Raw genomic sequence first — 62,950 nt, forward strand, 5'->3', positions numbered from 1 at the left:
CCATACAATATCTCCGTCTCATCATTAGGGTGAGCCCAATTAATGAACGAATAGTGTGGGCTGTCGTTCCAAAATAGCTCAATCTCAGAACCTACGTCCAAATTTAAACTTATCCGTCAGTACGAAAGAAAACACAAATATATATATATATGCAAAATTAAAACTTTAATTTACAATCTTACCACTGCTAACAGGGTCAACACGGAGCGGTGGCATAACCTGGGAACTCAAGTTTCCTGAACTAGTATCAACGTCAAAATTCCCCTCTACGTCTGTATCTGAGGTGTCACCCAGCGGAATAACACTCTCGGGTTCACCATCGTCTTCACTGTCCATATCCTCGTCATGCTCATCCTCATCCTCGTCTATTTCCCTCAGTGGTATCTGACTTAAGACAGGTGCAGGTGCAGATAAACCGACCACTCTGTCTTCTTGACTTTGACTTCTTCCATGCACAGGTGCAGATGAAGATTGACCACAGTCTATTTCAACATATATCTCAATAAAGTTTTGAAATTTTCGGTCCACAATTGCATCTATGACACAGTCCACATCTTCATCGTCTCATATATCATTACCAATGTAGAATATAGCATCCTTACCAACTGTAGACTCTACCCTGGCGATCATCCGTTGAACGCCATGGCTGCCGTGTAGCCCCAATTTTTGGTGAATCCTCCCCTTCAGCTCATTGTACGTAGTGCCTCGTTTGATTTTCAACATTTTCGTTTTTCCTTCAAATTGAACACCGTTGGGGCCTTCATAATGCTTTCCATCATAGTAAATCATGGTAACATACATGTTTGGACTTGAGCTCATCTTTCACACGAATTTTGGGGGTAGGAATCGGATTTTAGGGTTTTGGGTTCGGATTTGGGGGAAACAATTGAGAAATAAAGGAAAATGACAATGATTTCACAATTACTATGTCTTAGAGGTGGTGGGATGAAATGGAAGGTGATTGGAAGGTTCACAGCTGACAAACAAGAGAAAGAGACCAAGAGAGGAGTTTTGATTTCGAATATAATGAAAATGAGACCAAGAGAGGTCTGGATATAGGTTTTTCGCGACATTTAGTCGACTAAATAATGCGCTTAGTCGACTAAAAGTGCAAACAATGTAGTCGATTAAGGTGAGTTTTTAGTCGACTAAAATTCGCGTTTCATGATTTCTGAGTTTAGCCCATTTAGTCGATTAAAAGTGCAACTTAATCGACTAAATGGGGGCAGGATGGTGGATAGTTCTGGGGGAGAGGCAAATTGGTTATTAATTATTTAATTAGGGGCAAAAGGGTCAAAAAGCCTATATATATATATATATATATATATATATATATATATATATATATATATATATATATATATATCTTTTCTTGAACCAATATCTACGTAGTTAAGATACGATTAGATATAAGTTTAAAATTAGGGTTAAGTTAGTCTCATGCAGCATAAGATAGAAAAATTTTCCTACTCACCCTTCGATATCCGTGCTTGCCTTTTTTCTTTTCTTTTCTTTTTAAAAAAATCATTGGAGCCCACATATGTTGAGTCTATCACATAAGATACCCTATCTCCTATAGCATAAGAATAATAATTCCCTTAAAATTAAATGCACACTCTTTTCATAATTTTTTATTTCTATAATCAAACTAGTTTAATATTTAAGTAACTATCCGAACACATTGAACAAACCGAAAGTTTAGTTCATCGCAATGTAATATATGGAAGTCACGAAACTTTTCTTCGGATAAGTTAGTTTGTACGTTAATAATTTTATTTTAATTTTTAATTTCCGTTTATATGAAAACTAAGTTAATGACTTTTTTGGTAAATCAAAAATATCTATTATATTAAGATATAAGGAGGTTATACTTACTATCTTTTTTTTACTACCTCTTATTACTAAATCTCAATCGTTAATTTTTGCTAATTTAACAGTTATAATTTTTTGGATCATACTTATTAATTAATTATTAATTTTTAATAAATTATAATCGTTATATTGACGAAAATCAACGATTAAGATTTGTTAGTAAGAAAAAAAGTAGTAAGTATAACATTTCCCATTAAGATAACCAATTTTATTAAATTCTGATTGATGCTCGTCTCAACCCAGGAACTGGGTCAATGAGTTGATGGTTTCATTAGATGGACTGAATTTTTAAATTGATATATAAGAAGGGTTTAATAAGAGTTACGTTGTAGGAAAAGTGATTGTGTAATGTTATAGAGATTCATTTTGCGTGTCATAGTTTTTTTTTTGCTTCAAAAAGTGCGGGCCCCACAAAATGTTCTGCGTGTAGGAAACTTTTTTGTGTCATGTTAAATGATGAAGCACCACTAGGGTTAGCCTAGTGGTGTGGGGTGTGTGTGTTAGGAGTGTGTGTAGTGTAGGGTGTTGTGTTCAATTCCTTGTAACCTCCAAAAAAAAATAAAAATGATGAATGCAAACCCCATATAATAAATATAATAATAACCATTCATAATAACAAACGTTGTTTTGGTGTAGTAGTTAAACTTATATATATTCAACTACCAAAAAAAAAACTTATATATATTTATCCCAAAGATAGTTGATCTAATTATCGAATTCATCTCAAAGATATCTGATCTAATGATCGAACTCGATCGATTAGTGGTATGATTCCCAAATGTATTGAAGGGACCAACTGGTTAGTCCGATCTGGGTTTAATAACAACGAACATAACTCTTTATACAATGGCGGAGCCAATATAGTAATTCAGCCAGGCCAAGAAAATTTAACCGGTATCAAACACTAGATTCTATCCCATTAAAAGTGGAACATAGAAGTATGGTAATTTCTGATTGAAAGTGGAAGTTATTAATAAAATATAGGTAAATAAATTGGGAGTTAATATCTTCTTATGTTACATAAAACAATATTATTCTCTTACACGCATAACAAACATGTGGGTCCAATTGAAAAGAGGAAAGAGAAAATAATTTCATTGAGACCCACATATTTGTTATAAATATAGGAAAAGAATATATTTTCATATAACATGAGAATATATTAAACCCCAATTTATTTACCTATATTTTATTAATAACTTCCACTTTCAATTAGAAATTACTATACTCCTAATTTTGTACATAAATGGGGGTTCTAGAATTACCTACGGGGGCGGACCCAAAGGGGGCTGCACGAGTTTCTAAAATCTGAATAGAATATCTCTATTCTTATAGCATCACTTTCCTCTAGGTCACAACTTAGAGGAAACACTTAACATCTTTCATTCTTTGCATACTTCAGATAACCAATAAGACAAAAGAAAGAAATAACCTATTAAAGTAGAACAAATGCAATTTAACCTTTCATTTTCATATTTTTAATGAGGCTTCAATTTTTATCCTCTTTAAATATCAAAACAAGCAGAATGAACCAATCTGCAATTTTTTTAATAGAATGAAGAGAGAGAGAGAGTATAGCAGATGCCACCATCTCAGCTAGGATTCATGTTAGGCAAAAAAATGACATTCAGAACGTGCAACAATCAAAATCCTTGGGTGCTAACTACATTCACAACTCATGCATCCATCGTTTTTGGAAAAACCTGAATCATTCCATGGTACTCTCAATCTATTTCCCTTGAATTTCGCACTTGAACTATCAGGTTCCAAATTAAACAAGAACAACTAGTCACTTTCCGACAAAATCAGGCTCTCTTCTAGTATATGAGGACTCCAACAAGCATGAACAATAAGACAAGTCTTAAATACTTTGCCACCAAAATAAAGCACATTGCGCCCCTCCAAAACCGAATTATGCTTCATAACAAACCAATAAGCAGAATAAAGCGTAGAAGCCAACAAATACCCAATAACAGGAGAATGATTACTCAACAAACTAGAAGCTCCAATACCAAAATCAACAACTGAAATCCTCAAGATTCGATGAGAGGATCCACTACTAGCCCGAAAAATATTGCCATTGTTGTTTTTCTATGTTTAAAGTTATAAGCTCCCTCACCTTCCTTGCTTCTCTCACCTTATTAGGCTTCGGTTTTTTTTTTCTTTCAAATTTTAGGGGGCGATAACCCACCTTAGCCCGTGGCTCCGCTCCTAGTTAATAGCGTTACTTTGACCACACAATTGCTAATCTTCCCCATTTCTACTTTGAGAGAGCACTATTACTCCAAGGTAGTTAAAACTTAAAATCGAAATTTTACATAAAATCGGAAAGGAGATAACAAAATCGTAAAACATAACATCGTAACGTAAAAAAAAACATAAAAGCATTTGGAATATTGGTAACATCATTTTGATGAAAAAGAATAGTAAAAACATAAAATCATAGGGATAAATCAAAATTTTAACTATCATAATTACTCTTACTTGTTTCGCACTCTTTCTCCTATTTTTAATCCCTAATTACGTCTGTGCTTGACATTTGTTGTGCAAGGCTTTGTGAATACGGTGAGCATTTTTGTTTTGTCTTGGACTTCTTCGATTTGAGCGAAACCTTCACGAAGGCAACTTCTGCCAAGTCTTACCTTGATCGATTTCATCTGAGTTTCTGTTCTGGCGTTGTACGTTTTCCCTTTTTCATTGGAAGGGCATTACTCCAGTGGATTATTATTTTTGTTTGTTCATGAATTGTTTTGAACTAATCCGGGGCATTACTGCAATTCTATCAAGTTTTTATGTTATTATTGAAGTGATGTGTTAAAATGCAAGTAAAAACTCGCCTCAGTAAAGATTTATAAAAACACCTTGTAAAAACAATAAAAACACAAGTTTTTACGTTTTTACTTAAATTAAAAAACTGAATCGGGTCAAATGTTAACCTACGACCCCCTTTTTTTTTAAAAATAACACCATTTTTCCAAATCAAAATGCACAATATCTTTTTCTAGTTATCTGGAGAGGGAGAGAGAGAGAGAGAAACCCTCGCACGAGTTCACTATTGCAGAGAAAGAAACTGGTGAAGTCACGGGTGAAAAATTTGAGAACCAAGCTGAGGTGAGTTTTGAATCAATCTATTACGTTTTATTGAAAATGAACTTATTATAGAAGCAAGAGAAGAGGACATCAAAGACATGCAAATGATGCAAAATGATGTGTTTGATTTGAATGAATTGTTATAATTTAGGATATTTTGAAATTTGATTGTAGGAGTTGTTCTCTTTTTTTATTTTTGGACTTATGTTTTATATAATTATGTGACTTATATTTTTTAAATATTAAATTGTTCATTAGATTTTAAGAAGTGATTTATGAGATATATATTTTTTATACATACATATATTATATATATATATATATATATATAATTTTATATCTTAATTTTAAGTAATAAAAACTTTACGTTTCGTTGATATAAGTTTCTACTATTTTCTTTGGTTTCTATGTATGTAGAAAATCGATTTTTACAACATTGGTCGGCACCAATCGTGGCATTAGTTTCGCATGGTTATCATATAACCATTGGTAGGAAACAAATCTTAGGCAACCAAATTACAATCCAGCCATATCACCAACCAATTGGCGATTAAAAGCCTTCGTTTTGTGATTAATGTGCCTCCATCCACAATTGATTAAAAAGCATTCGACGTGTTTGGAAAAGAAAAATAAATTAGATGTTACAACAAGTAATAACTAATGTAGAGGGCACCGCGATAAGAAGGATGAAAATTAATTGAAGAAAATGTTGAACATGGTGACCAAGTGCTGAATGACGGTAACATAACGCTATAGAACCACTGCAATTTCTCTAGTGGAATATACTGGAGGTTCTACCCTGCATAAACGGCAGGTTCTTAAAATCATAAAATTACACTGTGTTTTGTGGCAGAAACCTCTGACAACTACTATGCACAAAAATCACATTCAATGTGATGGACCATCCATCGTCACACAATTCCCAACATTGACGATTATCTACAAACTCAATGCTGGATGAGACTACAAAGAATCATATTTTGATTCAGACATGTTTTTTTTACACAAGTTTATTCCTACATGGATGCCAGAAACCTATTCCAGCAACCATTGATCCAATACTACCGCCACTCTTCCTGAGTACTGGTAGTATAAGGTATAAATACACTAGTGTAAACGTCCAAATGGAAAAGCAGCCCGCACGTTCCAGTTTCCTTCACCATCTGGAGCGACTCAGACACAACTTGGTGAGCATGACTATATATGACCTGCACATTATAAAATTTGTTGAGAGCTAAACCACTACTAAAGAATATTACGGTTTCCAAAGCCAACCTTTTCAATTTCAGACTAACATACAACAATCCATTTAGGAATGCAGACTTATCACACTTGGTGAGCAAAAATAAAACATTTATGCTATGTATTGTGCAAATGTAAACCAATAGAACGATGGCAAAATGAAATATGGGAGATCTAATTTTGCACTTGTTAAGAATTGTGAAAACACTAGTAACAAAGGCTATATATACTATATGCAAGTCTCTACGTAATTTAGGAGACAGAAAATGTCTACATTACCCTCATAAGCTTGATAGAATGTAAAATCCACCATAAGACATCTTGAACCACTAAATTTATTTTCTTTTCTGAAAATTATAATGCTATTTTTGCCATTAAGTACAGCTCAAAATGAACCGAGAAGAGTAGAGGGTTGCTCATGCATTTTTAACTCATCTCACAGCTCACTCAGATTCGATGTAAGGCAAATTTTCAAGCGGATGCTCAGCTTAAGTCAGGCTCGTGAGCTAATTGGCGCCAGCTTTATGAGGTCAATTGACTTTAACAAAATACAAATACAGTTTACAACTTATAATTAGCCAAATTCAAGAAAGTTCCAAACTTATAATAATTAAAAAAAAAAACATGTAAGATGTGTATTTACTAACATAACGCAACTGACTCAATACATATACAACAACATAAAGTAAATATTAAATGGTAACACCATTTGATAATATTTGTACTACCAAATATAAATATATAATAAATTTTAATCATACCGAAACAACTCATAAGCAAATGAGTTGAGCACTCCCTAGGCCGCCGCATAAATGAGCCCAATTATGCTAAACTCAATTGCTCATGAGCTCGTACCAAGCCAAAAGAAACCAGTTAAGTTTTGGCATGCTAATGTGCAGCTTAACTCATTTCTAAGTTCTAACCCTACCATTAATGCAACAGAAAACAAAGCAACAATACCTCTAGAATGCAAAATAAATAACTTGCAAGGCTAGATTGGAAGCCCGCCACTCAAGTAGCAGATCCACTGCTCTTAGTCCTGCTGCAAACTAAGGATACCTTCAACAGAGCGATTTCAAAGCATAAGTTCATGCTGGGAATAACGACATGCACAATAAGATGCAAGGTGAATAGCTCACCTTATTCGCCCCCTCACCCGGCCGTTTGGTCAGGACCGCTGCCTTGCATAAACTGAGAAGGAGCAGGAACAATAAATTGCGGTTGGCCTGGAACTTGTGCAGCAATTCCTGGAAAAGCCAACACACTTGCAAATCACATCCATTTACATAGAACTAAGTTTTTCTCTCAATAATCAAGAGATACAGCATGGGTGTTTTAATGCCTCATTCAACATATACATCTTACAACACTTCTCCATATAAAAAGTATTAAGGATTCTTTACAGATAAGTTACTTGCCATGCTTCACAACTCCCATTTACCTATATTTTATTAAAAATTCCACATTCTATCAGATATTAAAAATTCCACATTCAGTACATAAATCTGGGTTTGATAACTGAAATTGCCTACACGTGCAATGCTTTCATTTATTAACCTCTTTGCAGAAACATATACTAACAGATAAAAAGTATATGCATTCCTGGCATAAATATGCTTGTTTAACTTAAATAGTTCCTTGCGCATTCGTTTTGCAAAAGAATACCCATCAAAGATGGCCGTTGAGAAGAAAAATCTTGCATCAAATATGAATTACAGCACTCTTTCAATCACATGAAAATTAAGGCAGCAGATATTAAATCGAGACATGTGACAAATACAACAAATTTTCACAAGGCAACAGAAAGGCACAGCCTAAATCACGAAAAGAAATTCTTTAGGGAAGACAACTGTACCACTAGGATATGGTGCTTGAATGGCAGGCATAGGTGAAGTTGTCATGGCATTAACATTGGATCCACCGTAGGGCACAATCTGATGACCAGGTACTGTATAGCCCTGCATTGCTGTATAACCATGACCGCTGGGAATAGTTTGACCCAATTGTCCATAAGGATAAATAGTTGTATTAACTGCTCCAGGCACTCCATATATCTGAAGGTACTGTTGACCCATATATGGGTTGTACAGATTCTGTTAGAAAAGAAAGCAGAGATTGAAAAAGTAAGCAGAGCACAAACAACACTAACACTCTTCCTAAGTTAATTAAAAAATCTAATTAGACCTGTGGGTAGATGTATTCGGGTCCATATGTCGTATACCTGCAAAGATAAAACAACCACATATAATGTTGAAAAGATCACCTCTATAGCATGATTCTGGTGTAATATATCCTGATGCACAATGCAAATGTAGTTAGGAACACCTCACGCATGGAGACAAATATGGCAAACAATTATTTTATTAAATCTAATTGATATAGGTTTTCCAGATGCAATGGACATGTAAATGAGTAAAGACCAAATATCTCAGGATTTTCCTCTCCTAATTAACCACTACCACAAGGATGCTGCATATTGTGATTGGTATGTGAATTTTGCCACAGAAAGAAAGAAAAAGAAAACCAGGTCCTTGCAAGTATATGCGTGTAGTTGAATTTAGTGGTCACCACCATCATTTAACGGTCAACAACAATGAAATGAGTTGATAATGAGTTAAATAATTGCAATACTGCAGATATAAGTGTAGATATGACAAGTATAAAGACAAAGCAAGAGAATAATTATTAGCATCGAGAACAAATCTTTAAATCAAACGTTTGCAATAATGTGCAGAAACATTCCACTAACCCATAAGGAGGATAAACCAATCCTTGTTGATAGCCATAGGAAAGCGGTTGCTGGTAGCCAAAGCCTCCAACATAAGCACCTCGGGCTGGTTGCAAACTTCCAACATAAGGGGACGCTGGTCTTATCCGTCCTATAAAAAGACAAAAGAAGCAAGCACAAAATAAAAGTAATCAGTGTAGGAAGAGTAACCTGGAATGCGCATGTTGCAGCAGACTTCTATGCATATCAATGAAAGAATAGTATAACTTGGGCTTAACACGATTGGTTAAGCAAGATCAATCAGAAATAGCAAGCACAGATGTCACTTAACCAGACAGAAACATAAAGAAGAAAAATTAAGAAAATGTGGTCCATAGGAGTTCAGATGACTTCAGGGAAATCAGGAAATGATAATAAACACTGGAACCTTTCATCTTTCAGATGAATGAGTTTTTTTTTTTTTTTTAGATGAGTGTAGGTTTTATAAGATGAAAAATAAGAATTTAAAATGCGCAGGAGAGACTCATGCATACAAGCACTCGAGCTCTTTCTAGCACTGCCCATGACTTTATCACAATAACATATGCATGTCAACAAACAATGATGATGACGGCAATGATAAAGCAAGATCAATATTAAATTTTAGTATGCGCATTTAGGCGTAGTATTGCATAACAACAAAAGATAGAGGATAAGGTAATGAAGTTGCATAGTTAATTAAAACTGGGGAGGATTAGATGTAATATACCATAAGGGAGAGGGGGCCGTGGTCGGCCAAGAGAAGCCAAGTTACAATTTGCCCTTCTACCATCAATGACCGGTGTAGGATCAGCACAGGCTCTCCTAGCAGCCTCGGGATCCCGGAAAGTCACCTATACCCTCCAATTCCATGCAGGTGAGATAGAAACCAAGTCATTCAATGGTAAATGTAAATCAAATGCAATGCAGGCTGGTATATGTGAATCTTTGGATAAAATAAAAGGGTATCTATCCAGATCATACAAACCGACAAAATTTTCGAATGACAAGAAATTAATGTTTTGGGTAGTGCAAACACTGATAAAAGGCGAAAATGGAATAAATAAGATACTCACGAAACCATAGCCTTTGGATCGCCCTGTATTCTTATCAGTGATTACGACGGCCTCGAGAATCTCTCCAAACTGCTCGAAGTAACGGCGCATGGTTTCGCTCTGAGTCTCCCAAGCCAATCCTCCAACGAAGACCTTGGTATAAGTGGTGTCGCCAAAAGGAGAGTTCAATAGTTGAAACCCCGAACTCGAACTCGATCCCGAACTCGGACCCTGAATCGATTGGTATGCCATTAACAATCACTATTCTCCTCCACACGCACCCACTGGGAAGAATATTTCCAAGTAACAAAAAGAAGAAAAAGGGGAAATCACCCAATGAATACACAAATAGTATTGAATTCAGATTAGTAATGATAGGATTGAGATTCCTAAGCAAAGGGGAAAAACACGACCGGGCAGACAAGTATCCACATCATAAGAGAAAGAGAGATCGCGTGTGCGTGTGAAGTTGTAGATTGTGAAGAAATATACTAGAATCAGACGAAGTAGAGAGATTCGAAGAACAGACAACAGAAGGTGCGAGTGAAAGGAAAGAAGAGAGAGATCAGAAAGCACAGTGATCAGCCTAACCTAACGAATTAAAAGTGGAAAGGAAAAGGGTTTTTTTTTTTATAATAATAATAATAATAATAATAATTTAAAATAGAAGGAAAGAAGAAAAACAATCAAAAACCCTAGAATTGAGGTGGGGATGGACGGAAAGGAAATTGCTAAAGGTCGGTGGTGGGATAGGATGGTACATAGAAGAAGGAGAGAGTGATTGGAGTAAGAAGGTATGGTGTGGGGTTGAAAAGGTGATGGTCAGAGTAAAAAGAATCTGGGATACTTTGCTAGTATATAACAGTGTAAGTGAATCGAAAGGTGAAGGAACGAGAAAATAAGGGGGAAAAAAAAAAGAAAAAAAAGAAAGAGAAAAGGGTTTTGGTAATCAATTATGGTTGTTGTTGATGCTGATGATGATGTGTGTTGACAGGGTGGAGAAACGAAGGAATAGAAAGAGGAGTGTGGGAATCATTCATTCTAATTGATTTCGCTCGACCAAATTGAAAACGAAGAGGGGCAACGGCGAGAAAAGGAGACAGAGAGAGAGAGAGAGAAGGAATGTGAAAAATAAATAAATAATTAAAACGAAAAAAGAAAAGTAGAGGCAGGCTTGTGTCTTCGAGAGTTCTCATTTTTCTCAACCGAACCGGACAGCCTGAGATGGTGGTGATGCGGGACCCACCCACGTCCTCACTAGCCCCTTACTTTTGAATTTTTATTTAATTTTTGTAAGCGATCATTTCTTTTTTAAGAATATATTTGTGATAATTTTTACCGGATTTAGTTGATTGATATTGTTAGTAATTTTTGGAAAAATAAGTGCTTTCATAATCTTGAATTATTTATTAGCGAATATGTTAAGATTTTAATAAATTTGGGATTGTATCGTACTGGTGTGTTCGTGTTTGTTTTGGATATCTATCCATCTAAAAGCACACGCGGTTGTGACGCGGATTGATGGATACGCTGCATCTCCAGAACTTCGGCCTCTTTGACAAGAAAAACTAAACAAAACTACAACCAATGTGTTCTCATTTCGTTTCTTTTTTTTCATTCTTTTAAATTAGGGAGGTGCTTTTTCTCATTCTAAATTTGTAAATACGTAAAAGATATTGTCCATGAATTAATTGATGTTTAATTTAAACAAAATTTTTAAATTAACCTTTGATATTACCATATCTATATATTTAAGTTTATCTATTTTTTGTATCCAAAAATATATATTTATTTTTGGATAACATTAAATTTATTTATTTATTTAAAACGTTAGAATAAGACATCTGATATGTTTAGTGCTTATGATCTTAATGACAGGGTTAATTTACTCGTTATTTTTTGTGTTTATAACAGGGTTAATTTACTCGTTATTAAAAATTCATACAATTGTACCCCAAAAAAAAATCATACAAAGTACCAATACATTTGGTGTTGTAGTTTGAATTGGAGCTACGCAGTTACGGAGAAGATTGGCCCCACTGTAATTCTGGCTTTTGTGGAAATTATAAAATTAAATTCATCATTGACATTAATTAATTGAAGTTTATATAAAATATAATTTAATTTTGATATATTATTGCTATAAAAAAATTATATTGATATTTAATATATATTATCACATTCTTTAATAATTTTGGTAACTTATTATATTATTAAATTCATTGAGTAATGTAATAGTATGTTATTACTTTATATATTATAGTATATTATATACAAATTAAATTCAAGAATTTACTATCTTAATATTCATAACATTAACTGCCAGTTTAACATGTCTTACTTTTAAATTTTTTTTTTTTTAAAAGCAGAAGCTTGGTTAAACATATTTTTATAAAAATTCTTATTATAAAAATAATTTTTTTAATAATAAGAAATAAATTAAAAGTTAAAAAGTCATAAGAGAAGCTTTTTTTAAGATGTATATAAGCTTTTTTTACTTTTCATATTTATTTTACAATTTTACTCTTATTCTAAATTTGTATTTATAAATTTTATTCTTTACCCTAATAATTCATTATAATAGTAAATTATTTTTTCTTTCTTTCTTCAAAATAATCAAAACAACTTTATATAATCATCAATAACTTTTAGCCTTATTTTTTAAGCACTTTTTTTTTTAATTTTATTTTAAAAGTAACTTTTAACGAGAGATACCAAATAGGTCTAAGTAACAACATATTCATGTGATGAGAGATTTTAATACTGTTATATACGACAAATTAATGAAAACTTTTTTATTCTTATTGAGCATAAAAATTTTAAGAATATTAAAACTTGTTACAAAATTTGGTGAGAATTTTTAATAGTGCTTAATTACCAGTTGAGTCAATTATGATGTATGAATATTTATGAAGATAGGTCATATTCCACGTTGAAATATTAAAATGGTTTGAATTGTTGATATGTAAGTTAGCAAAAAGATAATGAATATATAGTAATGAAACATATGTGAATTTGCGTAAATTATTAATAGGCAAGTTGGCAAAAAGATTATAAATAGCATGGAGAACAGGTAAAGTAGGTAATTAGCACAGAATCACAGATGACCTATAACGTATATTTTAATTATTTTAACCTAATCTATTAATTAAACAGAATGAGTTTAGCCATTAATTTAAAAAAAAAAAACTTAAGAGGTCAATTATTAATTTTATGTATTTGAGCTGTGAATTTCCATGGCAGCATACCTTCAAAGGAAAGTTTTATGATACACGCTTGTAAAGAATGGTCATAATATGGAGCTTGGTTTGCATATTCTGTTAAACAATATTAATTAATATAAAATTTCAACACGATTTTCTTTTCTTAATTGATCTCTTCGTTCTAACATTATATTTCAAAATTTTATATTTATCACAAACTCTAAAAATAGAGGGTGGCGGTCCGATTTTAGATAGATTGTCCAAATGTTTGAATATTGGCAGTTTTGGAATTTAGGTTATCCAGATTAGATTTGTTGCTTCTGAATTCTTATGCTCCACGACCACGTGCAAAATTGTACACGTGATGTTGTTGCTTTTATCTTTGCTAATGTACAAATGTCACTGATCGCGTGATTTTTGTGTTATCCTAATAACATAATAGTGCTCTAAACAAGAACCTAATTTAAGCGTGAATTGCGGGAATCTCATTTTTAAATGAGGTAGGATCCTTTGACACCGGTGTTAAATTTGAAGTTTGACACCTCATTTGAGAGTCATTAGATCAAAAAAGATCAACGACTCTGATTTGTAAGCATATGATGTCATTGATCTTTTTTGATCTAACGGCTCTCAGATGAGGTGTCAAACTTCAAATTTGACACCGGTGTCAAATGATCCTACCTCTTTTTAAATATATATATATATATATATATATATATAGAGAGAGAGAGAGGAGGGTTTGTTTTTTCTGCCGTTACTGTATATAAATTATATGCACTAAGTTTAATACCACGTCGTTTTGGGCCGAAAATCACGGTATTTTTGTAATTTTAATTTATTTCAGAGTTATTATAGTTTTTATAATTATAATTATTTAATTTTTCAATCCCAAAATATCGTCGTTTTTGTTGGGATAAGTTTTAAATTAAATAAAAGAAAATAGAAAATAAAAGGTTTATGGTGAAGAGGTGTGTCCCTAGGTATCTGTCAGTGGACAATTAATATGTTTAGATTTCCTATGTTAGTCATTATCACCCTTAATCATTTGCTATTACTTATAAATAGCACACTGTAACTCTTGTAAAATAGCTTGGCAGAATCAGTAATAAAATAGAGGTATGTTCAGAGAATTGCTTGTGTATTTGTGTGTGTAAGCACCAGTTTTAGGGCCTGTGAAATAACAAATTGCTATCAGAGCTTGAGCCAATGGAGAATATGAGTAATAGTCTGTCAGTGCCCCGCCTGACAAAGGTGAACTATGAAAACTGGAGCATCCAAATGAAGACTCTTCTAAGAGCCTATGACAGTTGGGGGTTGGTGCAAAATGGGTTCGTAGAACCTGAATCAACAGAAGGATATTCAACAAATCAACTCAAGCAGTTCAGTGCGTCGAGAACAGAGGATGCAGCGGCACTCTTTATGATGTTTCAAGCTGTTGAAAAAAGCGGTGGTCTTGAAAAGATTGGAGGCGTAACGACGACAAATGAGGCCTGAGATATACTGGAGACGGTCTACAAAGGCGCGGACCGTGTGAAGCAGGTCAGACTTCAAACTCTTCGAGGAGAGTTGGAGGGGATGAAGATGAAGGAAACCGAAGGAGTGTCGGACTTCATCACCAGGGTTCAGACCGTGGTGAACCAGTTGAAACGGAATGAAGAGGTGTTGATCAACTCCAGAGTTGTTGAAAAGATTCTGAGGTCATTGACAGACGACTTCGAAAACGTGGTATGTGTAATTGAGGAGTCTAAGGACTTGGCTACACTTTCTGTTGAAGAGCTAGCTGGTTCTCTTGAAACGCATAAGCAACGCAAGAAGAAAAAGAAGAAGGAGTCTCTTGAGCAAGCACTCCAGACAAAAGCAACAATTAAGGATGAAAAGGTGTTGTACTCTCAGAATGTCTGAGTTAGAGGTCGTGGACGAGGTGGACGTGGAAATGGCCGAGATCAGGAGGTGAAACACGAAGAAAGAGCTGAGACGAGTCAGCAAAACTGGAGAGGTAGAGGACGTGGCCGAGGTGGAAGTGGCCGGTGGTCGAATCAAAGTAATATAGAATGTTATAAGTGTAGCAAGTATGGTCACTACGCAAAAGATTGCAACTCGGACAGATGCTACAACTGTGGCCGAGTCGAGCATTTTGCTAAAGATTGCCGAGATGAAAGAATAGTTGACGAGACTTCAAACTTCGCTGCAGAAGGAGAAATAAGAAATGGAGGAGTTCAAATGTTAGCACATGGTGAAACTAGCTCGAAGAGTGAAACAGAAAGGTACTTGGATACTGGTGTCAGTAATCATATGTGTGGTTACAAACATTTGTTCAAAGAGTTGTGAACAGTGGAAGCCGGACATGTCTCTTTTGGAGACGCGTCCAAAATTGATGTGAAAGGTCGTGGCACGGTCTGCTTTCTACAAAAGGATGGACGAGTTGGAACAATTCGGGATGTGTACTATGTGCCCGAGCTCAAAAGTAACATTTTGAGCATTGGACAGTTGATGGAGAAAGGTTACTCGATTCTAATGACAGACCGAGTTCTACTATTAAAAGATAAACAAGGGCGTCTGATAGCCCGAGTTCATATGAAAAAGAACAGAATGTACAAGTTGAGTTTGAGGAGCGTGGAGGTTGGCTATCTTCAAGCCGAGGTGGAGGATAAGATGTCTCTGTGGCATCGACGATTTGGACACCTTCATTACAGTGGTCTAGCCGAGCTGATGAAGAAGAACATAGTAGTGAGACTGCCAAAGATAAATTCTGAAAGAAAGTTCTGTGAAGATTGTGTGCTGGGTAAGCACGCAAGAAGCCCGTTCCAGAGAATGGCAAGATACCGGGCTAAACAGCCTCTGGAGTTGATACATACCGACCTGTGTGAACCCATAACTCCGGGGTCCTTCAGTGGAAAGAGATACTTTGTTTCGTTTATTGATGATCTCAGTCGTAAGACTTAGGTATATTTTCTGAAGGAGAAGTCCGAGGTGCTAGAGGCCTTTAAGAGGTTTAAAGTCATGATAGAAAATGCAACTGGGAGATACATCAAGTCAGTCTGTTCTGACCAAGGTGGCGAGTACATTTCAACTGCCTTTAAAAGGTATTGTGAAGAACACGGGATAAGACAGTTTCTGACCGCGTCGTACACACCACAGCAAGACGAAGTTGCTGAAAGAAAGAATCGGACTATCTTGGATATGGTTCGTTCTATGTTAAAGACTAAGAATATGCCTAAGGAGTTTTGGGAGAAGCCGTACAATGTGTTGTGTACGTGCAGAATAGATGTCCGCATTCAAGTGTGAATGATAAAACCCCACAGGAAGCATGGAATGGTCTAAAGCCATCAGTGGCTCATTTCAAGATTTTTGGTAGTGTTGTGTATGCACACATACCGGACCAGCTCAGAACGAAGCTTGAAGATAAGAGTAAAAAGTTTGTGTTTATTGGATATGATGAGAAGACGAAGGGATACAAGTTGTTAGATCCTGTCAATAAAAGGGTGTTGGTAAGCCGAGATGTGAAAGTGAATGAAGAAGATGAATAGGACTGGAATAGTACATCCGGGGTCAATGTAGAACCCGAAAATATATCAATTGAGGTCGGACAATCTTCGACCCATATCCCGACAAATCCTGAAGTCTCTGATGATGAAGAAGAGCAGAGACAACCGAGAATGACAAGCTTACAAGACTTGTATGACTCAACTAACGAAGCACATCTCGTTTGCTTATTAGCAGATTCTGAGGATTTGAGCTTTGAGGAAGCTGTCCGAAATGAAAAATGGAAATCTGCCATGGAAGAAGAAATAAACGCTATTGAGCGGAATAAGTCATGGGAGTTAGCCGAGCTACCAAAAGGAAGTCGGCCCATCGGTGTGAAGTGGGTATATAAGAAGAAGATGAATGCTAAAGGGGAGATTGAGCGATTCAAAGCCCAACTAGTAGCAAAGGGGTACAAACAGAAAGCTGGAATAGACTATGACGAGGTGTTTGCACCCGTAGTAAGGATGGAGACAATCAGGTTGTTGATCTCACATGCAGCCTAGCTTGGATGGCCGATCTATCAGATGGATGTGAAATCGGCGTTCTTAAACGGTGTACTTGAGGAAGAGGTATATCTAGAACAACCTCCGGGTTTCATGAAAGTCGAACAAGAAAGAAAAGTGTTAAGGCTCAAGAAGGCTTTGTATGGGCTGAAGCAGGCACCGCGGGCTTGGAATACCCGTATTGACTCTTATTTCAAGAAGGACGGATTTGAGTAATGTCCATATGAACATGCCCTGTATGTGAATAAGAAAGAAGGTAATATTTTACTGGTTGCTTTATATGTTGATGATCTAATCCTCTTGGGAAATGATGAAGGGATGATACAAGACTTCAAGAAGAAAATGACAAAAGAGTTCGAGATGACGGATCTCGGTCTGATGAGATACTTCCTTGGTCTGGAAGTCAGACAAGACAAATCCGGAATCTTCGTATCTAAAGAAGCTTATGCAAAAGATATCTTAAAGAGATTCAAAATGACAGATTGCAATCTGGTTTCAACTCCTATAGAACCCGACTTAAAACTTTCGAAGTATGATGGAGGAGAAAGAGTTGATCTGAGTAATTACCAGAGTCAAGTAGGATGTTTGAGGTATTTAACTTGTACGAGGCCAGACTTGTGTCTAAGTGTTGGGATTATAAGCCGGTTCATGGAAGATCCGGACTACACGCATTGGAAGGCAACAAAGAGGATATTGAGATATGTTCAAGGAACAATCTTGCAAGGACTTCATTATTCGAAGTCAGACAAGTACAAGCTGGTGGGATATTCAGATAGCGACTGGTGTGGAGATGTTGATGACAGGAAGAACACGGCTGATTATGTGTTTTTCATGGGAAACAAGACATTCACGTGGGTGTCAAAGAATGAACCCATTGTGACTCTATCTACATGCGAAGCCGAGTACGTTGCTGCATCCTGTTGCGTTTGTCACGCAATATGTCTGAGGAATCTATTGAGTAAATTGGAGCAAGAACAAGTCGGCCCAACCGAGATCCAGGTTAACAACAAATCTGCAATTGAGTTAGCAAAGAACTCGGTCAACCATGAAAGGAGTAAGCATATTGATGTCAGGTTTCATTTCATCTGGGATCAAGTCAAGGAAGGAAAGGTGGAGCTCACTCGTGTTGCAAGCTGAGATCAAGTGGGTGACATATTTACGAAGTCGTTACCAACATTGCTGTTAGAAAATTTCGAGAAGAAGATTGTGATGAAGGATGGTCGAATAATTTAAAGCTTATGGGAGAGTTTTGTTGGCATAAGTTTTAAATTAAATAAAAGAAAATAGAAAATGAAAGGTTTATGGTGAAAAGGTGTGTCCCTAGGTATCTGTTAGTGGACAATTAATATGTTTACATTTTCTATGTTAGTCATTATCACCCTTAATCATTTGCTATTGCTTATAAATAACACATTGTAACTCTTGTAAAATAGCTTGGCAGAATCAGTAATAAAATAAAGGTATATTAAGAGAATTGCCTGTGTATTTGTGTGTGTGAGCACCAGTTATAAGGCCTGTGAAACAACAGTTTTGAGGAGTAAATGCATATAACTTAGCTGCAGTAACTGCAGAAATATTATTCTGATATATATATATATATATATATATATATATTTATATATATACGAGATAAAATTTTGATACTAGTGTAAACTTTAAAATTTGATATCAAATCTTAACCGTTGATTTCCGTCAATCAAATGTTATTATTTATTAAGAACCAAACTTATTAATTAAATATTAATTCTTAATAAATGATAACTTATATATATATATATATATATATATATATGCTTTGATTTTCTCGTGTTGCATGAGAATTGAATTCTCATGTTGTGACTCACCTAGTGGTGAACCCCACATTTATTAAAAAGAGAAAAGAAATGAAAAGATTCAATTCTCATGTAACACGAGAAAATATTTTTCATATATATATATATATATATGAGGGTTATATTTACAAACTTTTTTGTTTACAAACTACATTATGTACTCCTGGAAGTACACTAGGTTACACTATGTATTTCCGGTAACATATAGTGTAATTTGCAAGAGTTTATAAAAAAAAAAATTGTAAGCAGATTTTCTCCTATATATATATATATATATTTGAATTCAACGTTTTTCTAATAATAATACCACGCACAAAATTTAAAAAGAGATTTTATTTCGGATTAATCACTACACTATATGTGGCACAATTCACATTTATCATGTATGAAACTCTTTTGTATTCAATCTTTTATTTTGTATTTTCTCTCCCAATGAATTTCACTTCTAATATTTGATGATTTCATTGCTGAACATCATTTTAATCTCCACCATAGAATTGCACGAGTTTGCTTAATGATCTTGCTTCCTTCAAAGTTCAAAGTGCAAATGAAGTCAAATTTTGACACCGCTAAACAACTTTTGCTACTCTTCGCACAAACGGAACAGAGGTTAGTGGATAGCATTTTAATAATGGATAACCAGAATCAAGAACCCAATGTTGTCTCACCCCCTTGCCTTTGTCATGTTTCAATAACCATCATATGGTGTTGTCACAGAAAATAGAGCACATAAGAGGCTCTTCCATGAGCAAGAAGATCTCATCCTCAATGGAGTCTCCCCTACTTTGTTGCCTCTTTGGTATAGAACTATTCTTGCTACACAGAATACAAAGTCATTATGTCTTGCAGCCACCGCTACCTTGTTTCAGTCACCAAAGCATGTCAATGAAGTTGCTAAAGTTGACTCCAGCATTAAATTTTTTTACTGGAGCCAACCCCAATGAGTTCTTGAGCCTGGATAGCAACTCAGAAAGGGCAAGGAAATTGCACGAGCCTAAGGGAGCGTTTGGTACAGGAGATATTTTTTTTTACTAGGTAAATACAATTACTAGGAATGTGGTAGAAAAGTGAGTTTGGTAGGAAAGTTTAAAAAAAGTTGATTGGTTCGCCCAAATTTTACCGGGAAAATTGGATTAATTTTATAAGTCTATGTTTGGTTGAAAGTAAAATAATGATGGGAAAAAGGGTTGAAAAGACAAAAATAACCCTACACTAAAATTTTGAATGTGTGTAACGTATTTGAAAACATATTCGTGAGAGTTGTTAGACATTTGAGATCCGAACGTCTGCACATCTGCATAACTTGTCTCTTTCTCTCTTACTCTCCTTTCTGCTGTTGCAAAGCCTCACTTCCGAACGGTAAATATTGTGGTCTCTTTCTCTCAGTCAAGAGGCACAAAGAATCTTGAGCATTATGGCGGTCTTGCGCAGAAGGAACGGTGTTGTGGATCTAATTAGGAGTAACTTGCCTTATTGATAAAATTATTAATTTGGTGGTAAACCAGAATTAGATAGAACAAATAAACCAAAGTGGATGATGGTTTAAATGTTGGATACAATTATGTGCTTCCTGTTATTTTTGCCTTTTTGGGTTTTTTATTTCGAAAATGGAAATAAAAATGAATATATGGTAATTGTGATTTGTTCCACCTCTTGTCCGCGTCTGAGAAGTGGGCTTCCTTTTTCTGAGATTCACGACATACTGTCAATGGTTCAATGAAAGCATACATCAAACGCACGCATGCATGCGTCTATCAATGGTGTAATGAACTTTTGTCACAATTTGGTAAAGCAGATGCAGTAAGTAGGAGGGTAATTTTGTCACAATTTACATTAACTTTTGAGCATTTAGCTGGTTTTCAGTGAATACCACATCCCAAGTGGGAAAGTTAAACATTATTTTTCATCATTTTTTCCATACGCACAAGAAAGCTGGGCAAACGTCTTGGCTAGACAAATTATCATTTCACTTCTACCAAACACAGATAACATAGATTGCCAAACTCAGAAGGATGGGGATCCCAACAAAATCCCTGAACCAAACGCGACCTAAGAGGAGCTCCACTCTAGCTACTAGAGTGGGTTTTTCATCTTCATCTAATTCAATGGATCAGCATCAACAAGTAGATTTACATTTCAGTTGAGACCCAGGAGTATTTCTTGCTATTTATTCTCCATTTGGACATCGAGTACACAGTTCCTTAGGCACAATACAAGCCAGAGTGAGTGTATCAGTTGCAATAGTTAGAAGGAGCTTAGATGGTTAGGAGTTGGTTAAGTAATCTAATATGGTTAGTAGCTGCCTAGGTGAGTGAGTTCTTGTATATAAATGATACCAATATGTACAACAGAGTGAGGAAAAGAGTAATAAACTCATTAGTTTTTAATTTTTATTTTATTTTAATTTCTCCCCCTAATGGGAATTCCTTTCCTAACACAGGGTGACCTTGCATTGATGTTTTTAGGATCAAGATACCTTTATTAATAGTTTATTGTTTAATAGTAATTTATTGCTTAAAGAATGAAGGCATAGTTGGTAATTAATATATATATATATATATAAGCGTAAATCATAACTTTAATTTTGATTATTGATCTCACTTATATATAATTATTCTATTTTTTAAATTATATGAACAATTTGATACAAGTGAATTAATGGATTTAAGGATAATATTGGAGTGGCAATGCGAGTCACTCCCCTATTCGTTTCTCAGAAAGGGTTAAAAATCTTAACTCATTATATTTTTTAGCAAGTTAATGAGTTAATCTGATATAGTGAAAAATAAATAAAAAAGAGGCAAAAGAGGGACATTGAGTAATGTGAAATATTTTACCCAAAGTATTCTTTTTTTTAAAAAAATTAATATAATTATTACATTTTACAAATATAATTAAATTAATTTTTTTAAAAAATATTTATGTACTTTTTATCACTACTAAAAAAGATCATATCTTCAATGAAATTTCTACGTTTCAAATAAAAATATATATTTTCAGTGGCTTTTTTTGTTCGAAAGGCAATAAATTTTTTATCCATTCAAATTTTGACTGCAATAAATTTGTGTCAAAATTTTCAATAGAACATGATTACATTGAATTTTTGATAGAATTTAGTTTCTGTCAAAAGTTTTGACGAAAATGATTTCTTTAATATTTTCGACAGAAAAAAAAATTCATTGAAAGTTTGGACAAAAAAAGAATTCTGTTGAAATTTTTGACAGAAATGTTTTCCATCAAAATATTTTACGAAAATGCTTTCCGTCAATTTTTTTTTATGAAAACGTGTTTTGTTAAAAATTTCGACAAAAATATTTTTCTTCAAAAATTTTGACTACGCCAAAAGTTTCGACGGAATTTTTTTTGTCAAATTTTTTTACAAAAATATTGTTCATCAAAATTGTCGAAGGAAATGTTTTCAATTGAAAATTTTATATAGAAATGTGTTCCATCGACAGTTTTGACGTAAATATTTTTCGTTAAAAATTTTGACGAATTTTTTTTCCATTAGAACTTTTGACGAAAATGCGTTCCATCAATTTTTTATGGAAATGTGTTCCATCGAAAATTTTGACGAAAATTTTTTCGTCAAAAATTTGGACGAAAAAAGTTTCAAAGGAATTTAGATTCGGTCAAGAGTTTTGACGAAATTTTATTTTCGTCAAAAATCATTGCAAGTGATTATGACTAAATCTTGTTTCGTCTCTAATTTTGACGAAAATTTTTTTGTCTTTATTTTCAACGAAATATGATTTTCGTCAAAAATTCCATCAGTATTTTTGATAGAATATTCTCTATAGATAAATTTTGTTGGTATTTAAAATTTTTCTAGTAGTGTCACATTTAAAAAATGATTCACACTTATGTAGTTCACATTTTAATCATAAGGACATATAAGTAATTTCTAATATTTCCCCCCTCAAATCCCCTAAATCGGGATAACTTTAATTTTAAGAACAAAAAAGATTTTGGAGGATTTTGTGAAAATCCCCAATTCCTTCCCCTTACTTTTTTAAACTCACAAATAAGAAAAATAATTAATAAAATACTCTCATCCATTTCCATTTCCTTTTAAGTGATATAATTTTAGGAGAGTGTATTGGATTGGGATTTTAAAGGATTTTAATGGATTAATTTTTGACAGAAAAATCCATTGGTATTCAATTAGGATTTTAATGGATTGAAAAAAAGCCACGTGGTATTCGATTATGATTTTAAAAGATTATTTTAGAGTCCGTTCAAATCAGTTGGTATTAAATCAAGATTTTAAACAATGAAAAAAATAATCTTGTGGTATTCAAAAATCTAACGATTTTAATGGATTTTCTATTGGTGTGGATTTCGTGAGACTTTTTAGTAAAAAATATAAATAGGATATCTCTCTCACAATCTCACCTAACCCTTAAGAATTCTCTATTGCATTGTTTTCTTTTTCCTTTGGCAGTTCACCCGCTCGAAATTGGATTTTCCCATGGAAGCTTCGTCAAAACTCAAAAATAGCATATTTTTTAGCGATTTTCATCACAATATAACCCAGAAACAACAAATCAATGAGTTTTTAATATAATCTATCTCAAAAATAACATATTTTTGTGCCATTTTTGAGAAATTTTGAAAGTTTAAAAAGTGAATTTTCAAGCTATAGGTCGCGATTTTTCTTAGCACAAAAATGTGTGATTTTTGTATTAAAAATAACATAAAACAGTGGAAAAATAACAGGGGAACTAAAACCCTCAAATCAATTTTCGTTGATCAATTTAAAGAAAGATTGAAACTTTCATAATATAAACCCTATATTTCGTAATAATACATTCATGAACGAAATTCTTTCACTATAGAAAATGATTTCAAACAATTTTTGTGTCAATAGATAACTAAAAACTTGTTTTTCAAAAGCTCCAAAGCAATTTAAGGTTTCAATGTATTGATTGAAAAAAATTTGAGACGTTTTTTAAACTTTCATATAATAAAATCCAAAAAATCAGATTCAATTTTTTTTTAGAATATTCAATAAAAATATGCATATGATATATGGTTAGAAAACTCTTATTACGTAGAACAAAAATTCCAAGTTTTTCAAGATCAATTGCAAAAAATTCCAAACGAAAATTTATTATGAACTTTAGGTTCTATATGCAAATTTATAATTATTTTAATAATTAAAAAAAATTAGGTCTTATAATCGTATATGCATAGCTTTGATACCAAATGAAGAAGATACTTTTCAATCCATTGGTCAAACCCAAGAGCAGAAACGAGAAAATGTTAATGCATGGAGAACTAGTATAACTTTAGATATGTGAAAAATTGCTGCTTAATAATTTTGAATGTTTGTTAAAAATTATATTATGTTTTACTGATTGAGAAAATTATATAAGGTTTTACTTTTTTTTATTAGTTTCATTGCATTTCTTTGTTATTGTTTTATGAAGAATATTATACTTATAACCTATTTTTGTTTATAACCATTTACAACCATATCTTAACTGTTGATTTTCGTCGATCAACGGTTATTATTTTAACAAATTAAAATCATTAATTAATATTAATTCACAATGAATGATAACCGTTGATTGACGAAAATTAACTGTTAAGATATGATTTGTTAAAGATTGTAGTCCCATAGGTGGCTCAAAGAGTCGAGCCCGTGGGGATACCGGAGGGTTCTGATTCGCTTCAAAGAGGTAATTAGGATCAGTTTCTAAAAAAAAAAAGATTGTAAACAAAAATAGGTTATAAGTATAACCTTCCCTTTTTCATTGACTCTTGTAATTTTGAATGTTTGTTAAAATTTTATATGTTTTTTTAAAATCTTATAAATTCATATTGTCCTTTTAAATTTTATAAATTCTATTAAAATCCTTTAAAATCCAATCTTATGAAATCTTGATTGTAAGAAAAGTCTTTTAAAAAAGTATGTAAAGTCACTCCAATTCTAAATAGTCTTTTAAAATCTATAAGATTTTTTATCTAAAAAAATCTTTTAAAATCCTAATCCAATACATCCCCTTATTTTATTTTTTAGACGAAATGACATCATTTTGGTATATAATTGTTAATTTTTTACATTCTCTCTCATGTATAAAATTAGAAAAAGAGATAACGTGGTGGAGAGATAATATAAAAAATTATTAAGTATGCATCAAAATAACGTTATTTCATTTAAAATGACAAATAAAAAGATAAATATTTTTCTCAAAAGATAATCGCCGCAACACTAAGAAATTCAAGTAGATAAAAAATAATATCTATGAAGTTTTTGTGTTACATCTCCTTTTATTTTTATTTAAAAAAAGCATACTACACGTATCTACATCACATATTTGGGAATTTTTTAATCTGACCACTTTTAATTATATTCGATAGATAAATTAATTCTAGGATTGGAAGCCACATCCCACCTGTCAGGAAAAAAATTACACAAATTTATTTGACATGAGTAGAAATTTTAACATTTAAAAGTCGGGAGATGTTACTGTATCTTTTTGTTATTGTCTTTTATTATTAAATTTAATCGTTGATTTTTGTTAATTTAACAGTTATAATTTATTAAAATTAATAATTAATTAATAAATATAATCCAAAAAATTACAACTATTAGATTGACGAAAATCAACTATTAAAATTTAATAACAAGAGATAATAAAAAAAGAGATAATAACCGTAACTTCTCCGGTTTATAATGTTTTTATTCTTTCTAAATTTTTTTCCGGGCCGGGCATTCATATTCCGCGTATCTACATTGCATTGATATTGTTGGGCCGAACGGGTCCATAAAACCTCTTGCCTTTGCCAATGGTATAAGTGTCTGTCCCCCCCCCCCCCCCCCCCCCTGATGATTTCATTTTCAATCGGCAACTCTGAGAAATCTTAGGAGTAGAAACGTTTGATTTAATTAATCACATAAATCTGTAATCTGTTGGTTATAGAATGGCGAGTAGCTGGAGAAGATCGTTGGGCAACGTGAGAACCTTCTTAGGCAATTCGATGGGAGGTCTAAGGGGAGGAAGCAACCTTGCTTCTTGGGTTGTGGCTGGAACCCTAGCGTACTTTTTCTGGATCAAGCCCTCCCAAGACCTCAAGCGTGAACAACAGGTTCGTCTCTCTCTCTCTCTCTCTAATTCTTTCTCTTTCTTATTTGCAACTGCAATCACTGATTTCTATGATTTTTTTTTTTTTTTTTGAACTTTTTTTACTGTGGGTGGGTCCCATAGGAAAAGGCTGCTCTTGCCTCCTCCTCCTCGGATCCTTATCGATACGTTGAGACTCGAAAACCCATTCCTGATCCTCAAGTTCGTCTTCTTAGCACTTTTGCTCCCTCTTTAATCTAGATTGTGCTGTGCTGTGCTTATTATTATTATTATTATTATTATTATTTACTTTTTAATTTGAATTACAGGTAACGGGTTTGATATATGGAAACAAAAACAAGGATAAAGCAGCTAAGCCAGAGGATTAGCTTGTAAGTTAGTTTTGTTTGCTTACTTGTTAATTGTTGATTGTTATACAATGTACACGTTGCAAATAGTTCATGATTATTATATCTGTCTTTGCTGGTACATGTACATGTACCATTCAATTAACAATGGGCTGTTTGGGCCATGAATTATGTTGTTGATTCTTTATAATGTCCTTGGCAGGAGTCAAAATGGAAATAGTTAACAGTGAGGCAGGCATATATCGTGTTTGGATACGGGGTCAGTTTCAACTTGCCACTGCCCTTTTTTAGTTTATCTATACTGAACAGTACCATTTAGTTCATATGTTATATTGTTATTATTACTTTTGAGTTTTGAGAATCAATATCTGTAACAATCCTTCCTTCCGGAGGCATGTTATTACAATTAATAAGTCCATCTGACGTTACTTATGAAGCAGTGTTAAGGATAGTTTTTGGCTCATTGTTATGAGTTTACATCAGCGTTTATAAAGATTTAAAGAAAATTGCATTTGTAGCTCTGTTGCATTACATTCACGAGGGCTTTAAACTCTCAGTGCGTGCGTGCGTGCAGAATTGCATTTGTATTCTTGGAAATTCATGAAACTGGCATTTTGTTGATAATTATTCACCTGGTTCTTCTCTCTTTGAATTTATGCTCCCAGAATTGAACCATTCTTGTCGTTTTAAGGGAACCTTGTTTGATTGATCTCCATCTGCAATTTGCAAAATAGGCTGGTTGCATGCCAATGTGATTTGATTTCCTACTTTCTTCCCTGATCTTCAACTGTGAACTGGAAATCCAACAACCTTTGATTCCCCTTGCTGGTACAACAGTTCCCCTATGTTGCCCTTTGGATGAATTGCAATGAAATTGAATAGTGTTAGAGTCGGACATCCCTTAACTACTTCAGTGAACTTCTGTAAATGTGCAATGGGGCAATCTGTGCTGGGTCTACTGGAGACGAGAAATTTTGCCATTCCTTGTGATATCAAGTTACTTAGAACTAGTTGGGTTTACCGAATTTAATTCTTTGTCTCCTTTAGTTGACGAGTTTTGTCATGGCATAAAGACACTCTCATTTTATTGTTCTGGTTTATTGCCCTTCTATTTACTGTTTGTGACTGGTAACTCTGGTGTCCACTGGGTTTGCGCTTGGTACTACTTTTTTGGCTGGCTGAATGTGCCTAAGAAGTCTAGAACTATGATGCTGAAACAGATTTGACATCCTACTTACTCTTTCAGGATATAGTAGAAAGGGTGTCACTTGTGTTGTTGACACTTTTGCAGTCAAATTCGACTGAGCAATGAGCATAGGTGTAGATCCTTGTAATGTTGGAATGAATGACAACTAAAATACACTGAGGGTGCTGTGAATTATTGGAGAATTTTGAAAAGGTGGATAGCAAGCTTGAATGGGGAAACTTACAATGCGTAAACAGATGTTGATTTTTTTTTATTATTATTATTTTAATTTTTTTAAAAAAGAATGCATTTACTATGATGAACCAGCTGGCATTGACACAAATGCCCGTGTTCAGCCCTGTTGCTGCCTTTATTTTTGGGTTTGATATTTCTCATATTGTAGGAGGAGATAAAATTATTTCCTACACATACATAAAAGTGTGTGAGACGGTCATATCAAGAGAAGAGACAGAAAGAGAAAATATGAGTCTTGACACTTTTATGTGTGTAGGAGATAAAATTATCTCTTATTTCTTACACATACATAAAAGTGTGTGGGAAGGTCATATCAAGAGAAGAGAGAGAAAGAGAAAATATGAGTCTTAGACACTTTTATGTGTGCAGGAGATAAAATTATCTCCTATAACACGAGAAACATTAATTTCATTATTTTTTATTTAAAAAAATTATGTCCTCCCCTTTTCGTGGGCAGATGGAAAAGTAGTTGGAAATCTTCCATTTGGTCGTAAATGGTCATGTTCATTTTGAGTTACTGTTACCACAATCGATTTTCTTTTACTTTTACCGTGATCATCTATTTAGGAAAAATAATTAAAAGTTACATTTGGTTTTATTTCTCTATTTTTGTTTTTTTCCTGGGTGTTTGATGAGCTAATAGTGATTATCTTGCGCAAACTACTACTACTTTTCCTGAATGGTTTTAGAAACAGTTTGAGGTCCATTGTTACTTAACTTTTTCTTTCAGGTTCCTAATTTAATATTGGACAAAATGTTGTGCAAAGTTATAGGAGTAAAAGGTTACTCTGTGATTACGTGTATAACGTAGTACTCTTTAACAAACATGATAATAATTTTGGCATCTTGGATGTTAAACTGATTTTTCTTCTTTTTTTTCCTTTGTTCAATGGTTGCATAGCGGTTGTGCTAGGATGCTTCTGGCATTCCGTTTTGGTAGGGCTTTTATTCGTGGCTTTTTGATATTCTTTTCTTCATTTTCATCTTATTATATTTTAGTTTGTATCCAGCTATCATTTCTATGGGCAGTGATGTGAGGTGCTTGAGCGCCTAAACGCCATAGCCTCACGTATGCATGTAACCTATATTCTGAGTCTTCGGGCAGCATTCTCCCAGTGAAAATGAGAAATCTGAGAGAGAAGATCTATATATACATATTGCTGTAATGAAGACTTGTTTTGTATTTAAAACAGTCATTATAATTCTTAATAAAAAATTGGAAAAAATGTTTCTGCAGTTACTGCATATAAGTTATCTGCATTTATTCTCAAAACGACGTCGTTTTGGTATTAAAATTTTAAAAAATTATAAATATAAAGAATATTATAACCCTGAAATAAATTAAAATTACAAAAATATCATGATTTTTGTCTCAAAATGACGTTGTATTGAGCTTACTGCAGATAACTTATCTGTAGTAACTGCAGAAAAAGCGAACTCTGAAAAATTTAGTTAGCAACAAATACAAGTTAACATAATTGTCTTATACCATCAAAGCCCAGCACGGTTGGTAGATAGCTGGTTTACTTAAGCACGTGTGTTGACAGAGGTTTGATTCCTGGTCGATTTACCAATTTAATGTGATCTTCCACTTTGAAAGGATTAGTCTTCGGCTGTCGGCGTAGAATATCTTGGAAAATTACAAAATAAAAAAATTGTCTTATAAAGTTTTTCTTTTTAAGTTGATTAGGAGTGACAATATATAAATAATAATGGCAATAGGCACTCCCTTATAAAAAATGGTTCACCATGAATTTTAAGAGAGGTTTTAGAGTAATGATTTGTCTTTTTAATAAATGTATTCAGCATTTTAATTACTTAAAAAGCAATAAATAAAAAAGAAGTATTTAGGATTTTATTAAATAAAAAATACTTGATATTATTCCGAAGATTAATTTAAAACACACACATGCGCTGAGTGGGATATGTTTGAGGTGCAAAGCAATCAAGCGTTCCATGTTATACACAACTCCTATTGGTTTCGATCATGTGTTGGTTTAAACGCTTTTTCTTTCTATGCGAATCTTTGGATTCTTTATGGCCTTATCCTATTACAATGATTATTATCATGCCTAACCTCAGAATCAATGGGCTAGTGTTTTAGTGAAACTGCCTAACTCAACTCACCTGGCAACTATTCTATTTTATAGTTTTGTTCAGGGTTTGATGTGCTGATTTGCCTATCTGTATAAGCTAATTAGCACATATGGTATAATTCCTTTGTCACGAATTCAGAATTCAATGGTAAAGAAAATTTATAGTTTTCTATGGTAATTAAGAATTTCTCCTTCAGTAATCAATATTAGAGGTAAATGTGCCATGCCTTAGTGGGTAGCACCCCTTATTAGTTTTTTTTTTTTTAATAACTTTTGAGCTTTTTCTTTTTTTAATATTAAATCGTTTTCCTTTTCAGCTAAAAAGTATCCAAATTGCTTGCTTCTCATGAATGCGAATATAAGAACGTGTTAAGACAACAAAGATACTTTAAGTCGCGTTAGATCTAATAGTTGGTTTAGGTCTATATTTTATTTATATAAACAATGATAATGAACAATATTATACTTATCTAATTGTACAATTTTTGTCGTATATGTGATGCACGGATCTGACTACTGACATTGAATTTGTAAAAAAAATATTCTTTTATATATATATATTATTATTTTTTTGTAGCAATTGGTGGTGATTTGATTATTAATTAATTGTTTTTTTAAAATAATTTATTAATTATTACAACAATAATGCAAAATTATAATGTGCGTATCGCTAATTTTTTTTTTTTTTTGGTATGCTGCGTATCGCTAATTTAAACTCATTATGTTCATGAATTTATCCGGCATAAATAACATTATTTATGATAGAATACTCAGCCAGCCTGCGTAAAATTTTGTGTATGGAGCAATCCTTATCCTAAACAAGTGTTGGGTTTATATCAAATTGCGGTTGAAATTATTAAAATTGAAATGATTTGATTTGAATTAAATTAATTAATTTAAAAATTATTATTAATGTTTAAATAATTGAAATATAAAGTAAAAAAGGGGGTTTAAAGTTTAAACTGATTTGTAAATCTAATTTTACGTTTACAACATCGTAAAAAATAAATAGAAGTCATCTTGAAAAGTCAGATTATATATATAGTCTTGCCTTTTCATCTTTAATTAAAATAAGTATAATTGATAAATAAATAGGGATAAAATTGTTTTGTTTAAACAATTACAAATAAAATCAAATCTTCTAATTATCCAACTTAAATTAAAAATATTTCAAAATCAAATCAGTCCGAGCAATATTAATTCTAGTCAATTGAAACCCTGCAAACAAATATTAGACCACGGAGACCGGTGAAACACAACTGCGGTTTTTTTTTTATAATACTATTAATATATGTATATATATATATACATACATGGGGAGAGATCTTTTGACTCTAGAGTAAGACTTATAACTCTTACTCTCTATCTCAACCGTTGATTTCCGTCCATCTAACAGTTATTATTTATTTGAAATAATTAATTAATTAATTGTTATAGATAACCGTTGGATGGACGGAAATCAACGGTTGAGATGAGGAGTAAAAATTGTAAGTCTTACTTTAGAGTCAAAAGATCCCTCCCCTACATATATATATATATATATATATATATATATATATATATATATATATATATAATTTCAAACATATTAAATTATTTATTTCTCATGGAATATTTATTATATTTGACTATTTAAACGTAACTCTTATAGCACCCCTTAAAAAAAGCCTGTTGCGTAATGAAATGAATGCTCTTCTTTGACTCAATAGTTTTGTTTATTTGAGGGTTGAATGCAAAGGAACAAATGTAGTAACGCGCGGTGCATTGAGCGTGGAGAAATAGGGTCATTTCGTGGGCGGAACAGAACACCTTTTGTCTTTGGTAATTGTAATTTGTTGGGTTCTTTTCCATTCCACCATTTCATCCTCAAAACCTGCATCCCCTTCAGTTTCATTCCTAGCTAGCTTTTGTCATGAAACTATAGTATATATTAATCAGCGTTTCATTTTCCAATATATATATATATATAGGGGCAGGATATTCTTACAGAGCTAGAAGTCTTACACTCAATCTTGAGCATTGATCCACTTGTATCCAATGATTCACATTACTAAAAAATTAGAGCATGTAAATGAGATCAATGGTCAAGATTGAGAGTGTAACTTACACTGGTGTAAAATGATCCTGACCCATATATATATATATATATATATATATGTGAGATAATAAATTAGTACCTAGCTAGCTATACATTAGTATAATATTAATCGAGTGTTTGGTTTGGATCTGAATTCTGAAATCTAAAAGAAAAAAAAATAGAAAATCAGATCCCTCGGTGCTGATAAACAAGTGATGAAGGGATGGCTGGTTTTGTCCCACACTTGTTTATAAGACCAGACCTTCACCTCCAAACACCTAACAATACCACCCTCACCAGTATTCATGAACATCAACATGAACATGAACACAATCCAACACAAGACATCGATGACGACGGAGCTGGACCTGCCGCAGTATCATCCTCCACCGCCGTGCGCCGCCCTCGTGGCCGTCCTTCTGGCTCCAAGAACAAGCCCAAGGCACCGATCATAGTAACAAGGGACAGCCCCAATGCCCTCCTCTCGCACGTGCTGGAGGTCTTGGCCGGAGCTGAGATACTTGAGACCCTCTCAAATTACGCTCGCCGGCGAGGGAGGGGCGTTAGCGTCCTCAGCGGCACCGGTACGGTGGCGAACGTGACGATTCGTCAACCGGCGCCTCCTGCTGCTGGTGGCGTTGTAACCCTTCACGGGCGTTTCGAGATTCTTTCAATATCGGGAACCATCCTCCCGCCTCCGGCTCCGCCGGGTGCGGGAGGGCTGTCGGTTTATTTGTCGGGAGGACAGGGACAGGTAGTTGGAGGAAGCGTGGTGGCTCCTTTGGTGGCTTCAGGTCCTGTGGTTTTGATAGCTGCTTCGTTTGCCACCGCCATGTTTGAAAGGTTACCGTTGTCATTGGACGATGATCCTCATCATCATAACGATCAACTCCAACAACCTGCAACGTCACAGTCTTCCAACGAAGGTGGCAGTGGCAGTGGAAGCGTTGTTTCTTTCTTCAATACACCACCAGCAGCAGGAGCAGGAGGAGGAAGGAACATGAGCAAAAGTAGCTATCCGCCGCCGTTCACCTCCTCCATCGCCGGCTAACTATTTTGTGCACCCAAGCCTCCTCTTCCTCCTCCGTTCTAGCTAATATACATTAATTAATATTATGGAGCAACACATGATTTGAATTGAAAAAAATGTAAATTTAAGTGGGTGAATAATTTGGCTTGCACTGTGTTACTCTTTCCTCTTGTTAATTCAAATTTCTTGCTCCTATATATATATTATTATATATAATATCTCCTCTCTGATGTAGCTAGATAGTTTATTTATGAAGAGAATTAGCATGTGTTTAAATATTGGATCAGGTTTATGTATATCACATTTTAATTAATATTGAACGCCGAGACCCACAACAGTACGATGATATGGTTGTCTGTTGAAGCAAGTTTTGGTTTCTCTATCATGGTAAGTTTGATTAATTAGATCAGTCATCAGTGATGACCCAGAATGCAAGATTTGTTTGATAGTATTTGTAGATGTGTTTACTTTCTTCAATATGTGCCTTGCTGTTCCAAAGCACCTGGGAGAACACACACAAAGCCTGTTTCTCCTTACACATAAAACGTAAACCTTGTTCTTGCCACTGCTTTGGAAAGTGATATAGGACTTCAAACATTGCTTTTTCTTCCTGCTCTCAACTGAAAGTTTGCTGACCAAATCAAGCGTTAGACATGAACTTGAAGAATACCGTTCTTTTGACAGTTGCATATATATATATATATATGGAGAGAGAGGTTATACTGAGTTTATAGTGACGACCGGATGTAAAATTTGGTTTAGTCAAGTTTTCTCGCGAGAACACAGTCATAGTAAATATTATAACTATGTTCTCTTGAAAAAACACTATTATAATATCTAGTGCACTATGTTTTCGCGGGAGAACTTAGTGCACTGGACGGTCCAGTCACTTAATTTTCATTTTTTCCATATATATATATGGGTTTATCGTTTCTCAAACTCCGGCTAGTAAATCATAACCATACAAAGATAGATCAATGATGATAAAAGAAGAGAGAAAAATAAAGAATCATAACCATTCAAAAGTGAATCAATTAATATAAGGAAATAAATAAATAGAACGACGTAGTTTTGAGATAGCTGGAGATAAACTTATCTTAAGCTGCTTGAGAAATATTTTTCCATATATATATATATATATATATATATAGGTTTAGGGTTTAGGGGAGAGATAGACACAAAGAATAAAAATCACGAGGGAAGAAAATTGATGGTTTTTTATTTATTTTAAATAAAAAATATTATTATATGTCTGTCTCTTTCTTAAAATGAAATAAATTTAAGGATTACTTCTCTCATGTTAAGAGACAAATAAAGTGGATCCCACCAATTTTTAGAAAAAAGAAAAAAAGAAAAAAGAGAGGCACATTTTTCGAAGAGAGAGTAACATGAGAGATCCATCTTATATAGATTTTCTATAAATTTGTGCCATTTAAAATGACAAATATTTTTTCATATATATATATATATATATGTGTGTGTGTGAGACCTTGTTTCCTAGCATGTATTTTTTATATTTCGCATGATCCATTTATCTAAATAATTAATCCTGTTGTCAATTGTCTGGGTTCTTTAGAGAAACCGTATCCATACTAGGTTGAAGGAAGATACCTAGGAATTATTGGAACCAGTGTCATTGAAACTTGAAATTATAAAATTATTCATGGAGCTCACAAAAATAAAAAAATCTTGGAACTGCATCTCTTTTTGTTTCTTTAAATGGTTTGTTTTATGCCAGAATTACTTAACTGATTTCTTCAAGTTTGAGCTTTTTATGTGGCCGACCCAAACGCCAAACCCCGATAATGGGTCTGCTTTTTAGTTTCATAGTTGTCGGTATATAAGCTTTGCCATCACTTCATAATCAGCTCTGCATGGTGCACCCATATACATTTATACACGTTGATTGACCTGCGTGGGTTAATTTTTTTTAATAATTTGGTAATTTTATGAGTAATTTTATTGTGTTTGAGGCAATGATGACATGTGACATCCAAGACAGAAGCTTCCCCCTTAAGGGAAAAAAATAAAATAAAATAACAGTGACACGTACCCAAGGGAGATGTGCTAGGTCGATCGGTTTGTACCTCACATAAAAATAAGAACAAGAATAACAATTGACATTCAAGGAAGCACGCCTCTCCCTTAAAAAGATAAGATGCATTTCAGGTGACAGCACCACGCTTAAAGACTTAGATGATTTTATTCCAAACAAAAAAAAAGACTTAGATGATTTTTTAGTTAATAAGAAAACTTAATTTTTTTAAAAAAAATCAATGAGTAATTTTTTTTTTCTCTACATGAACCACGAAATTAACGGTATTCCTTTCAGCTGAGTTTCTCTCCCTCCATTAATAATTTTATTATTAGTTCTATTTTAAAAAATTCTAGAAATATAATGGAAACTACCAGATATGGAATGGGCTGGCCAAACTGTATCAAGTCTGATCACACACAGTTGAGATATGGGTTTTAGTGCTTGGTCTTGGGCCTTCAGTCAAGATGAGATCAAACTGCGTATCTGCCCTTTGCGGTAGCGCGTTAAGTCTGATTGGGAGTACCTGCGATGACACTCCGATGCTTAAGTCAGTATCAAAGGCAGGTGATGTATGTTGTTAAATGTAAAGGATGATCGTACCTGGGTGTTGAACTCTTTGTTTATATAGTAGTTATGATGCCGCCTTAGCAAGGCGGCTTGACTTCTGATTGACCAAGTTTGAGTTGCAGGTCAGTACTAGGATCTGAGTTGCCTTATCTTTGTTAGTATCTAGTTGTAGAGTCGCGATAAGCTGGAGATGTCCCTTGCTTATTGGCATAAAAGCGCGGTGAGATTGTCTTGGACGTTAAGTTTGCTTACTTGAGGAGGTTTCATCCGCGATATGGTTATCGCGGCTTGTGTGTCGCGATGAGGGCATTGCGACTTACACGTGATAGTTGTCTGTCGCGCTTGCTCTGGATCCTTGGTGGGTTGGACTTTTTCGTATGTCATTAGACCTCTATTGGGCCTATATTTAATCCGCATCATAAACTAATTCTATAATTAAAAAAAAGTCAATGTTGTTAGTTGTTACCAGAAAACAACACTAGCTAGCTTGATAATATTATTTGCATATTTTTTAATTATACACAATGCAGAACGCACAATTTATAATTATAAGCCGTGCATAATTACCAATATTTAGTTTAAAAGGAAAAAGTGAAGTGATTTATAATTAAAAAACATACGAATATTTGTTTTGTGAATATTTTTAACAGGCTAAGAGACGCGGACTAAATCAGGCTATTGATCATATATTTTATTTGATTATATTTTCGTGGTCTTATTTTTTTTAATCGGTTAACAGAATAAATTAGGTTTTTTTTTTTATAAATAAGTCAGTACACATGCCGATAATTATATTCATAACAAGTAACAGTCTAGATCAGGCTGACATATTTAAATACAAACTTAATTTTTTTAAATCAAAGCTCAGCCCGACTCGATCCATAAAAATCCCTATATACCCTTAAGACATAATTGTTTTTGCTTGCCATAAAAATTCTTTTCTGCTCTAAAAAGAAAAGTTGGGAACCCATAAAATATTATAAGTATGATGTAACCTGAATATCTGATGCATGCAAATTATAGACTTTTCCTATTTTTAAAAAGTAAAAGTCCAGACATGACCTATAGCCTATTTAAGCACGTAATTCGTAATAAACCTTCAAACTTGTAAACCCACTGTGTGGGTCTATCAAGGGTAACGTGCAAAGAAAATTGAATTAAAGCACATGATTGGCCAAAAAACAGTTGTTGATTTTTATATATAAATTATGGGTTCACTTTTTTTCATTAAATAAGTTATTTATATTGAATTCAAAATGATGTTATTTTGGGATGAAAATCAATGTATTTTTGTAATTATAATTTATTTCAGGATTATAATAGTATTTCTCATTATAATTTTTTAATTTTTTAATCCAAAATGACATCACTTTGAGAGCGAATATAGATAACTTATTTACATTCACGGTAGAAACATTAAAGCCATAAATTATTCTAATTTTTTTTATAATAGAGATATAAATAAGCCAAATCAAGAATATTTTAACATATTAGAAGGATTTTTTAAGAATTTTTTTTTTTCAAAATCAAAGCTATTCAAATCTATTGAGTAAAGGGAAGCTGTTTCTAAATCTAAAATTTTATCCTACCATAATTTCTATTCTACAATTTTTTTTAAGTCGTCGGTAAGTTAAAGATATTTATTTATTTCCATTTTGGTACGGCAATTTTTTTAGCCTTCAACTTTTTTTTCCTGATTTCCACTGCCAAATAATAAATCATTCTATTTAATGAAAATTCTCATATTCGTTATAATGTAGTAAAATCTGTAATTTCATCAGCGTGGCCAATTTGGAAATTTTATTGCTCTACTGTTGCAAAATTAGGGTTTGGATTTGTATGTTTCCTAAATTAGGATTTGATTTGTATGTCACACAGTATACGGTTTATTATACAAACCATTTGATGCCATCCTTTGCATTGAATCTGTAACATTACTCATGAATGTTAGACTTAAATTTCGTGTTGTCAGCACGAGTAGTACTACATTTACGTATTTTTCTTTTCTAAAAGAAAGTAGATTCTTTACATTTTTTCATGTATAGAGTGCACTTATTTAAAGAGAGAAAGACAGTTTTCTAACAACATAAACTTGATGTCATAATGGACATATTGAATATCATAATATTTGTCCAAAAAAATAATATCATAATATTTGCTCTGTCAAATAACTATGTTAACCGAAAAAATAAGTTCACCCTGCATGGTTGAGCAATGTTTTCAATTAGACTGACTCACATAGAAACCGTAACATATCTATTTAGTAATGAGGCTAACAAACATATGTCCTGCGGCAGACCCTGCTTAGTTTTGAGAAATTTACTACAGTTATTATTCAAAATGGTGATAATGTGTTCAATCACACGTTATATATACTTGCTTCCTACTTTAGACCAACTCCTTTGAAATTATTTACTCAGTAATACTAAAATTATAATCTTACAAGACGCCTTCCAAACCATTGGATCATTGAATAATAATCGAAGCCATTGGATCATATATATAGTGATTAGTGAAGCATTATTTTCATTATAACGTGAAAGTAATGCATTTTAATTTTCGAGTTTTTGGATGGACTCCAAATTATATGACGGTTAGGATCAGTTTGATACGGGGGTAAATTTTTTAATAGATTATGATAAGTTTGGGTAGTTAAAAAGCCAAGACGTCCTCCAATTGAGCTTTGCTCGCAACCAAACCCCAAAAATCCCAAGACTGGACTTCTTCTATGGAGCCTATTACGCCGATTGCCAAAGAGATAGTATATTTGTACTGAAACAGTTGGTACATAATACATAGTCGGCTTTATGCAACATACACTAAAAAATAGTTAACTTGGTATTCAAAGTGTCAAAAATTACCCGTCATAAAACAACAAAAAAAGATAAGAAAAACTGGCATGTAGCCGCCAAACACTAAAGAGGCATGCAGCAAAATGAACCAAAATCATACATATGATAAAAAGTTTGGCATAGGTTAAGTTCTATTAAATTTACATTTAGATTGTTGCACACTCGTATGGAAATTTTTTCTGTACACATCACACGCAATTGGAAGACGTTATACGTTTGAGATTATATTTTTGCCGCACTAACATTTTGTTCGTTTAGCATTTTCGTAGGCAACGAGCTTTTAAAGGAGTCCTCCACCTACTCGGACTGTAGCTAATTATGCACCGGCGCAGAAGTAAAAAAAAAAAGGGGGTAAAAAGTCCATTTTTTTGGTATAGTGGTAAAAGGGAATTTAACACGGGAAAATCAAGCATATTGCATTAGTGAGATTGGGGATTTTAACTAAAAATAATAATAATAATAATAATAATAATAATAATGTTGGGTAGTAGTTTCAACTAATCCAACAGGGCTGGACTAGTTCCAAACCTAACCATGCCCTGATTGTTTAGAAGATCTTAACTCCTTATGAGGAAATTTTGAGAAACCACTATTCAAGGGAGGAAAATTCATACAGCTCCCTGCTCAAAAGGAACGCGTACAAATAGGCGACCATGCAAACTAACAACAGCAGATGTCTGAAGCGGATCAATTCTTGCAGGTAAGTTCACAACCTGAAAAACCACAAATTTCAGTGAACCACTTTCCCTGAAGAAGCTAAGTAAATATTGCGGTGCTAACATGATATCCTCCTGAAAATAGCAATATATCAAGATCTCTGTGTCAAGAAGAGAGAGTTACCTTTTTGAAGGGGGTAATTCCCCATGGATTGTCAACCTGTTCTGGCAGACCAGTTATAACAAGACGTCCAACTGGATCTGATTGGACTCGCACCTGGATTCATTAAAACAAAGTCAGCAATAAATTTAGAAACCAAGGAAGCCGGAATTATAAAGGAATTTTTATTTTTATTTTAATAAAGTGAGTGAATAAGGTTGTGTCAACCCTTAGATCAATTCATGGGTTATGAACACAATTCACTTTATAAAATTAAGGGTGAATAAACCCTTGTTCATTTTAGAGATAAATGTACTTTACAGTAACCTTTTCCAATCATAAAGAAGGAGGTTATATTTACAACATCTTTTCCCTTACAACCACTTTTATGATTGTTTGATCAAAATGATATTAAATGAAAGCCGTTGATTTGATTTATATCCAACAACCACAAAATGGTTGTAAGTACAACTTCTGCCATCATAAAATACTAGTAGAAACTAATTTTTTAACATGACTAATGGCATAAAATTATCCTAAACGTATAAAAAAACGAAGGTGGCAGAATTTTCTCTTTTTATCACAAAAGAGGATCCATAAACAGCCACTATAGATCAGTAAAATTTGGAAAAAGTGATTCTACATCCTATTTTATACACTTATGTTTAAGAACCAAAATCTATTATACAACGTAATAATTCAAGGATTTACAAATTATTTTTATTAATGTCATGTTTGGATAGCTATGGACTTGACAATTAAAACCTGCATATGTACAGAATTAGGTACTTGAGTATCAAGCAAGTTTATCCTACATAAAAATAACAAAGGATAAAGACAAGGAGTCAAAGAGGTTACCTCCTCACGAAGGAGCCCAGGAACTAGTGCATACACCTCAAAACAATCCTTCTGGACATGGATACAGCAAACAGTCCAAATTTATACTTTTTTTAAAACTTTTTATTTAAAGGAAAGAAACCAAACAGACTTACAGTTTCCCGCACATTGATCTTCACCCAGTCAGCTGGGGGTCCAATGTCCACTACTGCAGTAACCAATCTACCAGATGAAAATAATTTAGCCTTGGTTCAATAGAAAAACAGAAACTTGAAACCACAGTGCATATGTATTCAGATTGAAAGTAGGGATTATAAATGGTTAAATTGATTGAGGAATCAGTAATAATGAATGGTATCCTCACTGACATTATAAGAATGCCAAAGGGTCCTCAAGGCACATTTTCTTTGTCTGTGTTTTCGTTCACAAAACCTTTGGGGAGGAAAGATGCAGATATAGAAATCTTTGGGGAGGACGAGTGCAAATACAGAAACCAAAGGGGCAGTCTCCAAGGACTTGAATAAGATATGGAAAGGGTTTATTCTTTATTTCATTGTGCTGTAAACCAAGAAATCTAATAGAAAAATAGCATTTTGTTAATTGCGTATCGGTAAAAGTAATTTAATCAACATTAGTTGTTATAATTAAGAGAACATTAAGTGGTGGCCAATACCATCAAATAAAATATTGTGGATGGAGAAGCCAACAGTAATCCAGATATAATGTATGTATGTACAGGACTATAGGGCAATTAATAGAAAAGACCCGCAACTTAACTGTCTATCTCCTTCGATATTTGCAGCTTTCTCAGCATGCTCCAAACCAGATGGTGTCTTCTGTTTATTAATCACACCTAATTCATTGAAGCATGAAGAAATGAGGTTGCAATTAATTTAGAGAACAGTTGGTGATGTTTGTGATGAGCATACCGATACTTTTGAGGTTCTTTTCACGCTTTGGTGTGGAACTGAAGTTCTTGTCCTGTGAAAGAAAATAAAATATATAAAATATGCTCTAGTGGTAGAAACATTGACACAAAATATTCATATATATATATATATATATAAAAGAAAATGATACAACGAATAAGAATGTAAACTTGAAAGGTCTCAACAGACCTTAATAACTGGCTCAGCAACCTCACCGTATCCAAGAAGGCGCTGAGCATGCCAACCTTGCATCGCACGTGCTGCCGCATCCCTTCGCGCCCTACCAGAGCCTGGAGCCTGGTAAACAGTGGTCTGCAAAAGAAACTCATTATTTGATATATACTAACAAAGAGTAGAGGAGGCAATGTTGTTACAAGCTCAAAAGTCCATGTCTTTCAAATGCTTTTTCTGTAAAACATCAACACTCTCCTTGTTTTTCAATTTGCAGGAGAGAACCAGCAGCAGCAGACCTTCCACAATCCCTATACTAGAGGCATCACAGAGTGAGGATTTTGGGGACACAGGACCCAAATCAATCCACATATGACAGCATCACCAGCAATCGTTGCAATTTCCAGCACTGTCGGCTACTTTTGGTTTCTCCTTTCCATTTTCTTAAAGTACTTAGTATGATTAACACAATGATATGAAGAATTTGAGAGACAGACTAATGATTTATCCCCTATGTAAATGATGTTACCAATTGTCAATTACACAGAAACTCTGTAACTGTATCATAGTGTTTTACCTATTTTTCTTGTTTAAGATTATAGTATTCTGCTTTTAATTTTTCTCAAAGATTCTAATCCATTATGCACTTTTTTTTTAGCAATAGCCCTTTAGTTACCAAATATTTGACAACTCACCACAGATATGGTTCCCTTATAGGCATGGTAGTCAAAACCACAATATTCCTTGTGTGACGCATGATCTTACGATTTTTCCCCCAGCAGCGATCACGTTCATGCTCAGAAACTCGTTTTGGTGGAATAGTTGTGTAAGATTGTAAGATCTTAGGATCGTTGAGTAAGATTAGAGGATCGAGGACGATCCCACTGTGCTGCAAAAAACCCAAATTTGAAGACCCACATCCACTGGACTCTAAAGACTCGATTTTCAAGACCCAATTTGAAGCGGTCGTGCTGAACCCCTCTTTTTTTCTGCTGCTGCTGTTTTGCTGGTTCAGCCACTACTCTTGAAGCAAGCAGGGTTGGGCTCTACTGCAGTACTTTGGTTCATACTCTTCTCTTATATTATGTTGTTCTGCTGCTTTTCTACTGTTATGCTTCTCTTTGTTGCTGGTTACATATATATATATATATATATGTTTTTTATTTATTTATTACGATCACACAATTTACGTGTTTCCCTCCCCCTTCCCATTCTAGGTAGGAGTTCGATTTTGACTACCATGCTTATAGGTACCAAAGCAGCTCCCATATTTTAAACTTTAAAAACAATATCATGTTTATATATTGTAAGGGAATGGGACACTACTTGTACTCGTGTTTCTGCAATATAGATAATAATGAAGATGTTATTAAGCACATTTTAATTTTGTGCAATAAAATAGCTAATGAAATTAATAAAAAAATAAAGGAAAAAATATGAAAGGAAAAGAGTTAGTATCCCTAAAATATCCCATTTTGTCCTAACAGGAATGAAATACACGGTAACTTGTTTCATAGCAAAAACTCCAGTTCTTAAAGTAGCATTCCTTGAAGATTATAAAGATGGTATTTTCGGATTTCCAACAGTTGCTGGGCTAGGTCTTTGGATACAGTGCATAACTTCTCTCTCATCATTAATCTGGTCTGTTTGATTCCTGGGCATTCATTTAGAGTTGTGAAATGTGGTCCTTCTAGTAGATGTTAAATTTCTCTTACATACAATTACAATTTGCAGTAACGAGAAATTAGTTTTTATTGATGGAAAAATTAAGTGCCAAAATTTTTTGGCTTCTGTTTCTTCTCTCTTGTGGTACAGTTCACAAGTTATTATTCACAGCAATTATTAAAAAAAAACCCATTAATTTCCTTATTCTTTCTGCTTGTACTCAAGAAAAGACCTAGGACTCTTAGAATATTTATTTTTTGTCTCTCACATGAGAGATGAGCATAAAAAGCCCAATGTTTTCATTCTAGCAGACATCTTGTTCAATTCCGGTCAAGTGAATCACATTACAAAAAAGAAAAGAACAATATCCAAACCTCTTTTTCCACACTTGTAGATTGATGGAATGATCCAACAGGGAGCTGTAGCTCTCCAATCTCTCTCTTATGCTTTTCATACTCTAACAATGCCTGTGCAAATTAAAAATTTTCAGGCACAACGGAAATCAGTAGATCAAGCAAGTGGCTGAAAAAAGGCAATAAAAGTCACAGTTGAAATCTTGGTTTCAGTTTCACTGGTGTCCAGAACACCTCTGACAAAGACAACTCAAGCCATGGGAAGGTGAAGTAGAGACAGGATTCAAACTTTTTTCTTTCTTTTACATTTAAAGAATAGGAACATGAAATAGACATCAATTCAAACTGAAACTGATGCACATGTCACCAGATATTTCAGAAAAACATTAGCCAATTCTGGTATCAACAAAAGTGTAAGTCTATCTAATTTATCAATTATTGCAATAAGAAAGTCGCAGTCTTACTGATAATTAGAGATGAGATCTATTTACTAAGCAAAAAGTCCATGAAAAATAAACATTACCTTCTCATAAAAGATTCTAAATGTCCATGAGACTGTAGTGCAAGTCCTGTGAGAGAGAAGTATTCAATATAATAATGAGCAAAGGGATATTGGTTTTGAAATGAATTGTTGAAAGAGATTTTATTTCTTAGAACTAAATTATATATGTTTATAACAAAAACAATCAGTTATGAGCAACTCAGAAGACTACAGAGTTTATTAATGACAGTAAGCAGCAGATATACGAGATGTGGGGCTATGCACGCTTAGCAAGAACTACAAAATAATAGTATGTCTAGGCCTTACTTAGGGGGGTGGAAAGACTCTCCTACTTGCCGCCACAACTTGGACGCAGTTACCTGCATATTATAATCAGTCAGTAAGATCAGCTCTGTCACCTATTATTGGAAACGAGTGACTAACAAAAAGCACAAAACATTTTAGCACCGACTGAAATGAAAGTATAAAACTTATAAAAGTCAAATAAACTAACACATAATATATGTTCGATTCCAAAATTTATAAAATAAATTGTTCGTTAATAAAAACCAAGTTACAGGACAAAAAAATTTGACAAAATTGGGATGGATCTCATGACCCCACAATAAGGAAAAAAGAAAAGTAAACATCAAATCCCATAGGTCCAAGCTATTACCAGGTATCCACAAGTAACATCAGAGCTATTTGAGCTCAGTCCTATCACATCTTTCTATTTTAAAAAAAGGGTCTTATTAGATAAATCACAAATCCGAAATGATTGGCTCTTTTTAAAGTTGATAAGATGACTCAGGCCCAGCTTAAAAAATGGTTGATTTTCACAGCATCAATTCCATTTGTGCTAGGACTGGTGTCTGGGCAATCATTTGAGTAGTGTTGGGAGTACCAACAAAAGGCACGGCCATCAAATATAAGGAAAGCATAAGAAACAGTAATATCAAAAGCATAACTCCAGCACATCTGAGATATCAACACAGCCATCAAACATAGGGAAAGCATTTGGATCACTGCTATGGATGTTTGCTAACATGTTTATTAGATTCAACATAAACATCCCTTTTATCTTACAAAAGGAATGAATAGGATTGAACTTTTGAGCAATGGCAGTAACAGCAGCCTTGAGTTTGAAGTTAACAATATATATCTTAGGCAGCAATGTTAAACTTTAGAATACAAGAACCAAGGAGATGGCCTATTAGCATGCAAAGAGATGGGCTTTCAACAATAATGCAGGAGATGGATCCATACCACATCATAGCCACCTAGTTTGATAACAGCTCTCCATAACCTACAGCCCATGGGAAAGTAAGGAAACCACTATGAGAACAGTTAAGAAACACATTCCATACTAGTATCAAGGGTTATTATACGTACTTAAGGCAATTTAGTGGCTCTCCATAAAACTTAGGAGGCTTAAATTCCAAGGACCTCTCTCTGTAGAAATTCTCCAGCTCTTTCATAAATGTTTCTCGGTCCAGACTCGTACCAGACTCATCATAATCGGTCATCTGCGGGTCAAAGGTAAGATAATTACAATCTATAAAAGGATGATAACATAATGCATTATGCTCTGATATCATACTGGAAGTACCTCAGTATCATTCAGCACGTTCTTCATTTCCCTGACATTCTTTTCTTTAGGCTTTGGAGTTATTAGTTCCTGTTGCGAAACTGTTTTAGCATCTTCAAGCTGATTCTCACAAATTATTTTGGTTTCTGGCATATGACTAGGAGTAGAATCGGCATTTTTGTTATCATCACCCTGATCAACCATTACTTGATCCTGTTGTAGCTGAGTAGTAGGGGAATTGGGAACGGGCGCGTGAGGAGAGGAATCCATATTTTGATCCTTGTTTGAATGTTGGTGTGGCAAAGTGGCATCAACAACCTCCATATCAGAATTACCATGGGAGTTACCCTCCGGTTTATCACCATCCTCCATCTCTAAGCTTATGCCCACAACCACGTAAACGTTATATTAATTATATAATTAGCAACATTTCATGACTCATTCAAGATTTATAACAACAGAATGCAGAATGACGACGACGAAGAAGGTGAAAATCCAAGCCCTAAGTTAAAATACTATATACTTCACAGTCATAGCCAAACCAAACAAGGCCTTTGAAGAAAGAGAAGCAGTAGTGTACCTTAATTGGCGAGGAAGAGGGAAATTGATCGCCGCAAATGTAGGGTTTTGGAGATGGACAATGCAAATTGCAGATGATGAATTTGAAGAAGATGAGTATGTATTTCTATTTCAAATACAAAAATCGAATTGGAATTAGAATGAATGAAGCACATGTACTAAAGTATAGTTCAATTACTGTCTTCAAAATTAAACGCCATATCCACAATTCGCTCTAATATTTCACCTAACCGATGGGATGGGGCTTCGGAAACAATTACCCAACGGCGGTTAAGTTAAATGGCACCACCTCTACCTCCACTACAGAGACATCGACTCTACTGGATTTGTTTCTCGCTTGTCAAAAGACCATCTTACCCCCTTCTATGTGCATTTTTCCTTCCACGGCACATGTTTGATTTATGGATAATTTTATAAAAAAATTTAAATCCTTTTATATTTAGGACTTGTTTGGAGTACCTGCTAAAGAAGATAGGATATGATAACTTATCATATCTTACTTTTATCTCTTGTTTGGTGGGTCAATCAGATATGATTAGTTTTTTCTATTGTCTCATTTTATCCTATCCAATATATGATTTCTTATCCTATGAGGGAGCTGAGTTAGGATTCAACAGGATATGATACAAATATTGAATACCCAATATATTCCCACGCTATACAATATATCCTTACGCTACCCAATATATTTGTATTTATTGCATTATATATTTTTTTTTCTCCTTTCTCCTTCTACATAATCTTATAAGATTGTTAATCAGGTGCTCATCAAACACAGGACATGATATAGACTTATCAACCTCATATCATATCCTACCCTTATCAGCCTCATCATACCATATCTTACCCTTATCCTATCCTGTCCACCAAACGAGCCCTTAGCATATTAAATTACCACTATGTGTCGTCGTATGGGAACTTTTTTTAAGAGTAAATAATTTTTTCGGTTCTCAGCAAATTTTACGATACCCGCTTTAGTCCCTAACAAATAAAAAGACTATTCGTGGCCCCTAATAAATTTAAAGTAGACCCATTTTAGTCCTTTTGAGGGACTAATATGGGTCTTTTTTGAATTTATGAGAGACCAAGATTTTAACTAAATAAGTCCATTTTGAATTTCTTAGGGACCACGAATAACTTTTTTTATTTGCTAGGGACTAAAGCGAGCATCGTGAAATTTGCTGAGGACCAAAAAAGATATTTATTCTTTTTTTAATATTACGCATTACTTTTTTTAGTTTTTAGTAAAAGAGAAATTTTGTTTTTATTTTTATCCATATTTTTTTATAATTTCTTTTATGTTCAAAAAACTTATCCCTTTTAACATGAATTTACCTATATTTGTTGCACCGAAAATTGTCTCCCACAAATGGCCATCACCATTTAGCATTTGTTCCACTTTTGCAAAGCTTTTTTTTTTTACGATTGCAAAATGACACTGCAGGTACTCAAAATTATATCCATTGTGTTTTGCTATACCATAAAATCGGCAAAACTATTTTAAGGTTTTTTCAACTTTATTCTTTTAATTGTTGATTTATGATAGGTATTTGTCTGCATGCGAAGCTCCTTGGAGAATTTTTAGATTTGACATTCATTCAAAATATCTCTCTGTTCAGAGATTGTCATTTCACCTGCCTAATGAAAAGAACATTATTTTCAATAATAATGCTTCGCTATCTGATGTAAAGACAAAGGCAGAGTCTAGACTATCAATTTTTGAGTCTTAGATGAATGCAAATAAAAAATATCCAGAAGGTAGGCATCTAACTTGTGCAGAGTACCCGACTAAATTTGTTTACAAAGAAAAAATGCATGAATGAAATCTGAGAAAAATGGGATTTTCAATTGGAAGAATAAATTGTTTTTCTATCAATAATAGAGGAGATTACTATCTTCGCACGTTGCTTAACTTTCAAAGAGGGTGTACGAGTTATGAAGATCTTAGAACGATCAATGGCGTGCTTTTTCCTACATTTAAGGATGCCTGCTATTCTTTAGGACTTCTGGATGATGACAATGAGTACATTGATGCAATTAAGGAGGCAAATTCCTGGGGATCTGCTACTTATCTTAGATGTCTGTTTGCTCTATTGTTAATTGCCAACTCAATGAATGGGCCTGAAAAAGTTTGGGAAGAGTGTTGGAAATTTTTATCTGACGATGTTGTTTATCGGCATAGAAAAAGAATAGGCCGTCAAGGTACGTGTTATGATTATATTTCATGCATCTATTAATATATGAACAAACAAGATATATATATATATATATATATATATATATATATATATATATATATATTTCATGCATATTTTTTTTATTTTTTAACCGAATTCAGCATATGTTGCTTTACTATTTACTTCGCTTTTTTTTTACCCGCATTCAGCAAATGTTTCTTTAGTATTTATTTTGCTTTTTTTCTTTCCTTTATATCTTTCTCTTTGTTAATTTTTAATTTTTTTTCCTTTGTATTTTACGGTTTTTCATATGCGCTTCTTCCACAAGAGAGTAGAGACTATAAAAAACATAACACTTGCTGAAATTGATAAGATACTGCAGAGCAATGGGAACTGCCTCTCTGATTACCCGTCAATGCCTCGCATCACCTGTGAATCTTTGCTTGATATGCAAAATCAGTTAGTGGTTGATGAATTAATGTATGACAGATTTTCTTTGGAAGAAGAGCATAAACGACTAATGAATTCCCTCACTGATGAGTAGAGAGTTGTTTATGACAAAATCATTTCAGCAGTTAGAGAAGGTAAATGAGGGTTATTTTTCCTATACGGATTCAGTGGTACAGGAAAAACATTTCTTTGAAATACTCTTTCAGCATCTGTTAGATCAAAAGCTGATGAAGGATCACAAGTGCATAGGGGATTGAGTTTTATAACTTTTGCAAGAATAGGTTAGGCATCTTTCTTATTGCCTTCATGTCAAGCACAACATTTAAATATTTTTTGTTCACATGTTGCGTTATTATAATTATTATGCTTGACTCTATTACAGACATGTCATAGTAAAACGTTGTTACATGTTCTGATCATATATGTGAAATACTGAAAGAAGCTGAGTCGAACTTTGTAAGTTTTGAATGATCACATGATAAGATAAAATGCAACAATATACTTGCATGTATTGCGTTAATTTTTATGAGACAAACAAATCAATTTTTTCCCCCGAACAACACACAGGTAATACACTAGTATTTTATAAAAGGATAGTATATTTATGTGTCAAGGCCTTAACAAAAAGGCTTGAATTGTGAATGCAGGCCTTGAAAGTGTTGTAAATCATTGGACTTTCTGGTCTCATGTACGAGGTAATTCCCTTCTCTTGCTCCTCTTACTCCCTTTCGTTCTAATTTTCCCGACAATGGTCAATTATAAAAATATTAATGGTGGTTATTCATTTTTTAGTTAACTAAACCCTATTGTACCACATATCATACTTATGTTAAGGATAAAGGGCCTATTTGAAATCTATTTTGAATGGAAAAATATTTGTGATTTTAAATGACATAAAATTATGTCATTTTAGAAGAGAGATAGACACAAAAGAAATTTTTTATTTTGAATTTAAATTAAAAAAAACCACCCATTTTCTTTCTCCCATGATTTCTATTTCTTGTGTCTATCTCTCTCCTAAAATGACATAACTTATGTCATTTAAAATGACAAACATGAAACCCATTTTGAATAATAATTTTTTGAATTTTAGGAAAAAAAATTTATTTGATAAGATCTGTTTTGTAAAAAAAATATTAAAATTATAACTTTTTTTTTTATTTTTAAAATCAAATTTAGAGAATAATTTTTTTTGTTTTATACTTTTAACTTTTAATTTTTAAAACAAAAAAAATTATAAAAAATATTTATTTCATTAACTATTCTACAAAATAATTTTAAAAATAAAAAAATCAGAACACAATCGTACCCACTTATTTTTAGTCCTGTTCTAAAAAAGACTGGTATCTGTAGCACACAAAACTTCTTTCCTGCACGGAACGAACTACCTTTTCAAAGTTCACTCTTTTGTGTTGCTTTGCATTACTTTCACTAGGCTCAAGTTCCCAAATTCTTAATCATGACAGTTCCACACAGGAACAGTAATAACTGGGCCAGATGGATCACCAATCTAAGGTTATTGCATGGAGGCCTGTCTCCTTAGTATCAAGCCCAGCCCAACCAACTTGCTTGTCACCACTGACATGTGTTCATTCATTCAACTTGGACCAAAAAAAAAAAATATTCAACAAATAGAATATAATATGGCAAAAGTTTTACAATTCTTACAATTAAATTAATTATCGTTATTTTTTGTCAATTTAATGGTTATAATTTATTGAGTACTCTTATTAAATAATTATTAATTTCTAATAAATTATAATAATTAGATTAACAAAAATCAACGGTAATTAGTTTAATAGTAAGAGTTGTAAAACTTTTTAATAGTAAGTATAATCTCTCCCATATATTATATAAACAAATAAATAAAATATATTGTATCCAAAAAAAATCATTTAACTTAAAAAAAAATGTACCAAAAGAACACCATGATTAATTATTGAAATTAGATGTAGGTAATTATTAATCACAAGGTGACATAACGTCTAATATAAAAAAAGAAAGAAAGAAGTAAGAAACTCCCTTAATTAAAATTAGGGAAAAGTTAAAAAAAAACCCTCATAGTTTCACTTATAATCACATACTCTTTTATGATATATTTTTTTATCATTTATCCCTTTAAGATTTTTTCCATCAAGCCCATTTTAACACTGTTACAAATTGGCTTATATGTCTATTTTGTCTTTATTAACAACATTTACTTCCTCACACATAATCTGCAACAATAAAATAACTTATTGACATGCTACCTGGTTTTAAAAGCATTAGGAGTCTTAAATTTGAGAAACATCAGTGAAGTGAATCCATCAAATTTAAGTATGTTAATTGGTATTGTTATTAATAAAGCCAACGATATTAATGAGCCCAATAAAAATTTGTAGTCATTTATACTTGAGGCAATGAACAAGTTGATGGTTGGTTGAGAAAATATCTGATCCAATATCTGTTGGTAACTTGGTATCAGAAACTTTGAACGCAATTGCAATCGTTTCAGGTAGTACCGGAGATGTAGCATCTACAGTGGTCATGTGCAAATCTCTCACAGAAGGTTCAGAGGTTTTTTTTTTTTGGAACAAGATGAATATATGCAAAAGCTTTGTGTTTGACCTATGGGTGTTCATTGATTTGGTCGAAATCTCTGAGGAGAAATTCTCATCTATGTCCACGATAAAGCACATAATTTACTGCTTTTATTATTTCCCCTTGAGAGGACAGCCCTCGAATCCAATCATCCAAATTCACTATCTTTTGGCTGTGTCTTTCAATTGGCTTCCTCCTACAAGCCATTTCAAGTACCACCACTCCATAACTTAAAACATCAGTTTGTATTAGTTGCCTTCCCATATTGAAGATACAATGCTGGACCAACAATGACAACGCTAACACCAATCGCAAATCTCTCACCACTGGTTCTTGGTGGAGTTGAATGCAGGAATATTCTCTGGCTGCTACTGCACTCTGCCAATGCTTCTCTGTTTCAGATTGGCTGAATAACATAATGTAAAGAATGTTTTATTTTGTTATTTAAGGAGGGCAAAATAGATATATTAACCAAATTTCTAAGTGTGTTAAAAATGGACTTGGATGGATAAAATCGTAGGAGGGTAAAAACAAAAACAAAAAAAACCCATAAGGGATAAGTGGGGAGATTAAAACTATTTGTTTGTTTGAAACTTATCATGTTTATGGCGCATTTTGGTGGATGACTAACACTAGAATTCCTTCTTCTTTTTTTCAAATTTAATGCATTATCATTGTAAATTTTTTTACATTAACAGTCAATGAGTACTTATGTTTATAAGGTCTCTTAATTGAATAATAATTCAAAAAGATTTCAATTAAATCTTTAAAAAAATTAAGAATGATATATATCTTTTTTATTAAAAAAAATTAAAGAATCAAATCAGTCTAGATATACAGGAAAAAAGGTGTGTCATTTTAAATGACACACCTTATATCTTTTCACTCTTACAAAGAAGTGGGACCCGCATTTTCAAAACTTTTTCTCTTCATTTTCTCTCATGATTTATCTATTTCTCTCACTTAAAATGACACAACTTTATGTTGAAGTGTTTTTAGTTTCTTGTGTCAGTTACAATATTGAAGAGTTAATTTTTGAGAGTGCTGTCAAAGAAGAAAAATGGCGAAAAGCAATGGATGCTGAAATTGATGCAATTGAGAGGAAAATGGACACAAAACCATTGGTGTGAAGTGGGTGTTCAAAAGAAAGTTAAAGGAAAATGGTGAAATTGACAAGCACAAAGCACACTTGGTTGTCAAGGGGTATAAACAACAATATGGGATTGATTATACATAAGTTTTTTCTCCTGTTGCGAGACATGATACAATCAGGTTGGTGGTTGCATTGGCTGCCCAAAATTCTTGGCCTATTTACCAGCTAGATGTCAAATCGGCATTCTTGCATGGGTACTTGGAGGAACAAATATTTATTGAACAACTCCCTGGTTATGAGAAGGTTGAAAATGAGCATAAAGTTTACAAATTGAAAATGACACTTTATGGACTAAAACAAGCCCCCCGAGCTTGGTATAGTCGCATTGAGTCTTATTTTCTTAAGGCTGGTTTTACAAAGTGTCCTTATGAACATACACTATTTGTTAAGATTGGTGATGAAGGAAAAATGCTTATTGTTTGCTTGTATGTAGATGATCTCATATTCACTGGAAATTGTGATGTTATGTTTGAAGAATTTAAAAAGTTTATGATGAATGAGTTTGAAGTGACTGATCTTGGTATGATGCATTACTTTCTTGGCATAAGTGTAGCACAATCAAGTGATGGAATTTTTATTTCTCAAAATAAATATGTGAAAGATATTCTAGACAGGTTTCAGATGAAGGATTATAATCCTGTGCATACTCCAGTTGAACGTGGCTTGAAGCTACATAAAGATCATGGAGGAAAGAAGGTTGACAACACCTTCTACAAACAAATTGTGGGAAGCTTGATGTATTTCACTGCAACAAGGCCAGACATAATGTATTCTGTGAGTTTAATTAGCAGGTATATGGAGAATCATACAGAAATGCATTTGTTGGCTGCCAAGAGAATCCTTCGTTACTTGCAAGGAACAAGAAATTTTGGGATATTTTACAAGAAGGGTGTAAAATCTGATTTAGTGGGATTTACTGACAGTGATTATGCAGTAGATCAAGATGACAGGAAGAGCACATCAGGTTATGTTTCTATGATTGGTACAGGTGCTGTTTCTTGGGCATCGAAGAAGCAACCAATTGTCACTTTGTCAAGCACAGAAGCTAAATTTGTTGCTGCTACAGCTTGTGCATGCCAAGCCATTTGGCTAAGGAGAATTCTTGAGGAGGTTCAATTGTAGCAACTCAAAGCTACTCAAATTATGTGCGATAATAATTCAGCAATTAGATTATCCAAGAATCTTGTGCTACATAGAAGAAGCAAGCACATTGATGTGAAGTTTTATCTTTTAAGAGATCTTTGTAATGATGGAGCTATTGATTTAATCTACTGTAGGAGTGAAGATGAGATTGCTGATATATTCACTAAAGCTCTCAAGATGGAGTCATTTGTGAAGTTAAGAAGATTATTAGGTGTCTGTATACTTTAAACTGACTCTTAGCAAACATCAGTTTAAGGGAGGGAATGTTGAAGTCTTTTTAGTTTCTTGTGTCAGTTACAATATTGAAGAGTTAATTGTCTTTTGGTTTTTCTTATGTGAGTTATGAAATTAAATTGTTATATTTATTAGGGATATAATGACTGACGTTATGAATAGTTAATTAGTGGTGTTATGAGGGTGTTATGAGACTCTTGAATAGCTTTGTAATGAGTCTCTTCATTGGTACTTTCATTTTTTAGTGTTGCCTATTAATAAGCTTGATATATTGAAGAAATATGTAGCATTCCCTTTTCAGTATTTTTTATGTGTCTCAATATTATATCACTTTATGTCCTTTAAAATGATACACATTCTTCCCAAATATATATTATAATTCATATAGGCTTAGAGAGCTTAGATGGCAGCCCATCTATTATAAGTTTTTTTAGAGCATAATAATTTTTTTTTCCCTAAAAAATACAAGTGCCGTAAACTTTTGCTATTTTTAAACTAATACCAGGAATCATAAAGGAATTTAATTTAATCCCGTAAATTATAATAATTACTGATGTAATGGGAGTTGAAGGATACTCATACACTGAAGGGGTGACGTGAGAGGGACCCTAATGATGAAAATAGATTCTCTCATATAAACACAAATATTTCTTGAGTAAACGGAAATGCTAAACATTTCCAATTGAAGGAATTAGATAACAAACATTTCTTCCTGTCATTCACCTATGATGGTGAGAGGCTATTTGATGGGATAGCATGCAGGTGATGATCGTCTCTGGTGTTGATGGTCTTGAGAAGGAAAATATTTTTCAGTAATTTTTTTTTACCAAATATGAAAAAAATAACATATTTATATTATCTTAATTTTTATAATTATTTTTTTTCATATTATTTTTTGAAAAGGGAATACATACTCCAATTGCACAAAAAATTTGTTCATGGAGAAGGACTTGAAGAACATATCTTCACGGCTCAGGATTTTAGGTGACACATTTCTTCTCAACGTGGCAAGGAAGAAAATCAAAGGTCGAGAGAAAAAGAAAAATTGAAATAAAACTTTGACACGGGCGCTATCCAGGTTTAACTTGGACAAATCTAATTCGGGCCATGTAACATTTTTCATTATCATCTTAAACTCTCAATTTTAGTAATTAATTTTTAAAAATTTGTGCTAATCCTTTTAATAAGTTCCTTCATCTAATCAAAACAACTTTTTTAGTAGGAGAATCAGTTAGGTATTTAGCTAACGATATTTCTTTCTATTAGGTGGAATTCACATCATGTATATATGGTAGCATTAATAGGAGAAACATATATCATTAGCTAGATACCTAACAGATTCTGATACTAAAATAAAAAATTGTGACAAGATATTTCTATTCTCTTAGTAATGCCAGCATATATAAATTGGGAAAGTAATTCCAATACATTGAATGGTGGGAGGAAAGAACGTACACCCACGCGAAAACTGGAGAGAATTTATTGTGGTCCGAGATCACTATTTTTTAGGTAGTTTCTTAGTGTAAATGGAAGGGCAAAATTGAAAAAGAAGAAAAATAGCAAAGGTAAAAAGAGAAAAAAAAAATTAGTGTTGTGAGAAGGAGCACCAAATCATTGAGTGATCTGGAACATATTAACTATTTCCTGAAAACTGATCAATGTGGGCAAGCTTGACACATGACTCTTAAATGCAACTTTTGTCAAAAGTGATCCACATTGTTCTATAGCTTCATAATCATATCCGACAGAGATATATGCAAGATTCTGGTCCATTCGGTGAAAGCTCATCTGCCACTAAGTTAAAGACATTTAAAGTTTTCCTGGAAAAGGCAGTGGGAGAGGTAGAAAGTGATCATTATGAGCAAAGGGGTTTGCGTTCCACAATTTGGTTAGGCTGTTATAGCTCGAGAACTGGTCCACTCTTGAAAATTGATACTGATCACTCAGCCAAATGAAACCAGCACCAGGCAGTGGGTGCCTAATTAGCTGCCACATGCCCAAAAGGAAATAGGGCACAAACATAAACGAGATTCTCTAACTAACGCACCAAGAAAGAGCCAAAGAAGTAGCTACTCATCACTGCGTTGATAAGTTGGAGTCAAAAATCTTTCCTTACATAGTCACGTGTATATTGTTGCATCTATATATATTGGATTTTTGGTCCCCCAGCCAGAGGCCAAGTGTTAGCTTCTAACCAAATTGAATAGACGTAAACAATAATGGGGTATGCTGTAATGTCCCCCGTCCCTATCAAAGTTAGGAACATAGTTAGCTTGAGTTTGAAAGGATCATGACAAAGATGATAATCGATGATATTGATAACACTTACTAAGATTAGAAGATGCACTTATATGTTAGATAATAACTTAAATAGTAGTAGATAATATTGAACGGTTAGATATATCAAATATATATTGATCGGTTAGGCGCCATTAAGTTGAGGAGTTAATTATATGTTTTATTTGGTAGAGCAAAAATTCTTATTCGGATTTCATCTCATTTTAAAGATCCAAAAAACTTTTAGCTTGCTTGCATATGTGCATGTGGTAGGCTGCAGATAGCAATAAATATCACGGAAGCAGTTTTAAAGGCATTCAAGATTGCCAAGTGTGCCATGTAGGAATCATTGACAGAAGTAGAGAGCTTCAATCATTATAATATTCATGATGAGTTTCTTGATTAACAAAGTCCAAGACATCAAATATTAGGAAATATAGTTATTATGTTGTTGCAAAAAAAAGTCTTCTTCTATCATCGATTATAATTATAGGGTTTTCGTTTTATCCTTTAACATAACATAACAAATTTTCCTACACTCACAACATTTTGTGGGGCCCACACTTTTTAAAACAAAAAATAAATAAAAAATTAAGGCACACAAAACGAATCTCTATAACATTACACAATCATTTTTCCTACAACATAACTCTTATAAAACCCATAATTATAATATTTATAGAAAATATATAGCTATAATATTAAACTTATTTTTTTTTCTTTCTTGAAAAGTCATTGGCAATGTAGAAAAAAAAAATTATGTTATAATTATGTACTTTATGAAGTACATAGTTATAACCAGTAGCAGAAAAAAAAAATTTACAACAACAGAAGAGAAAAAGGATCCCAAATATTATTTAAGAAATATTTACGATAGCCCTATTTTATACTCATATAATGGTCTCTTCTAGTTACATGAAATGGGTATGTACATTTCAACACGTAAAATCACTCTATAAATAAAAGATTAAGCTTCACGTGTATGGATTTTTTTTTGGAGATATTTCAATCGGTTCATCGCTTCGCGATTAGTTCGATTCGAGGTGGGTCTCGGGATTAAGCCTTTAAACCCCTTCCGAAGACGATAGAAAAGATCCAACACATGCTCTCACCCTCACCTGCTCAGTTATTTGGCATCAACTGAGCTACTATTACTATTAATTGGTTACATGCATGCAGTGACCTATTCATGGGCGCATGACCGCAAGTGCAGACATAAAGTTTAAAAAACATAAAAAAATTTTGGTGATCACTATGGTTATCACTACCTACTAGAAAAAACATGTATAGAGACAGAATTGCTATGGAATTTTCGTCGCTAATTTCATCCTCACAACTATTTTTCGTCGTAGATTCCCTTACAAACTAGATTTACGACGGAATTTGCTAAGGAAATCAAATTAGCCACAAATTTTGCGAGAAAAATTTTATTAAAATTCAGTCAGTACACGTGTTTTTTCTGGTAGTACTCACACTTCCGCCCATTGCTATTTGCATAGTCTTTTCATTTTCTCTGTCCATAGCCGTCTCAAACCTTCCTGTAGCTCTTGAGCTAGTCTAAGAACGAGTCGTATCATTCTTGTTCCGATGCTAGTCAAGTGCCTCGTCACTCACAGTATCATTTCCATCTTCTTTTATCTCAAAGCATTCAAGTTCGGAATGTCATAAGAAAATAATAATAATAGTAAATAAAAAATAAAATAAAAAATAACTAAATTTTTTTTAGAGAAATAAATAAATAAATAAATTAATATAGAGAACAATGACTAAAAAGGATAATATGGAACATAGAAAAAACAAGTCTACCCCTCCTCCTCCGGACAATTAATAAAATTTTTCACTCTATCATAAGATACATCATTTACATATATGTATATATTTCTTACTCCATTAAGTACTCTTTCGTTAAATTTATGTTGAACATGATATATTTAATAAGATTGACGATGAAGATATAATGTAATATTTTTAAGGAATGAAAAATCAAAGAATGTTTTTGTAATTGTTCTATTTTTATAGCTCAGTTGACTCTTGATTATTTTTTTTATTTTAAGTTAAAGTTTTCATTTCTTATTTATTTTTTTTATTTTTTAAATACATTTAAAGTTTTTTTAAAAAAATTTCAGCCACTAATTATGCGGACATAAATCAAATTTTTGGGGTCCGCCATTAATTACATATATGGATTTTTGAACTCTAATCTTTATTAGTTGTCATTATACACGCACCAAACTTTCTTTTGCTTTTAGCTTCATCTTAATGCACAGTATTTTACTCCTCCGATGACTATATTCTCTATAAATTAATACCGTTAAACGACATATCTTACAATAACTTTGATCCTCCGGAAGCAAATCTTGATACCGTATTTACTTCAATATTTTGTGCTTAGTCGATAAAAGTTCTCTCTATTCAATGAGGAAAAACTAGTTAAAAAATAAGGAAAGGTTGTACAGCATCAACAACCGATCATAGGAAAATGAATTAATATCGATTTAGGGTGTGTTTGGTACAAGAGAAATTTTTTAGTATCCGGGAATCATGATTAATGAGAATACAGTAGAAATTGAGTTTACTTGGAATCTTACGAAAGAGGTGTTTGGTTCGCCAAAATATTATCGGAAATATTAGGTAAAAATTACTGATTCCATGTTTGGTTTAGAACGAAATATGACTTGGAATATGAGGTTATTTTACAAAAATAACCCCAAACTATTTTTACTTTTGTAATTGATAGATTGGGTCTAGATTTTTATGTATATTAGGGTATTTTTGTCTCAAAATTTATTGTTGTGTTTTCCCTTTACTTGATATTCTGATTGATATTCCGAATTACCATATTATTTTTGGTAATCTGAATAGTGACTTTTCTTTATAAATCAAATTACTGGTAATCCTTGAATATCCGGGAATTGATTTTTATTCCTTCTACCAAACGTGGTAATTGCATTTACCAAAGAAGGATTACCAGTAATTCTCTTTAAATACTTGAAACAAACACCCCTTAGGGTGTGTTTGGTACAAGAGAAATTTTTTGGTGACCGGGAATCATGATTAATAGGAATTCAGTAGAAATTGAGTTTACTTGGAATCTTACGAAAGATGTGTTTGGTTCGCCAAAATATTACCGGGAATATTGGGTAAAAATTACTGATTCCATATTTGGTTTAGAACGAAATATGACTTGGAATATGAGGTTATTTTACAAAAATAACCCCAAACTATTTTTACTTTTGTAATTGATAGATTGGGTCTAGATTTTTATGTGTATTGGGTATTTTTATCTCAAAATTTATTGTTGTGCTTTCCCTTTACTTGGTATTCTGATTGGTATTCCGAATTACCATATTATTTTTGGTAATCTGAATAGTGACTTTTCTTTATAAATCAAATTACCGGTAATCCTTGGATATCCGGGAATCGTAATTTATTCCTTCTACCAAACGTGGTAATTACATTTACTAAAGAAGGATTACCGGTAATCTTCTCCAAAAACTTGAACCAAACACCTCCTTAGTGTCTTGTGGGTCCTTTGTCCCGCTTTATTTATAAAGAAAATGATGTAAAATAAACTTGACTGTAAGGATTAAAAAATAATGTGTTCCTACAATGCATTATGAGATACTTGCTACCCATGGAGGGAAGTGGAACCTTCCCATCATACGTCCACAAAAGTTAAAAAAAGGTTTTGAATCTAGATGTTGATGTGCACCTTAAAGTTGAACAGACATTAATTACTCATGCGCACTATCGTATTTTCATTTCAAATTTACGTGATATTTACGAGAGATATCATACAAGTATATAGTCAATCTACTAATCACACACCAATAATAGACATATTACCAAGACATGAGGTATGTGCATAGTAATAGGCAAGAGAGTAGGAATTCAGAATGTATATCTAAGATGCTTGACCTTTTATTTATAGAAGGGATTATCTATAAAGACCTGGTAGGATTGTAATTATTGGGAAATAGGATAAGTTGTTTTATCTTTTATCCCTTAGAATTATCCTTATCTCTTTAGTATATCACATGTTGTTACGTTATTTACCTATATTTTAGGTTGTTGGGATATGGACCTACTATTCTGGTCCATAACATTATGTATATAAAATTTGGATTTATCATTTCTCTATCAACTTAAGATAAAATTATCTCTATCAATCTTAAACTACATTTTGGATTGAGAGAATTAATGAAGGATATTTTAAAAAATTTGATTTATTTATTGTTATATAAATTTTATCGAAATACCCTTCATTAATTTTTTCAATCCCTAAAACAATGTAATTTTGAGATTGATAAAGATAAATTTATCTCGTATTATGGAGAAACGATAAACCATGAAATTTAGTACACATCCCAAAAATAAATTAGTAATGGATATATTATCGGGAAAAGATATTCTACTCTCTTTTTTCATGTCTACATTGTCTACCACTCTTCAATATCTTTATATCAGAATCTCAACTAAAATTTATTATTTCTCTCTTCTCTTGAGATTCTGATCTAACGGTACTAGAATTTGATAGGCATAAAAAAAATAGGTAAAATAATTTATCCCTATATTATCACACTAATTATGGCCCATATTGGTGCATACCACTAGCTATCTCTCTTTTTCTTTTTGCATGGCCAAAAAAGATGTTACTAGTTGACCACTTTCCTTTCCACCAAAATATTAGGGGTGTACATGGGTCAAATTGAATCAAATTTTTTGAAAAACTGAACCGAATTGGTTTAAACGGTTCAGTTCAAGAATGATTCAGTTCGGTTCAGAACCGGTTTGGGTCGACTCTATTATGAAAAGAAAAAAATTAAATAATTAAATAAAAAAGAATAAAAATCAATTTGGTTTGATTCGAAAACGGTTCGATTCGGTTCTTGAACCGGTTCTTTTAAAATCGGTTCGGTTCATAAACTGATTTTTAAAAATCGATTATTTTATATATAATTTAATTTGGTTCATGATTCGGCTCAATTTTTTGATTATTTTGCGGATCCCTACAAAATATTACATATATTGCTCTAATTAACCGGAACAAAGCATATAACGTGGTCTATGCCCGCAACTATTGATGCGTGCACTTTTTGTTTTTTTGCTTTTTTATATTATTTTTAGGGTTTGTTTTTTCTGCTACTGCAGATAAGTTATCTGCCGTAAGCCCAATACGACGTTGTTTTGAAGCAGAAATTATAGTATTTTTGTAATTTTAATTTATTTCAGGGTTATTATAGTCTTTATAATTATAATTTTTTAATTTTTCAATCTCAAAACGACGTCGTTTTAAGAATAAATGCAGATAACTTATCTTCAGTAACTGCAGAAATATTTTTCAGTTATTTTTATCTCAGAGAGAATATATAACGTTTCTATGAATAATGACTGAACAAAATGAAAGAAACTTATACAGCTCTATGTATACACCACTTGCAAAGTTTCTTAATTATCTTTGAAAAAAACAAGTTGCACAAAACCCTCTAATTTACCAGCTGGAGATCATATTGATAAAGTTAGACTATTTCTCTTTTTTTACAGGAAAAGTGTTTGTTATTTTAAATGATATAACTTATATCATTTTACTCTCACAAAGAAGTGAGACTCACACATTTATTTTTTTTGGTACATTCTCTCTCCCCCTTTATTTATTTATTTCTCTCACTTAAAATGATACAACTTTACATCCTTTAAAATGATACACACTTTTCCCTTTCCTATTGAATCTGATTTTAATTTACTGCTTTAACAAAATTCCCTTGCATTATTATTTAATTATGTATAATCTAATCACTGAAAGAGTTTAACTTTTGCAACAATAATATGTAGAGAGTTAACGCTTCTAATTATGGGTCAATTATTGTTTCTATAATTTCTTTTTCTTTCATACTTTAAATTTTCTCCTCGTTCAAACAATTAAATATTTCAAATTATAAAAATTATTTATTCTCTATTTATCTCTCTTACTCTCTTACTCTCTTACTCTCTTTTTTTATTGTCTTTGTCCAATCATTCTCATTTTTTTATAGTTTGATAGTGATTGCTTTTAGGATACTAAAATTGCTACTCCTAAGAAATGTATCTAGCTGCATGATCAAGTACTCATTGGAAATAGCGAAAGTTACTTTAACTGCTACCATAAATTCTAGCGAAAGTTACTTTAACTGCTACCATAAATTCTTACTACTAATTTACTACCCATCACATTACTATGAGATCAAAGAGAGAGAATGTTAAAAAGTTTTTGAAGAGAGAGAAAATGTTAATTTAATGATGATTAGATAGGTAGTAAGTTGGTAGTAAAAATTTTTGGTAGTGAGAATATCCCTCCTCCCTAAAATATATCTAAAGGAATGAACCCATCAAATTATTGAAAAATAAAATATTTTCTTGACACTACACTTAAAATATGCCGATTAACAATGGTAAATTATTCAATAACCTGTATTAAATAACGGACTAATAAATGCTTTTTTTAAAAAGAAAGTTAATTCGTTAAACAATTAATTTATATTATTAATCAATAATACACTCGTCATTAATTAGTATATATGTCGTCATATATTGGATTGCAGATGTAAAAATAATAGAACTGTCAATGAATAGAAAATATATATTTTTCTCCTAAATAATATTATTTTTTACAAAAGGATTTATTAAAACAAAATAATATTTATAATCAATTGAATGCCGCTTCACGCATTCTTTAACTGATTTGTTGAAAAGAAAATGATTTATGCTGATGTCAGCTATTCGAGCATAAGAAGGAGTCCCTAATGGAGGATAACACTTCCTGAATACACATAAGATATGGAGAGCACAAATAGCAGTAGCTTGTGACTATCCAATAAGCTCCCGTCTCCCAGGGAGGTGAAATTTTCATAGTCGATTACATACGTTGGCTCTT

General features: G+C 33.0%; 4 protein-coding genes across 4 annotated transcripts; 2 read left to right on the forward strand and 2 right to left on the reverse strand.

Moving 5' to 3' along the window:
- Positions 1-5,678: 5,678 nt before the first annotated feature.
- LOC133315117 (probable RNA-binding protein ARP1) lies at positions 5,679-11,088 on the reverse strand. Its single transcript, XM_061516681.1, is given in 10 exon segments — positions 5,679-6,093; positions 6,096-6,134; positions 6,137-6,170; positions 7,188-7,263; positions 7,361-7,451; positions 8,063-8,297; positions 8,389-8,425; positions 8,954-9,083; positions 9,681-9,804; positions 10,027-11,088. Coding segments are annotated over 10 exon segments (1,128 nt in total). The 5' UTR covers positions 10,258-11,088; the 3' UTR covers positions 5,679-5,962.
- A 14,902-nt stretch (positions 11,089-25,990) lies between these two features.
- On the forward strand, positions 25,991-28,155 carry LOC133315138 (uncharacterized). The gene is made up of 4 exons (XM_061516710.1): positions 25,991-26,163; positions 26,283-26,360; positions 26,468-26,530; positions 26,709-28,155. Exons 1-3 carry the CDS (start codon positions 25,999-26,001, stop codon positions 26,525-26,527), a joined length of 303 nt encoding a protein of 100 aa, XP_061372694.1. The 5' UTR covers positions 25,991-25,998; the 3' UTR covers positions 26,528-26,530; positions 26,709-28,155.
- A 4,188-nt stretch (positions 28,156-32,343) lies between these two features.
- On the forward strand, positions 32,344-33,171 carry LOC133315129 (AT-hook motif nuclear-localized protein 25-like). Its single transcript, XM_061516702.1, has 2 exons — positions 32,344-32,419; positions 32,465-33,171. Exons 1-2 carry the CDS (start codon positions 32,344-32,346, stop codon positions 33,169-33,171), a joined length of 783 nt encoding a protein of 260 aa, XP_061372686.1.
- Positions 33,172-39,041: 5,870 nt separating this feature from the next.
- Positions 39,042-46,307, reverse strand: LOC133315114 (AT-rich interactive domain-containing protein 5). Its single transcript, XM_061516679.1, has 14 exons — positions 46,028-46,307; positions 45,469-45,826; positions 45,252-45,385; positions 45,126-45,165; positions 44,187-44,239; positions 43,902-43,947; positions 43,400-43,492; positions 41,379-41,501; positions 41,190-41,241; positions 41,038-41,113; positions 40,416-40,482; positions 40,282-40,332; positions 39,448-39,540; positions 39,042-39,320 (listed from the first exon to the last, which is right to left on the reverse strand). Exons 2-14 carry the CDS (start codon positions 45,817-45,819, stop codon positions 39,216-39,218), a joined length of 1,284 nt encoding a protein of 427 aa, XP_061372663.1. The 5' UTR covers positions 45,820-45,826; positions 46,028-46,307; the 3' UTR covers positions 39,042-39,215.
- Positions 46,308-62,950: the final 16,643 nt, after the last annotated feature.

The sequence above is a fragment of the Gastrolobium bilobum genome, unplaced genomic scaffold (genome assembly GCF_033153095.1).
Source record: "Gastrolobium bilobum isolate Gb01-03AN ecotype WA unplaced genomic scaffold, APGP_CSIRO_Gbil_v1 utg8583, whole genome shotgun sequence".
In the NCBI taxonomy this organism is placed as follows: domain Eukaryota; kingdom Viridiplantae; phylum Streptophyta; class Magnoliopsida; order Fabales; family Fabaceae; genus Gastrolobium; species Gastrolobium bilobum.

Coding starts and splice junctions, on each gene's coding strand:
- LOC133315129 (XM_061516702.1), top strand. CDS start 32,344: ATGGCTGGTTTTGTCCCACACTTGTTTATAAGACCAGACCTTCACCTC. Junction 32,420..32,464: donor TAACAATACCACCCTCACCA/GTATTCATGAAC, acceptor ATCCAACACAAG/ACATCGATGACGACGGAGCT.
- LOC133315138 (XM_061516710.1), top strand. CDS start 25,999: ATGGCGAGTAGCTGGAGAAGATCGTTGGGCAACGTGAGAACCTTCTTA. Junction 26,164..26,282: donor ACCTCAAGCGTGAACAACAG/GTTCGTCTCTCT, acceptor TGGGTCCCATAG/GAAAAGGCTGCTCTTGCCTC. Junction 26,361..26,467: donor AACCCATTCCTGATCCTCAA/GTTCGTCTTCTT, acceptor TTTGAATTACAG/GTAACGGGTTTGATATATGG.
- LOC133315114 (XM_061516679.1), bottom strand. CDS start 45,819: ATGGAGGATGGTGATAAACCGGAGGGTAACTCCCATGGTAATTCTGAT. Junction 44,240..45,125: donor AACTAGGTGGCTATGATGTG/GTATGGATCCAT, acceptor TATAATATGCAG/GTAACTGCGTCCAAGTTGTG. Junction 43,493..43,901: donor TTAGAATCTTTTATGAGAAG/GTAATGTTTATT, acceptor TAATTTGCACAG/GCATTGTTAGAGTATGAAAA.